This window comes from Eretmochelys imbricata, chromosome 5, assembly GCF_965152235.1.
Source record: "Eretmochelys imbricata isolate rEreImb1 chromosome 5, rEreImb1.hap1, whole genome shotgun sequence".
In the NCBI taxonomy this organism is placed as follows: domain Eukaryota; kingdom Metazoa; phylum Chordata; order Testudines; family Cheloniidae; genus Eretmochelys; species Eretmochelys imbricata.
In genome coordinates, this window is record NC_135576.1 from 77,667,265 (window position 1) to 77,726,360 (window position 59,096).

Genomic DNA, 59,096 nt, shown 5'->3' on the forward strand with positions numbered 1-59,096 from the left:
GAACAATTCCCTTTCACTAAACCAGGCACGCAGATATTTATAACTGTTGTTGTGTGAGTATATAGGCTGCATTATGCACACTGGAAATAGACAAAAAGATCAAAGACATCTAAAAGAGAAAATAGAATGACATTGATCTCATTCCATGGTATAAAAATGACAATTTCATGGACAGAATAAGTGTCTGTTTCTATCGTGTATCTTTATTTTTGTGTTGCCACATCATACCCTACCTCAAACCAAAGGAAGGAATAAGACTGTAGGCTTAAATTTCATACTCTAAAATAAACTTATTTTTAAAAACTCTTCTGGTAGGATTGATGGTTTAGATCCTAGAGGGAAAAGGATTAAATCACAATCTAAATTAATCCTTACAATGCTTGGATGTATTTTACTTGTAATTGTTGACACTGTTGAAATTAATTTCCAGCACTTTATTTTAAACAGTGGGAACATTTTCAATATCCAAATTATAGAATTACACTGATAAGAAAACTTTCTGCATCAGACATTGTTGAGCTCTCTCTGGTCCCTCCCAGGGACTCTGAACTCTAAGGGCTAGATACCCTTCCATGAGATCTGCGTTGACTTGCAATATAGAAATGTCTCTCTCCAAGGGTGAAATCCTGGCCTCTTTGAAGTCAATGAAAAAACTCCATTGACTGCAACAGGGCCAGGATTTCACCCCAGATGACTTCATATTGAAGACAGGATCTTACAAAGCTTTCATAACTCCACTCTGAGCCCAGTGGATCTCCAGAAGAAAGTGTAATCTGTCAGAAAAGGAACATTTTAGTAGAGCTGATCAACCCTCTTCAACAACATCCACAGATAAGGCATTAAGTAGTTGGCTGCATATGTTTTTTATTTACCATTGTTAAGACAACAAAGCAAACAACAATCAAGGACAGAAAGTTAATGGCAAGCACTCCCTGGAGGTTAAGTTTTACAAGAATTCGATGGCAATTTTCAAAAGATGTAATAACTCTCCTAGGCATCTTATTCACAACAATAGGGGAAAGAACCCATGTTCCTCAAGGCAGTCAATAGTATCCAAATGTTCAACTCTTAGCATGAAGACACTTAGAAACAGGTGACCAGGGACTGGAGCAGCAGCCACGAGGCCCCCAAATTAGGAAACCACAAAAGTCAATTAATGCCCCCTTTGCCTCCCGATCTTTTAGACCTATGCCAAATGCAGCTCAGACAGCATGGAGGGTCTGTGCTTTAATTTTTAAAATATACCAAATACACGTGCTTGTATTTACAAATATGTAATACAGATGCAAACAACTGTGCACATTTTGAAAGTTGACTAAAGACTTGAGATTTTACTTAGCATTACCTAGTACATATTCCCAGGTGTGGGGTGAAGCCTTGTAAACACACACTGTTTCAAACAAAGATCAATGACATTAAAACATTTTAAAAATGCTACATTAATTCAAACCAAACTTTGAAAGCCTTGAAATTCAAGGTTAAGGTTAAAGTTTCAAACCAAACATCTGAAAGTCAGGCATTTTCCTGAGCCTAAAGAAAACATTTGTTATCTACAAAAAGAAAAGGAGGACTTGTGGCACCTTAGAGACCAACAAATTTATTTGAGCATAAGCTTTTGTGAGCTACAGCTCACTTCATTGGATGCATTCAGTGGAAAATACAGTGGGGAGATTTATATACACAGAGAACATGAAACAATGGGTGTTACCATACACACTATAATGAGAGTGATCGGGTAAGGTGAGCTATTACCAGCAGGAGAGTGGGAGGGAGGGGGTGGGAAACCTTTTGTAGTGATCATCAAGGTGGGCCATTTCCAGCAGCTGACAAGAACGACTGAGGAACAGCGGGGGTGGGGGCAGCGGATTAAAGCTGGAGGCATGTAGGTAGGCATAGCAGTCAGTAGGTTTCCGGTATAGGGTGGTGGTTATGTGACCATCGCTTATTAGCACCGTAGTGTCCAGGAAGTAGATCTCTTGTGTGGACTGGTCCAGGCTGAGGTTAATTGTGCGACGGAAATTGTTGAAATCATGGTGGAATTCCTGAAGGGCTTCTTTTCCATGGTCCAGATGATGAAGATGTCATCAATGTAGCTCAAGTAGAGTAGGGGCATTAGGGGACGAGAGCTGAGGAAGCGTTGTTCTAAGTCAGCCATAAAAAAGTTGGCATAGTGTGGGGCCATGCAGGTACTCGTAACAGTGCCACTGATTTGAAGGTATACATTGTCCCCAAATGTGAAATAGTTGTGGGTGAGAACAAAGTCACAAAGTTCAACCACCAGGTTTGCCGTGACATTATCAGGGATACTGTTCCTGACGGCTTGTAGTCCATAAACACTACCCTATACCGGAAACCTACTGACCGCTATGCCTACCTACATGCCTCCAGCTTTCATCCAGACCACACCACACGATCCATTGTCTACAGCCAAGCTCTACGATACAACCGCATTTGCTCCAACCCCTCAGACAGAGACAAACACCTACAAGATCTCTATCAAGTGTTCGTACAAATACAATACCCACCTGCTGAAGTGAAGAAACAGATTGACAGAGCCAGAAGAGTACCCAGAAGTTACCTACTACAGGACAGGCCCAACAAAGAAAATAACAAAACACCACTAGCCATCACCTTCAGCCCCCAACTAAAACCTCTCGAACGCATCATCAAGGATCTACAACCTATCCTGAAGGACGACCCATTACTCTCACAGATCTTGGGAGACAGGCCAGTCCTTGCTTACAGACAGCCTCCCAACCTGAAGCAAATACTCACCAGCAACCACACACCACACAACAGAACCACTAACCCAGGAACCTATCCTTGCAACAAAGCCCGTTGCCAACTGTGTCCACACATCTATTCAGGGGACACCATCATAGGGCCTAATCACATCAGCCACACTATCAGAGGCTCGTTCACCTGCACATCTACCAATGTGATATATGCCATCATATGCCAGCAATCCCCTTCTGCCATGTACATTGGCTAAACTGGACAGTCTCTATGTAAAAGAATAAATGGACACGAATCAGACGTCAAGAATTATAACATTCAAAAACCAGTCAGAGAACACTTCAATCTCTTTGGTCACTCGATTACAGACCTAAAAGTGGCAATTCTTCAACAAAAAAACTTCAAAAACACACTCCAACAAGAGACTGCTGAATTGGAATTAATTTGCAAACTGGATACAATTAATTTAGGCTTGAATAAAGACTGGGAGTGGATGGGTCATTACACAAAGTAAAACAATTTCCCCATGTTTAAACCCCCCCCACCCCCGCTGTTCCTCATACGTTCTTGTCAACTGCTGGAAATGGCCCACCTTGATGATCACTACAAAAGGTTCCCCCCCCCCACTCTCCTGCTGGTAATAGCTCACCTTACCTGATCACTCTCGTTACAGTGTGTATGGTAACACCCATTCTTTCATGTTCTCTTTGTATATAAATCTCCTCACTGTATTTTCCACTGAATGCATCCAATGAAGTGAGCTGTAGCTCACGAAAGCTTATGCTCAAATAAATTTGTTAGTCTCTAAGGTGCCACAAGTCCTCCTTTTCTTTTTGTGAATACAGACTAACACGGCTGCTACTCTGAAACCATTTGTTATCTAGTTTCCATATATTCTTTTCAGCAGCTTATCTGACATTTTTAATAGCTTATAACATACAGATATCTTAATGTATCTTAATGTATCATACAGATATCTTAATGTAACTTCTTAACAAGCACATACAAGCCATGTTCCAACCTCCCCTCCAAACACACTAGATCCATATTCTAATAATCTGATTCCATGAAGACAGATCAAGATCTGATGTAATTGCAGTGAAGAGACATAAAATCAAAAATCAAGATTGAAATCAATGAGAATTCCAGACACTCAGTTCATCATAGGAGGCACTGAGTGTTCTGCAGGCTGATGGAGCTAGCCTGGTAAGTCTTATGGAGCTTATAAGAAAACTTTTTTTAAAAATCTGTACTCTGGCTGCCAGTAGTTCATTGTACCGATTATCAAAATCTTGCTTATGATCTAGCTCATTCTTATATTGCCGTTTGCTTCTTCCTAATGTCCTCTCATGAACATTAAGATCCTCTGATTAGGATAATTAAGATTAAACTCCTTTTGCTCTTGAGCTTTTGCAGGTATTGGAAAATCACTTATCCTATTAATGGAAAATTTGAAAAAAATGTCATTTCAATTTAATATCAGCAGTGCACTTGATAATTAAAACTGAATAACCAATTTATAAAGATTTCAATTCTTTGTTAGATTGTGTTTTTGTTTTAATGGTCAAAATGTATAAGCTTGTTACTTGGTTTGTATATGTGTCTAATTTGGGTGTGGGGATATTGGAGAGAATAAAAAGAACAAAAAATAACCAATAAGAGAAGATGGAATAGGGCAAAAGGGAAGATAATGTCTTAAAATCTCTGTCAGGGACACTTCATATAAAACCTAAAATTAGGAGCTGTTGTATCAACCAGGCAAGGTACTAACAAGCTTCAACAGGACTTTATTTTCAAAGTGGAAACCTCTTTACCAAGCTGCTGTAGCTTTCCTCTGTAGCTTTCTCCCAGCCTCTCAACTCCTCCCCCCACCTTACTGTTTCCTGTCTTTTCAGACTCCCAACAGCCAGTGCTCCCAATTCTAATAATTACAAGCAACGTCTAAACACCACATTCCCTCCTCTCTTAAGAAACTCTCCCAATTAAAATAAACATTATTGTTCTAACCACAGGAACAAATATGAAAAAGACACTACACTGTTAGCAGAAATATTACACTGAAAACACTGTAGATACTACATAACATAGTCTCTAGTCCAGATAGGTGGTCGTCTGGGTCTGACAGGCCGTCGCTCAAGCCCCAGTTCCAGTATAATGTCTTGTTGTGTTTTTACTATGGTGAAGTCATCCAATGCAGACTGGGTGTTGGCATAATCTCCTCTTGGTGCATAGGCAGGTGCAAGACAAGAAGCATTCCATACCTGCCCATCAGAAAGTCGATATGTGTAAGGTCCCTTCTTCTCTATGATTTTAAGAGGAGCTGTGATTTTATGGTCCCTTTTGCATAAAATTCCAGGTTTTCCTATTCTAACGACGGAGCCACACTCAAACTTTGATTCCTTAGCACCCCGCTGCTTGTCTGTGAAAGCCTTAGACTTTGCTTGGTTCTGTTCAACTGTTTTTCTCACGTCATCCTTGTTTGGGGCATCAGGTCATGCCTTTCACAATCCAGCAACGTTCAGTTTAGTATTCATCTGTTTCCCATGCAGTAACTCTGTGGGTGATCTTTGCATTGTGGCATGTCGTGTAGCCCGGTATGCTTGCAAGAAATCAGTAGTGAAGTTTATCCACAATCGCCCTTCTAGTTTAGCCATTTGCAAACTCTCTTTCAAACTTCTGTTAAACCATTTGATTTCCCCATTGGCTTGAGGGTAATATAGGGATGACCTTCTGTGTAAAATGTTCCTCTGTGCTAGAAAAGTTTCAAACTCCAGGGAAGTAAATTGACTACCTTTATCTGAAACCAGTTCTTTGGGGTTACCTTCCCTGCTAAAAACTGAAGAGAGGAACTTAATTACTGTAGCAGAAGAGATTTGCGATGTAAACGCTACCTCAGGCCATTTACTGAAATAGCCTATTAAAGTGATGGCATAACGGCAGTCAATTGGAGCAGTATCAAAGGGTCCTACAGTGTCAATCGCCACTTTTTCCCATGCAGATTCAGGAAGAGGAACAGGCTGTTATGGAGGGGTACATGTCCCTGCTGTCTTATCATGCATTTGGCAAGTGACACAGGATTTTATGAGTGCTTCAGTTTGAGAGTCCATCCCTGGCCACCAATACAGATCCTATAGTCATTGTTTGGTTCGGACAATTCCTTGATGAGTATCGTGTGCCACAAGGAGCCGGTGTGTCCCTCATAGCACTCAAGCCATCAAACAAAGAAAGTTCATCCCGAACTCTAAAATAAGGCAGCAAAACCGGGTCAAGGTTTTTAGGGTGACTGGGCCATCTCTTTGTCAGAAATTCCCATAGTTTATGTTGAATTGGACACGCTGAACAAGCAGCTTGAAATTGTTCTCCTGTAACTGCAGTGAGAGTTCTTGTAATAAGCGCAACCACTACATCCTCATCCTCCAGTGGACCATTTGGTGAAGGCAAAGGCAGGAGAGAGAGGCAATCAGCAACCACATTTTGGTTTCCAGGCTTATATTCCAATTCATAATTGAAAGAGAGTAGTCTTGCAGACCATTGAGCAATCCTTCTCTTTCCAGTCCTTTCATGGTGAGCAACGTCGTCACAGGGCTGTGGTCTGTGTGCAACTTGAACGTGTGGCCCCACAGGTAAGTTCTCCATTTTTCAGTAGCCCAGACACTATCAAGTGCTTCTTTTTCGATTGTAGAATATTTTCTCTCAGCATTACTTAATGTCCTTGAAGCAAATACAACAGTCCTCTCTGTGTTGTCCTCATGCAGTTGTGTTAGAACAGATCTAGTCCATAATCAGAAACATCAGTAGTTACAACTGTGGACAATGCAGGACTGAAAAGTGCAAGTGCTGGACTATGTACAATCAAGTCTTTCACCGTTTTGAAACTAGCTTCTGCATCCTAAGGTTGAACTTCTCCGTAGTAATTCCTGTAACGGTTCAATGACAGAAGCATAATTGGTAATGAATTTTGCATACCGGGAGGTAAGACCCAAGAAGGAACGTAAGGTTTGCAAATCTGTTGGAGGAGGAGCATTTGAAATTGCCAGGATATGATCTGGATCAGGTTTTAGTCCAGCCTGTGAAATTGTATGCCCCAGAAAGGAGAGTTCAGTTTGTCTAAATTTGCATTTGGACCTATTGAGCTTGAGGCCTGCATTGCTGATGCAGTTTAGTACAGACTGCAGGTTATTGTCATGCTCCTCAGAAGTATTTCCAAACATGATAATATCATCCAGATAGCACTGAACTTAACACAGATAGCACAACCATGATGATTCTTCAGAATCAATGACATCATTTTTTGAAAGGCACTTGGGGCAGATGCGAGATCATATGGAACACGTTTAAAACGAAATAGTCCCTCATGTGTAATAAATGCTGTGAGGTCTCTGCTATCTTCATGCAAAATAACCTGGTGGTATGTGCTCTGCAAATCAAGAGTAGAAAACATCTTTGCTCCATGGAGTTCTGCAAATACTTCTTCTATGTGAGGAAGAGGATGGCTGTCAATCAAAATAGCTTTATTTGGTTCCCTTAAGTCCACACAAAGGCGAATGACTCCACCCTTCTTCTGCATCACTACTATAGGTGAAACCCATTCTGAGGAGTCGATCTCTTCAATAATGTCCTTTTGAACAAGTTTTCTAAGTTCCTCTGAAACACCTTCCCTGACTGAAAATGGTAAGCGCCGTAACTTCTGTCGTACAGCCATCACATTATTCCACATTTTAACTTTATGCAGAAACCCATAAGCACAGCCGAGTTTCTCCTCAACTTGGTGTTGAGTCCCAGCTGAAACTGGTGTGTGTACCGCAAGAGTGCTTTGCTGAGAAAGATCAATTCGTCCATTAACTACCCTGAGACTGAAAGCAGCCAATAAATCTCTGCCAAGGACAGGAGTGCCTTTGTGGACAACGTAGAACTCTGCAGTTACACAGCAATCACCAAAAGTAACTATTACTGGCAGGCAGCCACGTACTGGAATATGGTTTTTCAAATAGCACAACAAGTGAAGCTTTGGTTCAGTAAGAGGCACATCTTTAAAGTAATGCAAATAGATGGAATCAGGTAGTATAGATACTGCTGAGCCAGTGTCCAACATTAGCTGAATAGAGTGTGGTTTACCTGAGGGTATGGCCGAAATGTTTACAGTGCACTTTATCTGTTCTGAAATATGCGCAGTAGTGAATTTGTCCACGCTCAGCACAGTAACATCTGGCATTGTAACTGCATGCACCTGTTGATTGAACTGGCTACTGCGACATACTTTAGCAAAACGTCCAATCTTTTTGCAGTGATCACACTGAGCTACTTTTGCTGGACATCCTGTGTAGCTTGCAAGGTGTTGTGGGGATCAACAGCAAAAACATGCTTTTACTGTATTTTTGAATTTGGTGGTTTTTCATTAGTTTTCCTCTTGCAATTGTATGTCTGCAGTGGTAGTGAACTTTTCTGCAAAGGAGTCACAGCCTGGACTGTGCCTCCTGTATCCATGCTCATTATTTTGGCTTCAGCTGTAGCTGACTCAATCTGAATAGCAATGGCTATTGCTTTTCCTAGTGTAAATTGTGGTTCTAGAAGTAAGAGTTCTCTTACATGAAGCATGGTTGTTTTCTCAATGACCTGGTCTCTAATCATCTCATCTGCCATATTCCCAAAGTCACAAATTACAATCAGACTTCTCAGGGAAGCAATATACTGCATTATAGTTTTTCCTGGTTTCTGCTCACGCTGGTGAAATCTGTAGCGATTAGCTATTACATTCACTTTTGGCACAAAAAAATTCTTTAATGCAGTGAGTGCAGTCTCATATTTATCATCTGCAAGGGGAAAAGTGTAAAATATATGCTGCCCTTCTGCTCCAAGGCAGTGGATTAGCAGAACATGCTTTCTTACTTCAGAAATCTCTGTAGCACTGATTGCAAGCAGATAAGTCTCAAACACATGGATCCAGGCAGTAAAAGCAATTGGAGGCTCACCTGGGCTTTTCAGAAAGGGTGCAGGCGGGTTCAGAGGCAGAAGATCCATCATCGTCGCCAGAATGTTGTATCAACCATGCAAGGTACTAACAAGCTTCAACAGGACTTTATTTTCAAAGTGGAAACATCTTTACCACGCTGCTGCTGCATGCTTTGTAGCTTTCTCCCAGCCTCTCAACTCCTCCCCCGTCCTTCCTGTTTCCTCTCCTTTCAGACTCCCAATGGCCAGTGCTCTCAATTCTAATAATTACAAGCAACATCTAAACACCACTGGAGCAAGCTCACTATGGGGCAAAAAATCACAAATGAGAGAGAAATAGCAATGTTTGAGGCCTGTACCTGGCCTGGGTCACAATCACTCCATAATTGGATTATAACCCCTCTAAATCAACAAGGCATTGAAAACACATCCCAGCAGCACAAGGAAAGTTAGAATAGTGCCCAGATAACAGTAGTCTGATCCTGCAAGCAAATTTAGATTTTAGTCAACAGGGTAGATTAGAGTAATTAAAGGGTCAGTCATATTCCATATAAACATCCACCCATCATCTATATGTTGCTCATCCCAGACAATGGAGGTAAGAGGAATGTGACGGGTGTGCATCACAGCTTGTCCCCATAGCTTGGAGTACCTTTACTGCTACTTCAATTAGCCTCCACTGCTCTGAACCATCATCTTTGATTTTGCTCATTGGCTTCCTGTCCTTAAATGCATCATGTTCAGGTTTCTTGTCTGCACATTTGGTGCCCTGCTTAATCTCTCAGCAGAGATACACGTAGCAATCAGTTCTTCCTATTCTCTCTTAACACCATACACTCCACCCAGCCCTCACTATTTACTTTTCCTTCCTTTTCTTTTCCACTCTAGCATTGTGCCCTCTTCCCACTTAGGTGCTGAGAACCTGCAACTCCCATGATTTCTTTTGATGGGATGGCTTCAAAAGGGGATGTAGGGGCCCAGTAACTATCAAACGCAGGCCTCAACTACCCTTTCTCTTCTCCATAAACTGACTTTTCCCACAAATCCTTTCTTTCCTAATCTCCGCACACCTCTCTCCCAGGCTTGAACTGTTGCCCATGTTTGACTTTTGTTACCATTATCCTTAATTTAAGGCAAATATTCTCAATTCATAAAAACTATTTGCAAACTTGGACCTTCAGATGTTCCACTGCTACTAGTTACCCAAATAGCAACAACTGCCAACAATGCCCAATTTCATCTATGACTAGCCAGGAGACTCTTCCCTTTTTGACAAAGGCAGACTTCATCATGTTGATCCATGTGTATGTGACCTCCAGGCTTGATTACTGCCATGTGCTGTATCTAGTAGTGCATGTGATAATCTAGAAGAATCTCTAGCTGGCATAGGATGTGTCAGCCCATCTCAGAAACAAAATAACACTGATGCAGCATTTGCTCTCCTTAGGCTTCTACGTCAAACTCAAAGGCCTGGATACAAATTCTCTGTGGCACCCCCTTTCCACTCGGCATACCGAAGAAGCAGAGACCATCAAGCAGATACTTAGCTCCCCCTGATTCTCAAACTGGTCTAATTCAAGCCCCAAAGCAATTTAAAGCAACCTAGTGGCTGTTCTAAATGACACAAGCTGGTAACAGCTCCCAAGGTGCCATTTGTCAGCTTATTATACCCAGAGCGCAGTAGTATTGTGACCATGCTTCTCCAATTCAGGGGCATGGAGAAGGAGTAGCATGTAAGGCCGTTATACCAGGTATACACCAGTTTAAGGTTCCCCATGCCAAGGAAATCCTGGCATGGCCGGATCTGACAAGTTTCTGATACTTTTGCATTGTTCCAGAAGTGTAAAGAGTCCAGAAAAGGAGGAGAAATTATGGTCCCTGGGTCTTGATCTTCAAAGTCCAACCTCTCTCAAAGACCAACTCTCTTCATCACTATAACCATCCCAAACTGCAATCAATGGAACAAATGGAACTGTCAATAAAAGTGAAACGCATGAGAGGGGGGATAGAGCTTTCATGGCGGCCCAGAGCTGTGGAACATCCTGCCTCAAGATGACAATGAATCTGTTTCCTTCTTAACACAATGATGAACCCATTCCTTTACCAGAGCTTTGCCATTCTAGCCACCTCCCAAGGGGAGAAGACACAAAAGGAAATGTGTGTAGCGAAGGAGGAAAAAATCCTTCTAATGCAATAGATGATTCTGAAGAAAAAATAAGTTGAAGAATGTATCTAGGCAAGATAAACTCTAAATATTGTTATGTGCTATTATTTAAGTTCCTTATCTATATAGTTTGAGGTGGGGTGGGGAGGAAAGAAAACAGAAGATCTCAGCCAGAACCTCAGCTGCTGTAAATCCAGCATAGTTCCATTGACTGCAATGGATCTATGCCAATCAATAACAGTTGAGTATATGGCCCAAATTGTTTTAAACTTTGCTGGCTTTAATTTTCGAACCACTCACATAGTACAGTGAGTGTGGGACAGAAGGTGGATGAGATAGATTGTAAATGCCTTGGGGCTGGGTCTTGTCTTATTTGTCTTGCACGGTGCTGTGTTCGTTTGTGGTGCTATGTGAATGATAAATAAAAAATGTTGTCTTTGGAAGAAAACATAGTTTGGAACAACACTTAAAATGATAACTATATGTTTTTTCTGATTCATAGTTTCACATTTGTGGATTCGGATAGGTGCTTCTTTGTTCTTTTATAAATTAATTGTATTTGTTTTGATAAGCCTTGTCTTTTTGATGGGCGGGGGATGCAGGGTGAAAGCACACATAGCATGTTTACTCTTTCCTCCTTGGTCCTGTGGAAGGGCCATATTTTTCTATCACTATCACCTGTTGGCCTTCTCTTGACCTGTGCCCGTTGCACGTCTCTTCTTACCTGAGATTGTAAAATCTGTCTAATAAAGAGACAAACATCAAGTCCAGCTCATGAAGCTAATCCAGTTCTGTTCTGTTCTATTTAGGATTTATGTTCTGCACCATACACCATAGCATAGTACTCCAGTGGGAGTAGGAGCAGACTTGAACAATGTTTTTGCTTAGAGAACACAGCTTGCTTTCCTTTTCTCTGCTGCATTATAGAGAACAATAACTTGTTCCTCAATCTTGCCCCCATGCTCTAAACCCTGCCTGCTGATTGTTTAAAAAAGCATTACAATTTAATGGAAATTCTATTACAAATAAACTATTTCAACCAGACAGGAGTGCACACTACTAAGTAGCAACAGTTAAATTGCAAAGATAACAAGTTTTCCTGTAGCCAGCAGTTCTTTAAATAGCCGGTGTTCCAGATATGAGAGATGTCAAGAAAGACAAAGAAAACAGCAGCCTAATACTACAGAACCAGAGAAAAACATACTCTGAAATTAACCTCCACCCCAGGTAAGACACTGACATATTGAATGAACAAAATTAATAAAGGCAACTATGGATTAGTTATGTTAAGTTAGTTTGAAGATCCACAAAATAACCTAGTTTATCAACATTGCTCGATATTACATTGCAAACTAAAGGTTATTTCGTCAATTATGGAGACTGGAGATGTGATTTTTCCTGAACTGTTCTCTGTTCACATTAATACTGAGAAACTTCTCACATGCAAGTTGGGAAGCTTTTTATGAACCTCTGCTGAATGCAGATTTGATAAACAAACTTTTGACTCCAAAGTCTTCCTATTTTTTCCTCACAAAGGATTTTAAAATGGGATCTTATTCACTTCAGAAAAATCTTGATAGACCTGATCAGTAAAGGAAGGTGAAATCCCTCAGCAATTGATCATCAAGATGAAACTCTCTTCTTTTTTTCAGCTACAGGCAAACTAGCTCCTTCTTTGGGAAAAATGGTCTGTACAGTGAACAAGTTTATAGTCTCCTGTTGACAATTTTTGGTGAGCTGTCTATTCTGTTTTAGCATTATGCAACTGTTAGTCCATCTGCTACTGCCCACTTTGGCATACTGAAAGTTTGTTTTTATTTTTACCAAAAGTAACATTATTGGTTTTGACATGAAGGGTTTGAGTGATTTTTTTTTTTTTTTTTTTTTAGAAAAGATCAAAATGAGGATGATTTGTTATTATTCTTTAGGAGAAATAGGTATCACTTGTACAAGCTGTCTAATTTTAAGAACTAAGGGAAAAGTTCCCTTACCCGTATGCACTGTGATCCATTTGCCTTATGTTCTTTCCTTCTGCCCAGACTGTTTGTGCTTTGGGATATGTCTGTGCTGATCCTGGGAGGTGTGACTGGAGCAAGTGAGGACATACCTAAGCTAGATCAAAGCTTGCTCAAGTAACAATAGCAGTGAAGCTGTGGTAGCATGGGTGGCTTCACAGGCTAGCTCTGCCCACCCAGGATTCTTGAGTACATACCGAGGCTCCACTGCAACTTACACTCGAGCTTGCTTGGGTAGCTCTACAGGTGCTCCATTCACTCCTCCCGACTGCAGTGTAGACACACCTTCAAATAAATGTTTGTTACTTCTGTCAGATATTGAAGAACTGTGTGGGGTTTCTAAGGCACAGCCTCGCCATGCTCAGCTTACATCTTGTAAGGACAATGGAAACAGACAATGGAAAAAGCATACATAATTGTTAAGACTTGACTTCCATGGGTATACAGTATTCTTGCTTAGTTAGCATTTCGAATGGTTTCTCCTGTAAATATACTATCTCAAAGCCAGCTGGAGCAGAAAAGAAAGGCCAGCCAACTACCACTCTTTTAGAACCATTTCCCCAGGACTCTCGGCCCCCAGCGCTGCCCCTACTGAAGTCAATAACAAACCTTCCCATGATTTTAGTGGTGTGGGATGGGGCCCTATGATTTTAATATCTAACAATTCTTACTGAATTCTAAGCTTCTCTGCTTTTACTACTTATTTATGTATATTTCCTCTTTTCTTAGTGGAGGGTCATTATGAGGTACTCCAGAAGTCTCACTTTGCCTTTCTCCTAAGTACAAGAGACACAGATAATTGGTTCTCAGAGATTCCTTTCAGCTATATTTGCATGGGTTTTTTTACAATTATTTAATGATTGTCTAAAATGGCTTGCTTGAACTAACCCAAGAACTGGATTCTTCTGCCTTCTGTATTCTAAGTGGTTCACAGTAAGTAATTTAAAATTTCTTAGAAACCTGTTATTCATTGGCATATCTTCTTAAAAACCACAGCAGAGGGCTTAATTAGTATATTGACTATAGTTGAAAAATTCCTTGTTATATCACAGGATTTCTTTGATTAGAATTAATTTGTAGCCTCTATTATAAATTTCAGATTATACTGCTTTTTGCCTAAGGCTCAATGAAACCAAACACTTACTGTTCATGGTCTTAATCCAATTAAACACATTGTGTGGTCAGGATTTCCTAAAGTGACCCATTCATAACCCTATTGAATTGAAAAGGATATGTGTAAATTGACATTTAACTTAACTCAGAGACTTCTGACTTTTTTATCTGGCATCTTGATTGGCACCACTGAGCATGTGTATACACTCTTTCCACATAAGACAACAGTTCCTCTCTTTTACTCCATCTCTCTTCCTACACAGGGCATATGAAAGAATGTAGGTCCCACTGACAGGATAGGAGACTGTATTTTGGAAAACAGTGACTCTGAGAAGGACACAGTGGTCATGCTGGACAACTGACTGAACATGAGCTCCCAGTGCAATGTGGATGGGGAATATGATCACCCTAGATATAGAAGGACTTAAGACAGAGAAATAGATCAATTTTGTTTTATACATTACAGGGAATAGCTGTACATCCATGCCTCTGGTATAGCTTGCAAGCCCCTTCTACTCCTGTAGTGCCTCTGCAGGGCCCATCCTGATGAATAACTTCACAGCATTATCTCACTGGTTTGTCCTTGGCCTTTTTGAGTAAGACCAATCTCTGCCTCCTAGTCACCTGCCTCAGTTTAACATCTTCCAGAGTGAGGACAGCCTAAAAGGGATGTAGAGGAGATTACTATCTAGCTTGCCTCCAATGCCCGCCATGCCCCTTTACACCTCCAACGCCTTAGAAGCACATCCAGCATGCAAACAAAACTTCAAAAACAAGTCTGGAACACCGGACAGATCCAAATTAACCTGATTTTAGTTTTCCAAACCCATTCTGAATTTCCCTACCTCCAACTTTTCATAAAGTAGACTACCTACATTACTCAATTTCAAACCACTTCACATATGTCTGTAGGGGAGATTTAATCCAAAACTTTTTGATACAAGGCAAGTAACTTGCAGAATGCAAGTCACTCCAGTAGCATGTGCATAGAACCCCTGTTTTGTTTCAAATTGCATTGTGTGAAAACATAGCAACAGTTGCACTGTGTGAACATAGCAACAGCTGTGAACTGAGGGCATTCTCTGAAGGTATCCCATGGTCCTTTGCTTCTCTGCTGAGCAGTGTGTATCCCAGGATTGTTTTCTCTGTGAATTGTACAAAGCCCGGTGGATCAAAAATTTTTTTTAAATCCCATGTTTTTGGTGTCACCACACCATACTTCCTTTCTGGGTTGGCTTGCGCCATTTTCAAATTGCTATTGACGAGGATCAACGCATAAATGCTCTGCACCACTGTGGTGGTTGTTGGGATGCAGACATTGCAAGCACTGGAGTATTATGTGGGGTGGTTGAAGTTTTAGGTACTCTATGTGCTTTTGTAAAACTCTATGAATTGTTTCAGCTTTATTTTTAAGGAGTTTTTTGCTAAATGCAATGAATACTCAGAATGGATGTACTGTAAATGGTTTTATTGTGAACAAACAATAAAAACTAATAATAAAGTTTGAATGAAACCAATGGAAAAATAATCTTTGTATATGGAAATACATTTAACTAACCAATCTTCGTAAGTAACCAAATATACACAAACCTTTCATTACTGCAACAGTGCAAACAAAACTTGAAGTGCAACAGTAAGAATATTTTAAACACAACTTTTTGTGGGGGTGCATAAACTTAAAGGTGAGTATACACCTTGCCATTGGCTCTTTTTGTACGCATGACCTCGGTCCTGGGGAGAGTGCATGTATTCTAGGGTCGTTCATTCATAAGCCAATAGCAATTTGAAAATGACGCAAGCCAGCTCAGAAAGGAAGGATGGTGTGGCAATACAAAAAACCATGGGATTTAAATTTTTTTTTTTATCCATCTGGCTTTGCACAATACACAGCGAAAACAATCCTGGGATACACACTGCTCAGCAGAGAAGCAAAGGACTATGGGATACCTTCAGAGAATGTCCCCAGTTCACACACAACTGTTGCCATGTGTTCACACAATGCAATTTGAAACAGAACAGGGGTTCTATGCACATGCTATTGGAGTGACTTGCATTCTGCGAGTTACTTGTCATGTATCAAAAAGTTTTGGATTAAATCTCCCATACAGACATGTGCAAAGTGGTTTTAAATTGAGTAATGTAGGTAGTCTACTTTATGAAAAATTGGAGGTAGGGATAATTCAGAATGGGTGTGGAAAACTAAAATCAGGTTAATCTGGATCTGTCCGGTGTATTTCAAACTCTCCAAGTTAGGAGGTGAAGGTGGGAACAATGGCTCTAGTTCTGGCTCACCTGTCTGAAGTAATTCAGGATTTGAGAGTGGAATATTTTTCACCAAGACTTAAAGTTGAATGGCAAAATTAAAAAAAAAAAAAACAACCACCAAACATTTAGTTCCTGATTGCCCCTAAATAATACAAAGGGAGTATTCATCATAGTACTAGTTAAAACTTACCCTTTGATGTGGATTTGGTTTCTCTGCAATCACCAGCTCTTACTTAATGTGACACCCCAGCAATACTCTCGTGGTATCACACTCACCATCAGTCATAGATCACCATCCTGGAGCTGGAGGCTGACTATAGATATAAAGTACTATATATTCTTTTCTTTACAGCTTGTAAAACTTTGGAATTTTTTAAATTTTATAAGCTGTGGGATAGAAGATACAAATATTACCAACTTGAAAAATATTGTAGTTCTAGACTATTTGAAGGTCATTTTTACTGGGAATTAAAAACATGATCCAATGTTCACTGTTCCTATGCTATAAAAATACAGATTGTGTCCTGATATTTTTAAACAAAGTAATAACAGTGCTGTGTAATAAAATATATAAATATGGTACATCCTGCAATCCTTATAAAAAGTGACCCTTGTTTCTCAACAGTTATTGCTTGTACAGACATACAGGGCATGATCAGAACTCCTTACACAAGCAAAACTCCCACTGAAGAGTGCAGGAACAGGTCCATAAGCAGGAATATAAACTCTATGCGAGATATTATCACACGTAACACATAAAAATATACTTGGCAGGCTAATAAGCTGCATTTAAATATAGAGTGTATTTATAGCCCCTAAATTACAAAATATGCTGCTTTTCTTTTCCATAGACACTGTGTTCTTCGACCAGGTATGAATTATATGTGACATTGTGTTCTGAAGCTGACCTGCATTACTTTTCAAACCATTTAATCATACAGGGCTGACCAGCATTCCTTTAAAAAAACCACCTAATCAAATGCATTTCAAATACCCAAAACTGTTATTTAATCGCCATACAAGTATGAGTGTGAAATGTACAGTGTCCAAATATGCCATTTCCTAAGAGCACTGAAATAGTCAAATGTTTCCAAAATAAAACCCTTCTCTTCCTCTCCCTGAATCACACACTCCTCAGATAGCGCACAGACCATTTTAGAGTGAATTTGAGCAAAGTACTGTTCCACATAACATGGCCTCAATACAAAAACTAGAATTCATTGTAGTCAATGTTCAAGCTTCTTTTCACACATCTTAAAAACATACATTTATTTTTTTAAAATTAACACTCTTCCACCTTTGGGCAAGTGTACTGAATGAGCTGTGAAATATATGAGAACACATTATGTTGCAAGGAAATTATCATGGAATACTATATTGCCTTTCATCTTCAAGTCACTGATGCAAATGTAGATCAGATCAGTATAGTAGTTACTATCTGATGGCTGTTCTATGGAATACATCAAATGGTGGTCTCAATTCCATTCCTAATGGGCCAGGAACTATAATTAGTGACTTCGCTGGAAATCTCAGTATGAAGGCCAAGGAGTGAATGAACATGCAGACTGAACTACCGCTCTCAATTCCTAGAGATGTTCAGTCCAGAACAGGGTTTAGTAACATTAGTGGCACAGTACAGGGAAGCTTGCGCCCCTACTGTCTGTGCTAAATTTGTTCTGCGGATAACAGTTACCAGTAATGTCAAACCAGGATTTTTTACAAGCATGAAATTCACTTTAATTTACTATGCACATCTTTGGGATTTTTGCAGTGTTGTCTCATCTGAGACAGAAAACCCAAGTCCTGATTTATGTTTGAAATGTAAAAGCATACAGAAAATCTCGGGGGGGGGGGGGGAATGAGAAAGATATAGAGCAGGATTAGTTTAAAAGACAGGCTGGAAAATGTGTGTGAATAGTGATTAAAAAAAAATCCCAGACACTTCTGAGAAAACATGGCAGAAGAGAATAAAATTAAATTATGAAAAAGAGGGGAAAATGCATTTAAAGGAACTTTCACTGCAGCCAAACTATCACTTAGTGTATGGGTAGTGTTTTCCTGTTACATCACACTGAAATCACAATAGTTTAGCCTAGTAAGTTACCACTTGGGAATCTTATAACAAACAATTAATGGAATGTTTAAGTAGAGTGACCACCTGGCCCATGTTTGACAAATGTACTATATATTCGGAAGCAAAGGCACAGCTTGTAACTCCGCTAACCCCCAACAACATGAAATAAAACAAGGTTTTCTAACAGGGAGTTAAAATGAGTTTAATGGAAACGTGTTCCATACATTGCAAGGGTGCCACCAGCTCCATCTGTATCTACTGGAAGGAAAGCATGATGTGTGCTTTCCAGGTTTTATACTAAGCCAAAAACCAAGGTTTTATTTTAAACAGATGTGAACGAATTAAACCCAATATTTTCAGGTATTTTTAGTGCACTATGATGCCATGTGATTAATACGTTATACCATGAGTGCGTGTTTCCACCTTAAAGATAGCTTTTTAGACATCTATTACAAATCGTGCCTGCTGTTGCCAGCACATTACAACTCTGCGCCCTGTATTGCTACTTTTAGCACATGTTGGTGTATTTAAAAGGACCCGCTTCTGGAGTGGCGCCGGGTGTGACAGCAGAACCCCCCGAGGGAATTCCGTGAGCGGCACAACCAGGGCACGCGCCCGGCCTTTCCCGTTCTTTCCGTGCGGGAGGGCTCTTGCCAGGCGGCATGGTCCGAAGAAGGCAGGCGTTTCTGCTCAGCCCTCACCCGAGCTGACCCCTCTCAAGGAGCGATCGTTGACCCACTTGAGGAGAGGGGCATCGAGCCCTAGACAAACAAACACCCCAGCAGTTCACCCCGGAAATCTCCCCCCAGCAGCCCGGGCGGGGGCGATTCCTGGGGTGTGTGTGTGTGTGTGTGAAGGATACAACGCCCGACACCCCCTCCTGGCGTTGTCCGGTTTCAGCCCCATGCCCGGGGCAGCGGAGCCGCACGGCCCCGGCGGCGGGGACGGAGTAGGAACGGGGCGCCCCGAGCTGCAGCCGGGGTCTCTGTCCCGGGTGGGGGGGGGGGGGGAGGAGAAAGTGCAAGAAGCACGAGCGTGCGCGTGGGGAAGCTCGCGGGAGGCGAGGGCGCAGGGGAGCGGCGGAAAGGCGAGGACGGGCCGAGCGCGGGCGGGATGGGCAGCTGGCGGGGCTGCGGGCGGCAGGGGAGTGGGCGGGGAGCTCGCGGCGGGCAGCCTCACGCGCCTCCGCCCTGCCTGACTCCCCCCCTTCCCCTTCTTCCCGCCCGGCGGCGCCTCGCCTGCTCATCACGTGGCGGCTCTCCCCAGCCCCCCGAATTCCCGGCGTGGGGAATGGCCGCGGCGTGACTGTGACGCAAGCAGCGGGCGGCAGCGTCCCCGAGCTCGCCCGGGCCGCGTTCTGCCGGAGTCCGAGCGGCGGCGGGAGCGGCGCGAGCCCGGCCCCGCGGAGCAGCAGCAGCACTGTGGCCGGCAGAGCCCCGCGGTGAGTGAGCGAAAGTTCCCTCGAGCCTGGGCCAGCCAGAGCCCCGGGGGAGGGGGCAGCGGAGGCTGCGGCTCCAAGTTTGCATTACGGGGGCCCCACCCCCCTTCCCTCGCCGCGGTGCACGGCGAGGCGGATTCCGGGCTTCGCATCCCTTCTGGCAGCCCAGGCAGGGCACGGCGCTGTTTGTCTCCGGGAGAGCAGCGCCTCGCCGGGCAGGGGTTAGGACAGACCCGGTGTCTCTATAGTAACGCTGCAGCCAAGGGGTTGTTTTAGCAGGGAGATGGTTGACACACAAGAGGCAGCAGTTTCTACCGCTACCTTACGGGGCATCGATGTTCCTCCCCCCACCCCCTTGGCTGGCATCCTGTCTAGTATTGCCGCTTATTGTGTCTTCCTTTCAACGATCCACTTCGTGCAAAACGGGCACGGAAAAAAGGCAGCATCACATACAGGGAGAGGTGGCGGGTGGGGTGAAACCAATACACAATAGAATAGTGTGGGAAGTGCCTGCTACTTCCCCGAAATCCAGCATTCAGGACTTGGACATCCTCAGCCGCCTCTCTTGCTGGGTTACAGTGTGCTTTGGTTTTGCTGCTTGCTGAAATGTGGCTCCTTTGCTTTCCTCTCCTGATGACTTTCATCTGCAGGTGGTAAGTGAGGTAAAGGGTTATTGTGGCTGTTGTCAAAATGCCAGGCTGTGTTTATTTTAAACACAAAACAAAACAATGAAAAGGGAGAAGAAAAATTAGGAGGACGTTACTGGCAGCCACACAGTTTCCACAGGAAATGCTAGCATTCTTTGCTGAACTCTGCTTGCGGAGAAGAAATCGGTTTCAGAAATAACTATTGTTGACAATTTTCAGTGTTCCTTGAACTAAATCCTGAAATATAATAGTCTGTTCCTGTGGTATTTTGGCTTGCCTGTGAATAGCTGGTGAAAAAGGAGGAATGCTCCTGTTGTTTCCCTCTTAAAACAAGAAACAGAGCCCTGTACTTCTTATCAGCATATGATTGACAGGTATCAGTCAAGGAAGAATAGCACCCAGCTCTGTAAAGAAAGACAATGACAGCAGAAATAAAGCGGCAGAGTTCTGTGGCAGCTTATAGACTAACAGACGTACTGGAGCGTAAGCTTTCGTGGGTGAATACCCACTTCTTCAGATGCATCTGAAGAAGTGGGTATTCACCCACGAAAGCTTACGCTCCAGTACGTCTGTTAGTCTATAAGCTGCCACAGGACTCTGCCGCTTTTACAGATCCAGATTAACACAGCTACCCCTCTGATAGCAGAAATGAAGAGCCTCCTCTCTCCCCTATAAAGTGGAGCCAGCCCAGGGTTGTGTTTTCCAGATGAAATTAGGGTTTTATCTGAGGGATTTAATTAGAGCTAAAGCATATACATGGTGTCAGTTCACCAAAGTGCCACTGTAAAAATCATTTGCTATGAAATTTGAAGCCAATGCAAATTTATTTGTGTTCTGTTCTCAGCCCAGACATCCCTTATGGGAAAATGGTTTTAAACACTGTACATATTTTACTGGTACATATTGATAGTTAAAAGAAAATTTAAGAAAAGCTTGCTGTTTTTATACCATAATGAAATATTAGTAGAAACTGCATTTATTTAGTTCTAAGAACAGTAACTACAGGTCTATCTGATAGAAGGACTGCATCTTAGATTACAGTTAAATTAATCCAAGGCTATTCTAATAATACAGGGTTGAAATTTACAAACTGTTTACTCAAGCTGATATCAATGGGAGTCCTTGTACCAGTAAAAACAACTTGGATGAGTAAGGGCTGCAGGGTCAGGCTCTTAGCATATCAATTAGCTCTGAAATATACCAACGCTTGATTTCAGAGTTGCCAGCTCATATTTGATGTTTGACTTGAAGCCTCAGCACATGGAGACAATTGATTGTGAGCTTTATTTATTTATTTTTTACATAGAGAGTTAGGGCTTGGCAACAGAGGCAGGTAATGTGCACTATAAGGGTGTACATAGATCAGTTAATGTACATCACATTAGTGCACTGTAGAAATCAGAAATCACACCTTGTAGTGCATATTACCCCACCATGTAAAACGCCCTAAGTTTCTAGCCTTATGGTTGCAGAGAAAAGCTTGGAAATATGATCCCAGTGCACCCTAAAGATTCCAAAAAAACAGAAGGCAAATAAAAGCAACCCACATTTTATTAGTCTTTAAAATCTCATGATTTTTAAGCCATGATTTTTGAAGGGCCTGACTCATGATTTTTAAACATTAGGGTTGGCAGGTACTGTCTCTTACTTCCTTTGAAGTCAATGGGAGCAGGATCAGATCCTCCAATTGGAAAATAAAAATAATTCCACTTGGTGCAGTTAGGTATGATCCTGCAAACGTCTATTTCTCTGGTCAGTCCAATGGCACGAGTTCCAATATAGGATCTAAGTTAAGTCAGTAGGACTACTTGAGTAAATAGGTTGAACACTGAGCAGTATTTAACCCAATGTATAGAGAAAATATTTTTTTCATTATTAGCCTTTTTAGTTAGCAAAATGCCATTTGTAATAGAGCTAAACAGGCTACTCCTCTTTGCCCAATCATTAACTCAGTCATAACCCAGCAACTAAAAACATATTTCAGATCTTTATGAATTGCCGTGTAAATCTTCCCTGCCCCTTTGAGCTAGGGAAAGCAGATGTGCTTTACAGCATGCCCTGAAGGTTTATAAAGTCTAACTGTTTAGAATGAGGGAATGGTGGAGGGCGAGATCCAAAGCTGAGCGACCCTCACAGAGAATATCCTGCTAGATGCCTTCTTAAATGAGTGGGTTTGTGGCAAGTAAGTTAGATGTTAGGTAATGCTCTCATTTGAAATAATTGTACAACAGAGTCTGCTGTTTGATAGTGATTCTCCTGAAATGGGGAAAATCATGAGAGTATGACCTAGCTTCTTTTGGGCTACATTTTGCCTTTAAGGTACAGAAAGCTTTGTCTAAGGCAGGGGTGGGCAAACTTTTTGCACAGAGGGCCACATCGGGGTTGCAAAACTGTATGGAGGGCCAGGTAGGGAAGGCTGTGCCTCCCCAAACAGCCCGGCCCCGCCCCCTATCTGCCCACTCCCAGTTCCCACCCACTGCCTGCCCTCTCAGAACCCCCATCCCACCCAACCCCCCCGCTCTTTGTCCCCTAACCGCCCCCTTCTGGGACCCCCACCCCTAACCACCTCCTGGGACCCCACCCCCTATCCAACCCCAACTGCTCCCCATCCTCTGATCGCCCCGCTACATCCAACCATCCCCTGTCCCCTGACTGCCCCCCCCGGAACCTCCTGCCCCTTATCCAACTCCACCCCCCCACACCACCCCCCCACTCCTTGCCTCTTACCGTGCCACTCAGAGCGGCAGGAACTTGCTGCTGTGCTACCCGGCAGGAGCAGCGGGCCAGAGCGCTGGCTGCGGGGGAGAGGGGACAGAACAGGAGGGGAACTCAAGGGCCGGGCAGGATGGTCCCATGGGCTGGACGTGGCCCGTAGTTTGCGCACCTCTGGTGTGAGGAGTGGTATGTAGGTGCACCTCATCAAGTGGACCAGTGGGAGGCTGTGTGCTTGAGAGAGGCGCCTTTTAGTGGGACAATGCTTGCTGTGGTTCCTTTTGTGTACTTTGAGGAGAACTAATTTGCAACACGCTTTTATGAGATGCAGCATACCCCCTCATGCTTCTAAACAGATCTTCTGGTCAGTATTAGGTGGGTGTAGTGGAGCAATGGCTTGGTTTTCTGCCTATCCCCCCACTTGCTCTGGAGGAAGGAACATTTTGGGTGATTCACTGAGCATCAGCAGCAGTGATCCAGGAGGCACTAACATGGTAGCATACAGGGAGGGAAGAACCTTGGTTCTCTCTGTGACTGCATTAGTGCTAAGCACAATCTAGCCCTTTGATTTTTACTCTGACCTGAAATAGAGGCTTGCTGGCATGTAGTTATTTTAATAAAGTCTTTATAATGAACCAGAGTTGTCAACTCTTTGCTGTATATAATCCAGAATACTTAAGTATTTAACACAGTATGAAATAATCATTTTCACTGTCAAGATGAAAAATATGTCAAAAAGTATTTGAGAAGTGTTGTAGCTTGAATGAAGTGTGAAAACAAGTAGGCTGTCATAGTAAAGGGAGCTTGGACCCAGACAGTGGTGGTGTTGGTGTTTTGCCAGATACAAGGTATTTCTTTGTCAAAGGGGGCAGGGATGGCTCACATGGAGCAGGTGCATCATTAAAAACACAAGGAAATAGTCCTGCAACAACAGGACTGTTATCACTATTAAAATAGGATACATGCATCAGATACATTATTGATCCAGGTGTCACAGAGGAGTTCTTTGCTGGTGGGGAGAAACAGGCACATAAATAGTCTGGTAGAAATTCCAACAGCTGTTTATCTGTCTTGTAATTTCATTTTCAAGTGTAAAGTTACCAGTGATATACAATATAAAGAAGCTACAGTTACCAAAAATAGCGATTTATGCATTTCAACTTTCATAGGTTGGTCAGTATGGAGATCATCCTTTGCTATGCACAGGTCTTATTCTTGTTTTTTAAAGAACAGTTTAAGAAGTACGTAAATGCACCAAATTTGTGTTCAAAATAGTTTTGTAAACAACACTATTGTGCTTTTAACAGCATTTTGTATTTTTCTATATTTAATTTTAAGATGTAAATAGGTTATTCTAAACTGTTCCTTTATCAATACTTCCCCTCCCTCGCATGTTTTCTTGTGCATGCTAGACTGTTGGCCTTTTCTCTTTATCTGTATAAAGGGGAAAAATTGTTATTCTAAACACTAACTTTAATCAAATGCTATTATTGCTGCTGTTGTACATTCAGATATTGTTCTTAAAGCATATTCTTTAATTAAGCTGAGTACTAACCTATCATTTTGGAAACTCGTGTTTTGAGCATTGGATACAATATAATATTTGTGCTTGTTGCTAGGACATGGGCAAAAACTGTTCTTTTGTTACAAAAAGGAATGATCAGGAAATGGATGTATGCTTAACACCATTATTTGGTTTATTTTTGACTTAAAACAGATTTTAAATGAGAAGTAAATGCATTTTACAATTGCTAGTAAAAAAACAAATTTGAGTTTATACTGTATCTTTGAACATGGTGCATGTTTTCACCTAGCTACAGTAGAATTGCGATAACCTGGACTTTTTGGCTAGTGCTCAATATGTTTGAATTAATAGGTGTTCTGATAATAGGAGTCAATCAACAGAGACAGTATAATAGGGAAACATGCTGGCAGTTCATTAGAAGAAGAAGAAGGAAGAGAGAATCAGCTATTGAGTATCCTATTGTATAAGGCTTGTGTTATATAGCATCATGATGAAATGTTTGACTAAAGTAATTAGCTTGACATAAGCTACATGATGGTTGTTAATTTTTTTTCCTCATGTATACTTTTTGTTATCTGTGCACAGCATATTAAGTGATCCTTAGGAAAAGGGGAACTGACTTTTAAATCTAAATATGATCAGGGTAATTGATGATTTAAGATTCTGGCTATTAGAAAGACACTGGCAAAGTGGCTAGCCCCACAAATTGGACTACCTTTGTAATTGCCCCGTACTAGAAGTCTTATCTTCAGTAATCTCTAAATCCATTTATTTTGCAAACCGGTTTTTGCTTGCTGCATCCATGTATGATATACTGTTAAAAATGTATATGGAGCAGTTCATACATTATAGGTAAGGGTACGTTTTAGTCGCACGTGTTTTTACTAAAAGTCATGGACAAGTAGTAGGCAGTAAATAAAAGTTCATGGCCTGTGACCTGTCCATGACTTCTACTAAAATACCCCTGACTAAAACTTGGGGGAAGGGGGTTTGGAAGGGTGGTCCTGGGGGGGGGGAATGGCCCATGGGGGCGCTGTGGGTGCTGGGAGGGAGGTGCGACCCAGGAGGGTGCTGGTGGAGCTGGGGCAGGCTCCCTACCCGGCTCCCGGGAAGCGGCGACCCTAGCTCCATGTGCTGCCTCGTCTCCACCACGAGCCCCAGTTCTGCAGCTCCCATTGGCTGGGAACGCGGCCAATGGGAGCTGCAGCGGCGGAGGCAGCACATGGAGCTAGGAGCTGAGGGAGGGGAGTTCCGGTCACCCTTCCAGGGAGCTCCCACCAGATAAGCACTGCTCAACATCCCAGCTCTGAGCCCCCCCCCCCCGCCACCCAAACTACTGCTGCTGGGGGGCGGGATTGGGGGGCCCAGGACTGCTCCAGCAGTGGCCGGTGCGCCTGGCCCACCAGCTGCCCGAGCTGCTCAGGTGGCCTCCGGGCCAGGCGCACTGGCCACGGTAGAAGTCACAGAGGTCACAGAATCTGTGACTTCTGTGATCTCTGTGACAAACACGGAGGATAAGAGGCTGTGCATTTGCTTCTGTTTGTTTAATGTTAGTCTATCAAGCTGTACTTTTGCTAATTTGTTGATGTTGTTTATTAATTTCTGGATGCAAGATGGCTCTGTTGACAAATAATTTTAATGATAAGATTCTTGAAAATAAGATCTTCAGGGGTCTGACCATCTCAAGGATTAGTATGAGACTACTAAGCCTTATATCTGTTGGTTATCAGTATAAATCTGGCTTTTGTCCATTGTGACCAAAAGTAGGAGTTGTCTCATAAACGTTCAGTAGCCATCGTGAAAAGCATTGGTGGTGTCAGTTTAATTCCAAGCAGATAGCTTTTCACATCAAAATTGGCACCTTGAAACTGGTATTCTCATTACAATAAATCAAAGATTACATAGGCATAAATAATGAACTACCAATACACCACCGAGAAGTAGTTCCTGAGGGTCTTAGCATATTAGTAAATAGTATATTGAAATTTATACTGTGATTTCCCATGTTGTACCCAATTTGTGGATAAATTGACCTGCAGTCTATCTACATCTCTGATCATTTCATTTAAAATCAGTGGCTCCTCTTACTCTAGGGGCCCCTTCAAACCATCCTCCAAGCTCCCATGGTGTTTCTCTTCTTCAAACCACTTCTGTGGACCTTAGTAGTGCTATGGGAGGTCTCCCCTAACCATTTACCAGGGAGTATGAACTGAGACAAGGGCTTCTGTGCACCTGCAGTTCACTTTTGAACATGCATCTAAGTTAGACAAGCATGCTTGAGCACTGCACCTTTGGTGTGCATTTTGGCTGTGATTCAGCAAAGCACTTAAACACACGTGTCTTTGTTCAGCAAAGCACTAGAGTAGTAGTGGTTTCTGGATTATGGGATTCTTTGGTGGGGGGAACTAAAAAAAGTCTGTGGCAAATTCAGGTAAATTAAAAAAATAGTTGGTATTAGTTATTAAATAAAGCTTTGGGTGTGGGGGAGGTATTGTAGACTGTGACAGCTGTTGAGATTTTTGGTTTTGAGGTTTTTCGAGGGGGGCATGAGAGATGGGTTTTGGTACCCATGATGCAGGAGAGGCTTTGGGTAGCTCTTTTTTCTTCCCAGTTTTAGGCCAATGCAAAAATAAGTTTGGAGTGTGAGGTCACGAATTCAGCAGCTGCTCCACAGTATACCGTTCCGGGCTCTGCCACGGCATCCAACAGGGATGGATAAGCATGTTACTGATAGTTTGAGGTTTCTACTGAAATTATCGGCATTGCAGTACTTGGTACTTGTGTGGTTGCTTACATTATCATTTAGGCTCATGAGTTAACACTCCATGAAGCTGAGAATGGGAACGTTTGACACCTCTCTTAGGGCATGTCTTCACTAGCAACATTAAAGCACTGCCGTGTAGTCGTGGCACCAGCTCTCCCAGCACTATAAAAAAACCCACCTCCATGAGGGGAGTAGCTACCACGCTGGGAAACTTGCAGCACTCAGGGGTGTATTTTTTCACACCCCTGAGCGAGAAAGTTGCAGCACTGTAAAGTGGCAGTGTAGACAAGGACCTAGTATTATTGCGTCATGCTCCCTGTAGCCTTTGAAAATTGCATCAGTGTACATTTGGTTCCTGTATGGAAATTTTTCTTCAAAACCATAAGGGCTAGAGACTTTTTTATATAAAAGTTTAGAACCTGGAGTACAATTATGTAGCAGTTTCAAAAAGGGCAATTATATCGCTATTTATGAGGGAACATAAACACATGGTCTTGACTGAAGCAGTGACTTCAACTATACTGAAAGAACCTGTATTTATCACATTTTATAGAAATGTTTATCTGTTTGTATATATCAGGAAAGAGACCCACATTATAAAGAGCTGATTTGTTTTTTTTTGTTGTCAGTCAAATTCTCTGTTATTAAAGTGTACCATATTCTAAGCGCTGGAATTTTTTTTCAAAAATATGGTATTTAGATATGCTGCTGTTTAAGACACTTCTTTATGGCAATAATATTTGACATTAATAGGTCATACACCAAAATTTGATATGGAAGTATTTGTAATGGAAATATGTTTGCCCTTCCTCCCATAAAAAGACCCCCAAATGTAATTTAAGAAAGTTAAGGCAGAAACCATAGTTTTTAAGGATGAGGATGAAACAGAAAAAAGGTGAGCTTGTGTAAATGTTCCATGAGCCACAAAAATATATTATGCAAAAACTATGGTGATAAATCAAAAATTAAGAAATAGGATGCAACAAAATGTGTTTCTAAATAACACGTGTTTTGGTGACAGAAGGTGAAGCTGAGCTGTTCAGGCTGGTGAAATGTCACAGCTTGCTTATATGCCAAGATAAAAATATTCTCTTTAGATAAATGACTAAATAGAAATAAATTCATTATTTTCCCCCATCCTTCCTCAAATTGCAGCGGTGGTTTAAAAAAAAAAAAAAGGCAATTGTAAAAATGTTACCTTATTGCTTCCATTACCTGCTGCTCAAGGAAAAATAGCAGCACTGTTTAGTGGATTAACTAGGAGCAAGGAATTCCTAATGCTGGCTCTGACTGATTTTAAGGAAGTATTTCTGCCTCAGTTTACCCATTAGTAAAATGGAGAAAACCTGACCAGTGTACTGAATTTACTCATTATAAAGGGTGCTAATAGCAACATCTGTTTCTAATGTGGGGAGCTGATAGAGACCTAACACTTAGTTGTCTAACACTTACCATTAGAAATGACTCTTGCAATACTGTCTTGAGAAGCTCTAACACTTCCATTGTTTGCAGTTTGGATCATTGAAATTCAGCATTAACAAGGCACTGAGATCTTTCTTTGGTCCATGAAATATGTCTCATGAACAAAGTCCTTCTTTGGCCCATGAAATTCCATTCAATTTTGGCTGATGTATAAACTTTTGAAAATTGCTGTTTTCTTTCTGTTGCATTGTCAGCAAAATTTTGGCAGCATGTAAAAATAATAACTGAATATGAACATTGTAATGAGAGGCCGGGACCTGGCAGCACATGCTGCAATGAGATCCCTGGAAGCAAGACAGTCTCCGCAGGAAGAAGTTGGAAAGAGTTGGCGGTGGTCCATAGTTAGAGCAACAGCCTGGTACTTTGTAGACGTACATTCAGTTTACTGCTCTACCACAGATTTCCTTTGTGATCTTGGTCAAATCTCTTATGTCTAGATTTACAAAGGCATTTAGGTGCCTAAATGTATAGATAGGCATCTAGTGGGATTTTCAATAGTGCCTACGTAGGTTAGGCCACTGAACATCTATCTGCATCTTTAGGTGCCTAAACTCTTTTTTAAATCTGGCCCTCGGCCTCTCTCTTTGTACCTCTGTTCCCCATTTGTAAAATAGAGATATAGCATTCCTCTTCCTCATAGGAGTGTTGTGAGGATAAATGCATTGAAGATTGTCAGATACTCAGATATACTACAGTAATGGGGATCATGTAAGTACCCTAGATAAATAAGATAGAGTGGAGGAGAAAGAACTGCACTGGGCTCCCCCACCCAGCAATCTTTCCCTCTGGAGGTGCTAGGTGGGTAAGAAGCTCCCGCACTTTCTGGAACAAGGGAAGAGAGAGGGCCAGGCCAGGCTCCCCTCCCAGATTCAGCAAGTCACCTCAGCAACCCATTCCACCCCGCCCCCGGGGGAATGGCCTTTTGCTGCCAGCTAACATAGTTAGTCCTATATTTCAAGTCATGCTCAGATTAAGGGAATAAATTTTATACATGGAACTGTTACAGTTGGATTTTTTTTTTTACCTTTTTCTGTAAAAAAAAAAAAAAAAAAAACAAACTAGGAAATCACATACAGAATTTTTAAAGTATTGTCATTTAGGTTACAAAGTCAAATACTGGAAAGATAGGAAATGCCAGAATTAAGCCTGTGGTCCCATAATTCATACCCATTGTGTGTATACATTGCGATACAGTCTTCAATGTGCCTCTTTCAGTGCACAGAATGCACAGTGCTCCTATAATGAATCAGGGTTGGGTGGTGGACAAAATTGTAAGCTGTCATGGGATAAAAAGGATGGTCCTCTCACGGATCAGTAACTGGTTAAAAGATAGAAACAAGGAGTAGAAATAAATGGTCAGTTTTCAGAATGGAGAAGGGTAAATAGTGGTATCCCCAAGGAGGTCTGTAGTGGGACCAGTACTGTTCAAAATATTCATAAATGATCTGAGAAAAGGGGTACACAGTGAGGTGGCAGAATTCTCAGATGATACAAAGCTACTCAAGATAGTTAAGTCCCAGGCAGACTGTGAAGAGCTACAAAAGGATCTCTCAAAACTGGGTGACTGGGCAACAAAGTGGCAGATTAAATTTCATGTTGATAAATGCAAAGTAATGCACATTGGAAAACATAGCCCAATAATAATTATAGAAGGATAAGGTCTAAATAAGCTGTTACCACTCAAGAAAGAGATCTTGGAGTCATTGTGGAGAGTTCTCTGAAAATAGTCACTCAATGTGCAACAGCGATCAAAAAACCTAACGGAATGTTGGGAATCGTTAGGAAGGGGATAGATAATAGGACAGAAAATATCATATTGCCTCCTATATAAATCCATAGTATGCCCACATATTGAATACTGTATGCAGATCTGGTCGTCCTATCTCAAAAAAGATATATTGGAATAGGAAAAGGTACAGAAAAGGGCCACAAAAACGATTAGGGATATGGAACAGCTTCCATACGAGGAAAGATGAATAAGACTGGGGCTTTTCAGCTTGGAAAAGAGATGACTAACGGGGGATATGATAGAGGTCTATAAAATCATGACTGGTGTGGAGAAAGTAAATAAGGAAGAGTTATTTACTCCTTCTCATAACACAAGAGCTAAGGGTCACAAAATGAAATTAATAGGCAGCAGGTTTAAAACAAACAAACGGAAGTATTTCCTCACACAATGCATAGTCAACCTGTGGAACTCTGCCAGAGGATGTTGTGAAGGCCAAGACTATAACAGAGTTAAAAAAGGAACTAGATAAGTTCATGGAAGATAGGTCCATTAATGGCTAGTAGCCAGGATGGGCAGGCATGCAAAACCATGCTCTGAAGAGTCCCTAGCCTCTGTCAGAAACTGGGATGGACGACAGGGGATGGATCACTTGATAATTACCTGTTCTGTTCATTCCCTCTGAAGCACCTGGCATTGGCCACTGTTGGAAGACAGGATACTGGGCCAGATGGACCATTGGTCTGACCCAGTATGGCTGTTCTTATGTAGGATCCTTGCCTCATTTGTCCTCTAAATTAGAAAGTGTTTGGATTGTAAGGCGGGGGGCTGTAGGAAGAGAAGGAGTGGTTAAGACAGGCAAATACCACATGGGACTGCTCAATTCTATCCGTGCTTCTCTTACAGTCTCCCTATGTGATGCTGAACAAGTAACTTAAGCCAGAATTTTGGCAGGTGGCTAATTGTGTGTCCTTCGTTTTCTGAGTGCCCAGGTTGAGCCATTTGGGGCCTAATATATAGAAGTGTTGCTGAGCATGCATCTGAAGTCAGTGCGTGCCCAGTACCTCTGGTAGTGGTTAAGTGCAGGTCTGAAGATATGGGCAGAAGATTGGGAGTCATGATGTCCTGAGTTCTGAGCTGTGTCTGACAGTGATTCCTTTGTCTCTTTGTCTCCGTTTCCCCATTTGTAAAATGAGGTATAATCCCCTTTTATTTTGTAGTGGAAATAAATTCATTAATGCTTGTAAGGTGTTCAGATATTATAGTGAGGACACTAATAAAGGCAATGAGGAAGTGAATCATTTTGCATTCATTGCTACAGAAATACTGGATTGGGTGCAGTAAATGAGGCAGGGGCTACTACTTGAAGGGTGAGGAGAAACATTTCTGAATAGTGGCCCTGTTCCCTGAGTACTCGCCTGCTTGTGCACTGAATGAGGCAGAGGTCCTGGGGAAAAATAGCATGTGATGTGTAATTAAGACTGTATCTTACTGCATATGCACAGGGGTTTAAATTAAGAAAGCACGGGCAACATGAATTCAGCCATTTCCTAACTCTCTAGTGTTTGGCTTCAAAACCTAGACAAAGTTCTTTTAATGAAATTTTTAAAAAATATAATTGTTTTGAGATTCTCTAAAGCAGTGTTTCCCAAACTTGGGACGCCGCTTGTTCAGGGAAAACCCCTGGCGGGCCAGGCCGGTTTGTTTACCTGCAGCGTCCACAGATTCGGCCCATCACGGCTCCCACTGACCGCCGTTCACCCCGTGCCGCTTCCTGCAGCCCCCATTGGCCTGCAGTGGCGAACCGCGGCCAATAGGAGCCGCGATGGGCCGAACCTGTGGACGCGACAGGTAAACAAACTGGCCCGGCCTGCCAGGGGCTTTCCCTGAACAAGCGGCATCCCAAGTTTGGGAAACACTGCTCTAATGGAAGGCAAAAAGTACAAATGATTATTATTTTATTTAAGTCATGTCTGCTGCCTGCTCAAAACAAATTTGCTTGTTTGTTTTTAACATTAGCAACACTATGAAGCCAGTATACTGTAGCTGCAGAAGTACAAGCTACATTCGCAAAAAGAAAAGGAGTACTTGTGGCACCTTAGAGACTAACATATTTATTTGAGCATAAGCTTTCATGAGCTACAGCTCACTTCATCGATGAAGTGAGCTGTAGCTCACGAAAGCTTATGCTCAAATAAATATGTTAGTCTCTAAGGTGCCACAAGTACTCCTTTTCTTTTTGCAAATACAGACTAACACGGCTGCTACTCTGAAGCTACATTCTCTTTCTCATTAATATAATTCAGGTAAGCTGTGATTCCAGAAGGCCACATTCCGATTTCAGTTATATAGGTGTAAATCTGGAGTAATTCCAGAGAGGTCAGTGGAATTATTCCAGATAGGGATGTAAAAGTTTAACTGGTTAACTGGTAAGCATCAGTCTTATCGGTTTCGGTTAACAATTAAACTCCGCTGCTGCCCGCATCCAGGACCCAACTGCCACCCCATACCCGGCATCCTGGTTGCCGGGCGCAGGACCCGAAGAACTCCTTAATGGTTAACTGTTTAACTGATAAAATTTTAAAAGGTTAAACGGTTACTATTTTAAACCCTATTGACATCCCTAGTTTCTGCACTCAGTAAGAGTCTGGAATTATCTTATTATTTATCTCATTTATTATTTTTGATGATGTCTTAAAATTAACTGAAAATAACAGTATTTAACTTTTAAACACTCCAGCAAACTCTCATACACATCCCTCTTATAGGAGGTGATGTATAAGGCTGGTCATTTGTTTATTATGCAGTGGTGTGTTTCTCTTTTTTTCCTTTGTTTATTAGGGTTTGCCAAATGATACTTACAGATGGTACCTGTAATTTTCATTTTGCAGATGGCAGAGCTGACAAACTATAATGGACTAGGTTGTTCAAGTCAGAAAAAAGGAGTATACAAAAGGAGAGGAATTGGTAATAACAGCATGGCAGGACAGGGAAAGAAGGATGATACAACAGACGGGACAATATGGAAAGAGACTTGGTTCCAGCAGTGTTGCTGACATTCAGTGCGTTTACATGCGAGCAAGGAGATACAGAGGATTTTACACAAATTATGGATAAATTTGGGAGATACTATAACACCTGGAGATAATATTACTTAGGAGAGACATTATTTTAAATTAATAATTAATGGTAATATGAAGCAAAAATCATCTCAGTATTAGATATAGGACATGCATTTTTGGCAAGCAAATTTAGATGAGTTAAGCTCTAAATAACTTTTAATACACTGTTTTAATGTTACAATTGTAAGTGAATGCCATTTGGCATTAATTCTGTTCCCAAGATATTTTAAAAAGTGATCACACAAACCATTGCGGGATTACAAGACATTGAAATTCTAATGGGTGATTATTTAATTTGGCTCAGGAAATTTAGAGAACACAATGAAGGATTTAGGGAAATGTTGCAGAGGTACCTCTCTGTGAACTTAAAAAAAATCTCAACCAATCCATGCCTCAACAGTAGCTATTTGTATTTGACATGAGTTGAGCAAAGATATTTTAATTATTGAATCAGTTAAAATAAAAGTTCTAGTTCAATTATCCATTCCACAATGTAAAATGTATCTGAGGAGACTTTTGGGGGTGATTAACTTTTTACAAAATTAATTCCAGATCTGATTATGGTCAGTAAGAGAATTGCTAGAAAAGGACCTTGCCTAGTATTGGGAAAACAGACAGAAACTGACATTTTATTAGTTAAATCACCATTTCAGAATATTTCAGATATAATTACAGTGTTTACCTGAACTTTTTACATTGTTAAGGCTACAGTTTTGGCATAGAATTTTTTAGTAAATTTCATGTGTGTGTGTGGTGTGTCACCCCCCCCCCCCCCCCCCCCGCACATGAAGTCACAGAAAGGTCAGCAAATAATGTAGTTTTCACTACATCAGTATACCCACAAGCATGATGGGGGGTGCTGAAAGGTAAAGCTGAGGGCAGGGAATTGGCGAGAAAGCCCACCCAGTATTAACCCTGTATTGGCAGCTCCTGTCGCAAAAGGCTGGGCCTGGGTTATGTAGTTCATCAACTATTCAGGAGGCATGGTGTAACTGACACTTTACAATATGTTTTTCATCTAGAACAAGTAATGTTTGATGTAAAGAGTAATGGCTTATGACAGAATCACACTAATTTTGGAAATTATAAATGTGAATCAAGAATTCTTTAGCATTCAGACAGTTAATTTGCTCTGCATTTTTTGACTGTACATTTAAATAGCCACACAAGCTTCTATTGTTTCATTGCTTACATTAACAGGGTACAGTTTGTGTCAGATAATTTAGGAGCACTGTAAATTGATCTCCTGATTATCATCTAGTAGCTTGCCTTCCGTGTTAAGGAAAAGGAATAAGCAATGGCTTTTATGTGAAGTTCATTGTATTTCAGTTGCTAGTAATCTTTGAAATAATGAAGTGAACTACAGATAATCTTGACGTGAAATAGTACATCATTTTATGTTTCTCTTTCAGTGTTCCAAGCAACCATGACTTGATCCATATAAGTCTTTGGTTCACTCTCAAATCTGAGTTTAATGGAGGATTTACAGAAATGTTGGACAGCACAAGTATTTGTGTATGATTGATGCAGTGTTCTGTATATATCCTATAGTTCTGCATTATAAATTATTTGGTGTTTTAGTATTAAAAACAGATGATAACATATAGCTTTAGCATTATTATATATGCACAGGAGATGGATACAGTAGATTCCACTTATTAGCGACCTCTCTGTTCCCAGGAAAAAGTTGCTATGATTCAAAGGTTTCCAGGGCTTCAGCCAGGGAAGGAAGTGCCCAGGACACACCAAGCCCAAGCCACTAGGGCCAGGCCAGGGCTCAGCATGGTGGGCATAGAGAGAACCCATGCAGCCCTATGGGCCCCCAGTGTCCCTGCTCACTGTGGGAAGCCTCAGCCCTTCCTGTGGCTGTCCTGACCTCAGCCTCCCCTCCCAGATATGGCAGGTTTGCGGGGTTGCAGCCAGGGCACACAGGCCAAAGAGCTGTTCATAAGCAGCAAGCCTGTTGCCAATATCAGAATCCCATTAACATTAAAGTCAATGGGATGGGATTGGTTCCCAGCAAAATGTTCCTGTTAATCAGAAGTTGTTAATATCAGGATTCAGAGTAACAGCCGTGTTAGTCTGTATTCGCAAAAAGAAAAGGAGTACTTGTGGCACCTTAGAGACTAACCAATTTATTTGAGCATGAGCTTTCGTGAGCTACAGCTCGAAAGCTCATGCTCAAATAAATTGGTTAGTCTCTAAGGTGCCACAAGTACTCCTTTTCTTTTTGCGAATATCAGGATTGTTATTAAGTGGCATCCATTGTATATGCATATATAGTGTCTGTGTCTGTGAATGCTGAGCATCCTCAAAATGTGCTAAAAATGTGTTGTTCATTCCTGCCAACAGCCATGAGTCAGTGGAAAATAACTGGTAAAATCATCTGAAAAATACACATTCACAATTTAATATTAATCTCTAAATGCAGATATTTACCCATTAATTTTATTTTTAGTGATGTTTTGAAGCTTTGAGAATTCCTTTGAGTTTGTGAATTTGCTGCATTGACACTGATATTTAAAGTAGCCTAGAAAATGTAGAGAGGTTAATAATAAATATTGTTTTATATTGTTAAGACTTTATATTGTTAAGACAGGTTATAAAGGTTTATGAAAGATGGAAATCAAGGTTGCAGGCTTTTGATTTGAAAATATCACTTTGTGAATGCAACTTTTGTGTTTTACTTGCAAAGTCATAAATTCAATCTGAAATTACAATTATCATTGTATATGTATGTTTTTTTAAGAGGTGCAGTTTTCACTCAGAGTGAATGTTGCACTAAAATTTCATAGCAAGTGGAGAAAGAAAGTCTATATCTTTTAAGCCTATTTTGTTAAGCAATATTTTCAAGTCCGTGTCCAGTTCTTGAGAATGACAAAAGTATAGATTTGTTCAGTTGTAGTGTTTTTGCACGCTCAAATTTCTAGAGAGAACTTTGTCAAACAAAGTTTGTATATGGATGTGCTATTTTAACTTGGGTTTAGAATTATAATTAAATTACCAGTATTCAAAACAAATGTATTCAGAGATATTTTTGGTAGGCTTGTTTAAGAAAATATTTTTGTAGACTGTGAAAATTACAATGAAACACTTACTAGCTGTCCAATTTAAACATGAAGCATTATACATTAATTGCTCAAAAATATATCAGTGTCATAGTTCCCACTGTATTATGCATGCTTTATTTTATTATTGATTGGTTTAGGTTTTGTTCTAACTTAACTTATTTCCTATTCATATCTTCATAGGTACTGTAATTCTTTCTTTACTTGGTTCAGTGTTTTGTCCTTAATTTTAGTCTGATCATTTCTGTCTCATGTCTTTGATGTTTTTCTAACATTTAAAAAGGAAAATGTATGCTTTCTTGAAGGAGCTGTAACTTGTAGATTGTTGAGTGCCTTTTGTGAGTTCAGAGTTCATATTTGGGCTAAATGTACTGCAATGTGAATAATCCCTTAGTCATCTCACTCATTTCAAGGAGATCACTTATGTAAGTAAAGTTGCAGTATCAACCCATTGGCTTAGATTTGGCTCCTACTGTCATGCTGCCTGGTATGGGACACAGCTAAGAGTGCCGGTCTCAGTTCAGACTGGCAAAAAACCAGGGCATGCACCCCAAGCTGGTGGTATATTCTATTAGGATTTCACCAAATCAGTAACAAATATGTGCTTCCAAAATGCTGTACTAGGTATTATGGAGCCACAGACAGTCACCGTCAGGCCCTCTAACCCCTCATACACCACCCAGAAAAAAAAGACTTCTATGATAAATTATTATTAAAACCACATGTATTGGGTTCTTCCAGTTCCAAAGAACCAGACACTCAGCCCATATCAATATGTACTTCTGGATCTCACCCAAAAACCACGCTGGCAGACAATTTTTTAGTAAACTAAACTGAAGGGGTGTGGGGGTGTGTGTGTTATTAAATGGTTAAAGTGAATCATATACATTACAGTTGATTTTAGAGTTTGTAGATGAGAATAATATCAGTAATGTTAAATCTGCTAGTTTGCAGTAAGTCTCTCTGGATCACCCAAAAGATTGGGGGTCCTCAGTCTATTATTCAAAGCTTCCCTTTGTTAGAAATCACAGTTAAGGCTGCGAGTCTGTCACAGATGTCATGGATTCCATGACTTTCGGGGACCTCCGTGACTTCTGCAGCAGCCGGTGTGGCTGATCCAGGAGCAGCTTGGACAGCCCCTGGGCCATGTGCACTGACTGCTGCAGGGGCAGTCTCAGGCCACTGCCCCCACCCAGCCAGGAGGAGTTTGGGTGTGGGAGAGGGCTCAGGGCTTGGGCAGGGGTTTGGGATGCGGGAGGGGATGAGGGCTCTGGGCGGCGCTTACGTCAAGGAGGGACTCCCCAGAAATGGCTACGTGTTCCTTGACACCCTGGTATCCCTGGCCCCCTGCCCCAGAGCACCCAAGTTTTAATTAGGGGTATATAGTACAAGTCATGGACAGGTCACGGGCCGTGAATTTTTGGTTACTGCCCATGACCTGTCCATGACTTTTACTAAAAATACCCGTGACTAAAATGTAACCTTAACCATATCCAGAGATGTGGAGCAGGAAAGAGGCATGAAGGTGATATCACATCTGATGAAGTGGGTTTTAGCCCACAAAAGCTTATGCACAAATAAATTTGTTCGTCTCTAAGGTGCCACAAGGACTCCTCGTTAGTCTCCAGTTTGGAACATAAGAACGGCCATACTGGGTCAGGCCAAAGGTCCATCTAGCTCAGTATCCTGTCTTCCAACAGTAGCCAATGCCAGGTGCCTCAGAGGGAATAAACAGAACAGGTAATCACCAAGTAATCCTTCCAGTGTCACCCATTCCCAGCTTCTGGTAAACAGAGGCTAGGGACACCATCCCTGTCCATCCTGGCTAATAGCCATTGATGGACTTATCCTCCATGAATTTATCTAGTTCTTTTTTTTAACTCTGTTATAGTCTTGGCCTTCACAACCTCCTCTGGCAAGGAGTTCCACAGGTTGACTGTGCGTTGTATAAAAAAAATACTTCCTTTTGTTTGTTCTAAACCTGCTGCCTATTAATTTCTTTTGGGGACCCCTAGTTCTTATGTTATGAGAAGGAGTAAATAACACTTCCTTATTTACTTTCTCCACACCAGTCATGATTTTATAGACCTTGATCATATCTCCCCTTAGCTGTCTCTTTTCCAAGCTCAAAAGTCCCAGTCTTATTAATCTCAATTCTCTCTTCATATGGCAGCCGTTCCATACCCCTAATCATTTTAGTTGCCCTTTTCTGTACCTTTTCCAATTCCAATATATCTTTCTTGAAATGGGGTGACCACATCTGCACGCAGTATTCAAGATGTAGACCAGACCCCTGGGGGACACCACTTTTTACCTTTCTCCATTCTGAAAACTGACCATTTATTCCTACCCTTTGTTTCATACCTTTTAACCAGTTACCAATCCATGAGACCTTCCCTCTTATCCCATGACAGCTTACTTTGCTTAAGAGCCTTTGGTGAGGGACCTTGTCAAAGGCTTTCCCAAAATCTAAATACACTATATCTCCTTGTCCACTTGCTTGTTGACCACTTCAGCCTCAGCCCATGTGCATGGAAAGTTACTGTCACAAACATGGAATCAGGGATCACATGTCCTACATGCCCAGCTGAATCCCTGGGCGTCCATTGTCAATATGCTCTCTAAGGCATCATGAGGAGAGCCCCATCGGAATAGTTGATTATCCTTAATGGCCCATCTACCATGGCTGACTGATCTTAGTGTAAATCTGTCTTATCCAGGAACACAACATGTTTGAGATACAAGCACATAACAAAGATTCATAACTTCATATACAGTGAGAATGCATGCATATAAATAGGATAACATTGTTCAACAGATCACAACTTTTCTAGTAGTATCTTACAAAGCATAGTTTGCATAGGATTTATCACAATTGTGCAACAGGGGTTCTGCATTAGTGGTTATACCTTAGTGTAAGAATGGTCATCTTTCTTTTTATACAGCGTCACACCTACAACTGAAGGTTGGGATCCAAGTACAAAAGTTAAAAATCCAAAGAAGTTTTATCCTTCCTTTTTCAGTTTTTAGAATGTATTTGAGTTGATTGGTTTAGTGGGGAGGAGAGCGAGAACCATATTATGTGGTGATACTATAAAACTAGATTTATTAAATTTAATTTAGATTTTCAATGGTAATGTGAAAAATGTAAGTTTTAGAAGCAATAATAATAAGAAAACCCTTTTCCCCCTTAACGAGAGATGTTTGAAGACAGTCAGGATGCTGAAAAACTAAAACACTTATAAAAAATCCAATTAAAAATATTTGCAAATCCCAATTTTGCTACAGACATTGAACCCCTGGAAAGCAATATGATACATAACGTCTCCTTGAGGGAAAATACCCCCATAAAACTGAGAAGACAACAAAATAGCATGTATTGTATGTACCTTTGCCATAACCCTTCAGAGGGGAAAACAGAAAGTAGTTCCCCTGTTAGTCTTTCAAACGGAATTTAGGGGATATTTAATAAAATGTAGCTGGCCTTTCTACTGCATCCCCCCCTCACAAAGTATAATCTGCTCTTCAGTGCCCAACTCAGTCTGAGAGAGCTGGTGATTTGGAGTTCGTGCAGCAAGTCCCAGAACTACTGCTTCATTCTTTGGCTAATGTGCAAGAACAAGTCCACACCGTGTCTCCTGTAACCTCGGGTGGATTTTCAAAGTGTTGAACTGGGATGTGCACAGATGTCTTGACTTGTACAGTCTGAATGCTCTGGCTCCCAGCTTAGTTTATTGTACTTGACTCTTTGAGCGGGCAGCACAGTGCACTGCAGTCTGTTAGGTGCATCTCGGCTACATTAGCAGCCAGTCATTTTTAGCTGTGTAGTGTAAATCTGAAGTTCAAGCTCTGTAGCACATAAATTCATGTATGGTACTTCTTAATAGACCTGCTCATTCTGTGCACTTCTAGATTTCCAAATATGAGCAATCTATTTTCCTACCTGCTAGGCCTGATTGTAATAGATCCGAAGGACTCTGTATACAGCTTCAGGGTCTTCCTATTGGAAATAACCATGTAAATGATCCTGATGCATTCTTATAGATTTTTTTACAGACCATGAGTAATGTTCAGACAAATGAGAGATTGGAAAACATCACTTTACAAAATGGAATATGGTTTATCAAGTACTTCAGTATTGCGCTCTATCAATTTGAAACAATTGGTTAGAGGGACAAGTCCTTACACATTTGTGTCTGTAACTTTTAAAATACTGTGGGTATGCCTGGTCTCCTATTGAAGCTCAGCCATAACTCCCATTATTAGTAATGGGAGTTCTGTGTGTGAATCTATAGCGGAATAGTGTTTACAACCAACTCTGGAAAGCTGACTTCACAAGGTAGCCTCCAGTCCTCCCTTCAGGGAAGGATTCTTGAGCATGTACAGGTGGAGAAGATGTGGCTTGAAGTTCTAGGCTCCCTGGTGATATTAGGTTCTGCCCTTCCCATTCCTAGGGCAGTTATGTAAGGAGCTAGTCCTTCCATATAGCTCTCTGGGTCCCTCCATCACCAGGAGGGCTCCTCGGAGAGAGAGAGAGAGCTACATACTTTCCTACATGGAGATTTCTGCATTCCCCTTGACAGAGTTAAAAAACACAGAGTAGGGAATTCTGAGGGCAGTGGAAATATGCTGGTTCTTCCATTATGTGTCAGAGTATGTGTAGGTGTTCATGCCCCTTATGCACGTGAGATGAGTTGTTTAAATAGCTGTGTTTATCACAGGTGCACATGTGCCCTGTGCCTTCTTGTGCCTCTGTATGAGGGCATAGAGGGTGGAGTGGCCCCAATGCTTTCTGTTCCCTCTTCTTACCTGTGAAAGTGAGACGGGACCTTGTGGGTGTCCCATCTGCTACTCTGTAGCTCCAATTAAAACTCTTCAGAACTTTTCTACTTCACACATGATGGACTGCTGTGAATGAACTTGACCCATTTGGCCTGATTTTGGATGGTCAGGCCCCCTTTTACACTTGACTCTATATAGGGCATTTCAACATAGCAGACTCTAAGCCTTCAGGCTTCAGTCCCTGCCCTTCCTTGGTGGGCTGATGTCTTTAAAAGATGGGCACAGGAGGTGCCTCTTCTGCTTGGGCAAGAGTAATTTATGGTAGATGCTCCGTATACCAGTCATTCTCTTTGAGAGCTTGCAAGCTGTGGGATACTTAACTGAAGCTTTGTTTCCTGGATCAATCGATGACTGTCTCTTCAGATCCCAAAATAGGTACAAGAGCCTAGCATGTACTGGGAGGAAAAAAAACATCCAGGACCACCCCATCTAGCAAATTTATGATGCCTAAAATTAGCATGGAGAAGATCCCAGCAGCGAACAAAAACCCAGTGCTTAAGTTGACACCATCAGCATGGAAGCTAGTGCTGTCACCTCTGGTACCAAAGTCTGGCACTGAGAGAGGCTGCCAACTTGCGGAGAGAGATACATGCTAGTTCTGATCAAGCTAGCATGCTAAAAATAGAAGTGTTAGGAGAGCCTCTCTGTCCAAGTACAAATCTTTCCAAGATGCTGAGTATGTATTGCTCCAGAGAGGACACCTGTGCATCATTTTCTTGCCATAAGTCTTCCTGCTACAGTGATCTTCAGGCCATTTATATGCCTTTTCACTAATTTTTCCTGGTCTCAAGGTCAGGTGGGACAAGGCCATGCTCATCCTGGTAGTTCCATACTGTCTGAGATAATTTTGGCCATCAAACCTATTGCAAATGTCCTGTCAGCCTCCCATCCATTTCCCAGACCACCTGAACAAAATGGCTTACAATTATGGTCATGTATTGCACTCAGACCCAAAGTCTTTGCATCCAATTGCTTGGCTATTGGTGGGTTGAGCAATGCTGACGAAAACTGCTCCTGTGAGATTCAAAAAATTCTCATACAGAGCAGAAAGTTGTCCACTACAAAGACGTAGTCCTTGAAATGAAAAAGATTCTTCATATGGGCAGTCTAACACCATCTAGACCCAGTAGAGGCTCAGACATAGGTGCTGGAACTAGGGGTGCCGGGGGTGCTGCTGCACCCCTTGGCTTGAAGTGGTTTCCATCATATACAGCAGAAACCAAAATGTGGCAGCAGAAAATTCCTCCAGACTGAGGCTTCAGTGACACAAACTGCCCAAGGCCTCTGCTCTGAAAGAGATGGAGCAGGCCAACACTGCCAACATATTGAAAGGAGATGGGACAAACATATCCATGAGATTGAACCTACGCACCTCCCAGGCAGCTTCCACCAGGAAATTTCCTGCCAGTTGTGGCTGGAAATATAAACTGCTTCTCCAAATGGAACCTGGGGGGGTGGATTCCACCTTGAGGACATCTGCTTGTGTGAGTGTAAAAAATATCCCTCTGCCCCCATAGGGGTAAACTGACTGACTTTAGTATGTTGGAAAATTTGAGTACTCTCTGACAGCATTACCCAATGCTGCATATATTTCCAGTAAAGTTGTGATTACACTTGTATTTTGGTCATGTGCCAAGAATGATGGTATGTTTTATAGATACAGAAAATTATATTAATAAAAATAGAAATTATGGCGTGACTACACATGAAAGCAAACTTTCCTATGACACTGCTTGCTTAAAAACTAAACATTGTACAGTTAAAACCAAATTATGTGCTCAGCCTTTAAACTAAATCTAACCAATCACTGTTTTTGCTTACTTGTCCATTGTGAAAAACTAAATATTTCCTTTTGAAGCTAAGCTTCTGCCTGCTGAACATCTTCTGCTAGCATTTCTCTCAGTAAATAGAAGTATTCCCAACCTCTGTTCACTAGCTAGGCTCTTCTGTGGTTACAAAATAGACATACTGCTTGATATTATTTTTTGTGGGAGAAGTGGAGAATGTGGAGCTGGGACACATTTTACTTCCAATAATTGCCTTCAGCAGATTGGACCTAGGCCTGGCGCAGTAGTGCTCCCTGCTGGGCACAATAGCAGACCCTATCCTTGGGAGTGCAAGGACTGCCCCCTCTTAACACTGTTTGGCATATAAACCACCCCAATGGAGGCAGGGGACTAAGTGGAGCTAGAGCTGGTCAGATGGCAGCAGGCTGTCCCACCCAAAGGGTTGGTTCAGTGTGTGCTCTCCCTCTTTATGCCAAGCAGCTCAGATAGGAATTGTCTACTAAGTACAGTCCCTCCTGGAATGCCTCTTAGGCAGTATGGCTCTGTGCTTTTTCCAGTGCAGACCAATGACTAAATGCCACACTCTGACCTCAACTGAACAGCAGTATGATCAGAATCACCTTTTTCCACATGGATACTTTGTTGTGCAGAAAGCAGAAGTACAATGGGTATAGAAAAAGAATAAAACTACTGGTGTGTGAAAGGATGTTTGGTGACAAAGCAGAGAAGGATGGTTCTGAAACAATTACAAAGGGACAGGTTTGTTACACTTTGATCTATCTTGTGGTTCCTCTTTGCCATTAAAAAATTATAGCTGTCATTTGCTCATTTTTACTATTTAGTTTTATGGTCTTACTTGGTGAATTATTATTTGTCAGTGATATTTTAGTGAAATAACTATCTCAATTCCCATTAAAAATTATTAGATGGCATCTCTCTAGATTTTGAAATACTCAGCTGTGCAAACAGTTTCTTACCTCTTTATCAATCACCTTTAAAACTGTGAGGTCACCTCTCAGAAATCTTGTCTCCATTGAAAATAATCCTTTAAGTCATGCAGTTGCTCCTTATGTTCAAACAGGAGACATTTGATGCAACTCTTCTCAGCTTGAAAAGTTCCTCCTGTTTCTCCATTGTTTCTCCTACTGTTCTCACCAGTGTTCCTGTATCTTGGTGACCATCCCAACCAAGGAAGGCGACATTTGGCTTCTTCACTTCCTCACTGCTTCTCCATGTGTTGGCAATAGTGATCACTTGAGAACAGTCAGCCTGATCCTGTGAATCCTCAATACATGCAACTCCCATTGAAGTTATCGGCGTTCTGTAGGCACTTAAAGGATTGGGCTCTAACAAAAAGCATGTGTAATGCAAAGCAGAGGAATCTGAGTAGTTGTGTGGAGAATAGAATAGTAGTGGATGAAAAGTTACAGAATGGCAAATTAAAAGATCCTCTTACTGTTAGTTTTAGTATTTCATAGTATGGAATCTAACCCATGACTTAGATTAGAATTTGTCAGCAGGACATTTGTGGCGTAGTTTTTAACTGCAGTAGGAAGACCTGGTGTCTGAAAAACATTCCGAAGAATATTGCACAAGATGAAGGAAGAAGCACCAAATGGCTTAAAGGGTAAATCTGACTATCTGTTGTCTTTTGAAATGGAGGGCAGCAGGTGCACACTTCTGCACACCACACTTCTGCTGAACCTTGTGTAGTCTTTTAAACCTGTACAAAGTGGGTATAAAAATGGTAAATCAAAATGGAAGTGTTCTTGTACCCGCTTTGCCCGTTTGTAGACATCTACACACTTGCAAGGAAGTGAAGAATGAGGCTCATTATCTCTATTGTGTACCATTTAAATTTGAAAGAGTAAAGTAAGTTGACCCCATCAATACTGTATCCCTCTGGTGATGGAAAGAGTATGTGCTGTGCCTATTCCTGCATTGGAAGTATAGTGAATAAGAGGGAAAATGGAGCATTCTTTCTAGGCTCTGCACACAAAAACCTTAATAGAATGCTAGCTGATTATCACAGAATCTGGTTATGATTCTAGTTCTGACACAGGTATCTAACTGTAGTAGATGATAACTGGCGTATTGATACGTAGTTCTTCCATAAAATGAGGTGGCAAGGTTGTGACTTGGTATGTTCAAGGCGAACATATTTAGAATAAAATGGTCATTATAGTTCATGTGCACACATCTTTTCTCTGAGTTCATGCAAAATGCTGGCTTTGTCTCAAGTGGTCCCTTCTCATAGTTACTACATTAAGTCCTGTTCTAAAGGATGAAAACTAGGCAGTGAAGTATTTACTGAGGACAAAAATCTCCTAGAGATTAACAGTATCTTCTTATCCATCTTTTTTGCAACAGGTAAATTACATTGCAAGCACAGCTAGCGTTGCTTATCTAACAACTTGGAATTTACTCATATTCCTAATTGCTTTCAGAAGTTTAGCTGAATGGCGGTTAATAAAGGACTTGTGTTGATCTGTTCTGTACCTTTTGACATGTCAGTCAATAATGATACAAAACTGTAAGATCAATTTCAAAACCTCTCAGCTTCCTCATGAAAAGGAACTTCATTGACTTCTCAAACAATTTTACTAGAAGGTTGATTGGAGAGACCTTCATGATACAAGTATAATGTAATGCATTTATCAATGTCTTGCATTATGTTTTTAATCACATTTTGGAGCCTACCTAAGTTTCATCGGTGTGGGGTCCTTAGGAAGGTTTTCAAGAAATCATTTATAGATTTGTGAAATGATGAACTTGTGCAGATAGGCCAGAAACCAACAATGCTATGTACCTGTAACAGAAGATAGATGATTGATGAGGATGGTAAAAGCCTGATTATTTTCATTTAACTAGTAAGTTGCTTGAAAGGACATATATTACACAATCACTGTCATATGTATAGACTCGGGATTATAAAACCAGAAATTGATCACTGTGATCATCTTCTACTCTGACGTCCTGTATAACACAGTCCATAGAACTTCTCCAAAACAGTTCCTGTTTGGACTAGAGCATATCTTGTAGAAAAACATCCAGTCGTGATTTACAAATTGCCAGTGATAGTGAATCTACCATGACCATTGATAAGTTTTTCCAATGATTAATTACCCTCACTGTTAAAAATGTGTGCCATATTTCTAATCTGCATTTGTCTAGCTTCAGCTTCCAGCAATTACATCTACTTACACCTTATGTTATAGCTTTTTTTTTTTTAAAGAACGGTGTGAGAAACATGTTTGAGAGCCTGCTGGGATATACTGAAGATTATGGCATCTCTACCATAAATAACATTTGTTCACCAGTACCAACTTCCTTTGGAAAAACTGTAATAGTTGCTTTAATGAATGGTAATTTATTTATTTGATTGATTGATTTTGACAGACTAGTCTAAAAGGATATAGGTAGTAATGCAGAGTATACTGAAATAAGCATATCCTAATTGCAGCTTGTTTAAACAGTGGTTACACAAACTGCTGTTAATATATGTTTCTATGTCCACTTAGTCCAGAAGTTCTTTCCCTACTGTAATTTTAAATGTGTCAAGCTATGGCATTTCCACTGTTTCCTTAGGGAGACAACTCTACAGTTTAATAAATGCCATCCCTGGGAAGTTTTTCCTAATAGTAAGAGGTTTTTTTGGTTTGGTTTGGTTTAATTTCAGCCCATTGTTCTTGGGGAGAAAAAACAACCTCCTCTTGAGCCATCCTAATTAATGTGTCTCGCTCCTTGACTTTTAATACCTTTCAGATATTTTTAACTATGTCTGAGACAAAACTGCGTTCCACCACAATTTAGAAGGGGAGTTGCATGTTATCTGGTGTCAAACACAGGTACATCCCTCTGTAGATATAGTTTGGTAGTTTGTTGAAAACAATGGTATTATAAATTCAACTTATAATAACAAGAATACGCTCTGCCCTTGTTATGTGTTCTGATGAAATTTCTGTTTGGCCTCTCCCTTCATTTATATACACATATTTGTATCATTTAGAGAGAGTTGTGGGTCATTTAATCTAGCTCTCATCTGCATGTCAATGAGGCTCAAAGTCTATGAAAAGAATTAGCTGGTTGAAAATGTTTATACAAGTTTCCTGCAAATGCAGTTGACGTGAAAATCATCCTGTCTGAAACAATTGTCTTTTGAGCTATGGTGCAGCAAAGTAAGTGTGTTAACATTACATCACTGCGGAATATTTCATATTATCAACTAACAGTCGTGTAGTTCAAAGTGAATACAAACATAAATTAATCAAATATAGCAAATCAAATATCTGTGTTCAAACAGATCAGTTGATCCTTTATTTATGTTGATACTTTCATTAAGATTTAGCATATGATGCATTAGCTTTTGCAGAGTACATGAACCATGTATGCTGTTTCCGTTTTAAAATAACAAATATTTATTTCCATTCTCTTTGGTTTCTCCTCAGGACTAATTAAAACAAGTTTATTTTTCTAGGCATCATTGCAAAATGTGCAAGTGCATGCATTCTGGTTTAATGCTTTGAGTACGATTTTTCTTTTGCTTAAATCTCTAAGGAAATACAAATGTGTTTCTGGAAATGGATTGTATTTATTACTATCAAATGCAGATTGGTACTTGACAAACTTTGTGGTCTGTCTTCAAAAGAACGTTACAATTCAGCTCACTCAGTTGCCTAAACATTGACTGCTTTTTAAAAAAATATATTAGTAGTTCAAAAGTTTTCTGAGAGGGGGTATGTTACATGTCATTTCATATTCTTTATGAAAATATGCTTATGATATGAATACAACATAACAGATATACTTTATGCAAGATGGCTCATGTGAGATCATTGGCAAGGTTATGATTTACTGAATGTGATTATCCTATTTGTATGCCTGTATCATTTCTGTATCTGAAATTAGGAATATTGACTATATATCTGTATTTCAACTATGCTACTTTGGGTGACCCCCACTGCTAACACTTCAGGTACAACAGTGGAAAAGCCAGATAGGGCGGATGACCAATCAACAAGGAAATGGACTGTAAAAGAGCTTAGTCTTCCTGTGAATGTGTGGGTCAGCCTGGGAAGAATTGGCTACAAGGGCCCTACAGAGTCAGGTGGTCTTGTCACCTGATATTAATACATTACCTGGAACTTCTTGTAACTTTCTGCTGTACGATAAGGGCTGGGTCAGACTAGGAAACAAAGGACTCCTGCCTTATGCAGATCCTGTTTAAGGGTGGGCAGTGAGGTAATCCTGGTCGTCAGTTCTCCCCTGCTACTCCACCCAAGATAACTGCTGGAAACGACTAAGACTGAACAGGAGGAAAGAACTGGGCCCAGGCTGGAAGTGCATCTGGCCTGTGAAGATTATTAGAACCATATTTAGGATGAGAACTCACATATAAGTAGTTTCTTTCATGTATTAAGCTTAGTTTGCGTACTCTGTTTTATTTTCTTAGTAATCTGCCTTGTTCTGTCTGCTACCTCCTTAACGCCTTAAAATACACCTGTTGTTAATAAATTTATTTCTGGTTTATAATACAACCCAGTTTATCTGATTTCTACTGGGGGGAGGGGTGAGAAATTGTGCATACCCTCTTCCACATTGAGAGAAGAGGCAAATATATTATATCTTTGGGTCTGTACTCCAAGAGAGGTGGACAGCTGAGTGCTGGAGCAAGTCCCTTAAGCTGAGTTTCCCATAGCTGATCTGCAGCTGGGTGTGGCTCTGCCTGTGTGTGTGTTAGAGGAGGTTTTAAGAGCCTGGCTCAGCAAGACAGGTTAAAGGGGGCCCATGCTGGCAGAACAGGTAGACTCAGTGGTATCTCAGGTGACTTCCCAAGGGGTCCAACCTATTACGGTATAAAGGTGAATTTTTCTCTTTTTAAATATTTAAAATATGCAGTAAAAGCTTGTTCACGAGAGAGCGTACAGGAATAGTAATGAAAAGCAGGCAGAGAATGCCTATGAAACACCAGCCAAAGGTCAGATAGTGTCTCCCTATTCATGCTGGGTAAAATCTCACCCCATTGAAGTCAACGGCAGAGCTCCTATGGATTTCTGCGGAGCCAGGATTTCACCCATTGAGTAATACTTTACTTCTGGAGTCAGGGTATATCTACACTTTAAAATGGTACAGTGGCGCAGCTGCAACACTTCAATGTGGACACTACATACATTGGTTTTCCCATTGGTGTAGGTTGTACAAAAGGCTGTAGCTAGTGCTGTCTACACTGGGGGTTAGGTTGGTATAACTACATCTCTCAGGTGTGAATTTTTCAGAGCCCTTGGAGACGTAGCTGTACCAATGTAAATTCCTAGTGTAGAACAGCCCTAAGTAAGTATGTAGAGTAACATACTACTCAGCATAAGTAACAGCATCAGGATCTTGCCCTTATGAGCATACTTTACACCCATTCCTTGCTTCTAGATATGCAAGTTTTATCCAGACTGAAAATTGTCTCTCACAGTAACCATTAAGACTAAGTCTACACTGCACACTACTGGCAGCAGCCTGTAGAGTGTGTGTAGCTACACACCTAAGTGAAAACTAGTCTGCCCACACTGTGATGTGCAGTTACATGCAGCAGCGAAAGGCTCAGGCGGGAGGAGGCAGCAAGGAAAGACTCCAACAGTGGAGACCTGCCGGAGCCCTTCTCCATTGCTTCCCCTGCCAGAGTCTTTCCCTGCTGCTGAATCCTTTCCCTGTGGTGGAGGAAGACTCTGGCAGGGAGACACTACACTGTAGAGTGGGGAGGCTCTGCTTGGAGATGTAGAGAGCCCTGAACAGAATGTACATACCATAAGGGTTCAGGCATGGCTTTACTCAGCTAAGCAGTGCCTCGCAGTCTACCCTGCTATTTATGCCTGTGCTAGGGTTGTTGAGGATTTACCATGCAATGGGTGGGGTGGAAGCTTTGTATACCTGAGAAAGTCTTGAGGATTATGTGCACGTACACTTTTCTTGACCTTCTTTGAGACCCCTTAGCGCAGCTTCTGTCTTTCTCCCCAGCAGCTGGATGGAACTCTTTGTAAACTTTTGCTGAAGGGGCCCACTGCTAGACAGCATAACACAATAAAGGCCTGCCTGTCTTTTTTCCCCTCTGAAGTCATTGCTAAACTCCCATTAATTTCAATAGAAGCAGAATCAGGCCCAGAATTTTCCATTCTCTCTTTCCAGGTATGGTGTTTCTGCAGGCTCTTGTGGCTATAATTCAGTTTTTTTAAGTTATATTTTTTAAATAGCATCTCTTAATTGTTTGAACATCAGTATGCTCTGTCCCATTCCTAGTCTCAGCCCTATCAGTAAGATTTTTATAATGATTGTACTTGTGTGCTGATTAAAAGCAGCGTTTTCACTCTGACTTGCTTCAGAAGTAATATACTATTATAAATGGCTGCTGTGAACTTTTGAACTCGGGGAAACTTCTGAATAAATGTGATAAGGGATAAGGTAATCCTGGTCTCAGAATTCACTCCTCCAGTGAAGCCAATTACGTCATTTTCAACCCAGTTGTTCATTTTTCTTACAATACATTGTTCCTTCAAATTCACCTAAGGTCTTTAAAATACCCTTTTTTATTCTTTTGTATTTTGAAGTTGACTGTGTAGATAATTCCCCTTGTACTATGTATTTTTCTTGGCTTGCTTAAAAGGGAGAAAAAAAAGTAAATAAAACAAGCTAGTACTAGAGAGACGCTTAGTCAGTGAGAGAGAATCCAGACGTTGCACTTGACAAGTAATAGAAACAATGTTATTTAACATAAATTTTTAAAAGAAAAAACCTTGTGAGATTCCCAAAACCGAGAAAGATGGGTTGAACAGTACACTAGAGATTGCATTGTAGTACTACGATCCCTCATTAGACTTATTACTTTCAAAATAGTGTCACAGTATGTCAGGTTGTCATTTTATCTGAATGTGTGAAGCTGAAATGAAGTACTTTAGCTGCAAATCAACTGTCAATTTGAGTAACAACTTCTGAGTTTTCATTCCCAGGCTGGTCTATTTAAATCTTTAATGATGAAACAGTCATTTTCCCTTAGAGTTATTGAGGACAATGTAAATATAAATAAGTGAGCTGTATTTTTTTCTGTGTAGTTTAATTCATCCCCACTGGGAAAATTAAACTGTAATACATATACATGGCATGCAAATAGAGCTGCAAGCTATAAACTATTAATATTTTGTATTGTGATAGAACCCAGAGTCTTTAATCGGTACTGGGACCTCACTGTATTAAGCATTGTACCAATACTCTTTTGTGATTATATACTTTTTATGTGTTGCACCCAAAACTCCAAGAGGACTTCAGTATATGGCACTTAAAACCATACTTGGACCTCCCACGAGTAAAGTTTTATACAGAGCCTCATCCAAAGCTTATTGGGAGTCTTACTATTGACTTCCCTGGGGTTTGGATTAGGACTCTGCAGCCCATGTTCCCCCTGTACTGTACTTTGCCCCTCCCCCCCGCCCACACACACACACACACACACACACACACACACACACACACACACACACACACACACCCTCCCCCCCGCCCCCCCCCCCCACACACACACAGTAGCAGTGCTCCTGGATATGTGCTTTCCTTCAGGCTTAAGCAGCCGGATGACTGAGATTGCCATTAAAGGGCCAAATTCATGCTTAGTGGTACTCTGCTGAAGCCAGTAGAGTTCCAGCAGGGATTAATTTGATCCAGAGTCCCAGATAATTTCTGACTGCTGCCAGAATTTACTGAAAATCTGCCTTCCGGAACAGTTTTAATTGGGTGCTGGGGTTTAAAGTCCATTCAGAATAGACTGCACAGAGTAATTTTTACTGATACATTGGTTTGAAACTGAAGAAGCTTGGTTATATTTTCTTAGCTCTTTGTAAGGGCAAGTCGACATTACAAAATAAAGTTGACCTAAGTTAGGTAGTTATTGCAGTGGGTCATGTCCACTCTATGTCCCCTCTGTCGGTGGTATGCATCCTCACCAGGAGCACTTCCACCTACTTAACTGTGTGGATTGTGGGGCACTTGCAGCTGGAGCACCCCCTGCCCTGGGGCTGACATCTGAAGCTCTCCTCCCACCCCCACCCAGGGGTCAATGGCCCCAGCTCTCAGCCCCATGCAGGGCTCACAGGTGGAGGCACCCGGCCACCCAGAGGCCGACAACCAACCGATGATGTAACTCAGTGTCATAAATATAAAGGGAAGGCTAACCACCTTTAAATCCCTCCTGGCCAGAGGAAAAACCCTTTCACCTGTAAAGGGGTAAGAAGCTAAGATAACCTCACTGGCACCTGACCAGAATGACCAGTGAGGAGACAAGATACTTTCAAAGCTGGAGCCGGGGGAGACAAAGGGTCTCTCCGTCTGTGTGATGCTTTTGCCGGGACCAGAGCAGGAATGCAGGTCAGAACTCCTGTAAAGAGTTAGTAAGCAATCTAGTTAGATATGTGTTAGATTCTGTTTTGTTTAATGGCTGATAAAATAAGTTTTGCTGAGTGGAATGTATATTCCTGTTTTTGTGTCTTTTTGTAACTTAAGGTTTTGCCTAGAGGGATTCTCTGTTTTGAATCTGACTACTCTGTAAGGTATTTCCCTTCCTGATTTTGCAGAGGTTTTTCTTTTACTTTTTCTTTAATTAAAATTCTTCTTTTAAGAACCTGATTGCTTTTTTCATTGTTCTTAAGATCCAAGGGCTTGGGTCTGTGTTAATCTATGCAAATTGGTGAGGATTTTTATCAAGCCTTCCCCAGGAAAGGGGGTGTAGTGCTTGGGGGGATATTTTGGGGGGGGAGACGTTTCCAAGTGGGCACTTCCCCTGTTGTTTGTGTAACACTTTGGTGGTGGCAGCTTTTAACCTAAGCTGGTAAGAATAAGCTTAGGGGGTCTTTCATGCAGGTCCCCACATCTGTACCCTAGAGTTCAGACTGGGGAAGGAACCTCGACACTCAGTGTCTACAGAGACACTGCGTTGCCATAGCTACATCAACCTAAGTGTTACACCTTTTGCGGAGGTGGTGTTATTGGGTCGTAGTAGTGGGTGACTTACATCAGCGGGAGCAACGTTGTAATGTTAACGTTTACAGAGTTAGGTCAACGTACGCTGCCTTACATCAGCTTAACTCTGTAGTGTAGACCAGGCCTCAATGTTAGTCATGGGATAAGGTTGTATGACACTCATCAGGTTTCAAGCATTGCTTTCTATCACGCATTCATTTGTACTGTATACCCAATATAAAGATCGTAAAATCTTCCACTATGTCTGTGAAGCTTATTTATCTTAGAACTGCTGTACATATCTAATGCTCAAGAGAGGGCAATAAGTTTATTTTTGATCTCAGACCTATAATTATGTAAAGTAACAGTCTCTAATTAAAAACCAGCTGGCATGGCATTCTAGATTTAGAGCCTAAATCTTTAATATTAGCTTTTGCACATGTGCACTTCAGAAAACCTAGCCTTTTGTCAACCAAAAGTATTGAGAAAGTTTGAGTTTTTATTTGACTGAAAGTTTAAGTAAATCCCCAGATACTCTAGCACTGTAGTTTTGAGATGTGGAAAATAATTTACTGTTTATCCTTCAGCTGCATTTCTTAAAATCATAATCCGAACGTATGTTAAAGTGATGGCAAACCTCTTTTTAATTGTTGTTCTTGTATCCATGAATAAATCTGTTAGCCATGATTATCAGTGATTTGTTGGTTTGTTTTGTCTTCAACAAAGGACATTTCCCTCCCCCTTTTTCATCCCCTCCACTGCTCTTGGTTTTAGTCCTTCACTCAGAGCAGGGTTAGAGACCATTCTAGGCTGAGGAAGGCTGGATGAGAATCTTTTCTGAAGCAGCTAATTTCATCTATATGTTTGGCTCAAGGGAGCATTGCAGAGCACCTTTGCTCCAAGGTTTTTGCAGTTTGCCCAGAGTAGGGAGCAAGAAACTGAACGATGTATCTGCTCCTCTTTTCTTTCTGCCTTCCCTCCCACTATTCTTTTTTTTTTTCACTCTGTCAACGACACTCTGTCACCCACACCAACACACAGAATGCGTAAAGAAAAGTAAGATGCATGAAGTGATAGGTCACACTAGACCAGGTCCTCTCAGAGGTCCAGAGAGTTCCCAGCCACTTCAGGCTTTTGAGGCCCTTAGCCATAATAAAAATAAAAAATGATGACACATGAAAACAAAATAAGGCACCAAAAAAAGAGTGAGACATAATTTGAATATTTTTTTATTTAACAAATGCTTTTCTAGCCTTTATCTGTGCAAATGCAGTAATTATTGAGGGAAAAATCTAGCTTTTGTGCAATGTCACAGTTGATATTAAGCATGGCGAGCCCGTTCAAACGCTCTTGTCCCATAGTTGAACGATGATATTTCTTTACCTGCTTCAACACGTTGAAGGTTCATTCATCTGAAGTCACTGATGCAGGCAAACTGACAAAAATACGCAATGCAATTGTAATATTAGGAAACACCCCAGAAAGACCAAGTTCGAGTATTTCTTGAAGCAATTCCTTAAATTTGCAGCTCTAAGCTAAGAGGGTGTGTCACATTTTGGTCCGATAGGGATGCGCATAAAAACAAGTTGCAAAACTTATCAAATGCCAAAAAATTAACAAGTGTCTAAATTTGAGGCCCACTTTGAGCTTGAGGCCCAGGCCAAATGGCTCTCCTTGCCCCCCCTCTGATTGGCCCTGCACTAGACATATCTGTGATTGGGACTTTCTGCCCCTTTGGAGTTTTGCTGTTGAAAGAGAACTATTTTTGCCATCCTTTTGCCATTTCTGATATATCAAAAAGGTAAACTGAAAGAATTATTTTATGCTTTTTTTGCTTGGCATTATTATAATAATGTGTTTCTTCAGGACAATATTACCTAGCACCACTTCTGTTTTACTTTTTAAAAAAATCTTTTCCCTCTTAATTTCTTGTCCCCCCTTGCCTCTCCACCCCTCCCCAAAGCATTTTTAAAAATGACTTGTTCAAGGATAACTTAGATGTCAAATTTGTTTTTCCAGCAAGAAAATATAGGTGTCTCAAGGGTTTTTGTAGCCACGTTACTATAACTGCACTTTTCCCAAAGAACAGAAAATGACAGATACCAGGTTAAGGAGAGCCAGAAGAGAAATATAACAAACTAGAGGCCACATCATCCATTTCTTCTGCTTTTTGGTGGTGTTTAAAAGGAAATTGAAGCAGGATTCCAGTTTTCAGCTTCTGCCTCAGGAAACATGCAGTAGTTAGTCAGTGCACCCAAGATTTTTAAGTAATAGTTGTTTCTCCAGCAAGTAATAAATAATTAAATTTCACTTGTATTTTTGGTTGGCAAAAGCTACCAGATAATAAGATTTCCCCCATTGCCTTTTTTCATTTTACCATTTTATTATTAATTTCTCTCTGTCTCTGTCCTTAGCCTGTTTTGTTTTTTTTTATTTTGTGTGTGTAGGCAACAAGGTTTAAGTTCTGATAAATCAATTTTATTTGGGGGAAGGGTAGCAAAGAACAACCTAATATTTTGGGGAGACACCAAAGAATGTTTCTCAGACCTGAACAGGAAGGGGAAGGTGATTTTTAGCAAAACTGCATAACCCCTAAATTATTTGATATTTAGCATTCATTACAATACAGTGTATGTGAGAGATTATTTTATTATGTATTTTACAAGTATCCTATTTCCATCTTCTTTAGTTAAATAATATCCTTGTGCTTTCTCACAGTAGTAGTGCCCATAAAATGATAAAAACACCCATTGGGTACATACATACGGAGTGCTATGGTTTGTGAGGTTTTTTTTTTTCAGTATTGCATTCTATCAACAGTCTGGATTATTTTATGTGTTCTTCTCAACTGTTGGAGTAATATGTATGTGAACCAACTCACCAGACAGATTAAATTTTTACAGGAATTCTTGAAGTCCAAAACCTTTCTAAGGAGCAAAATACATTTCAGAAGACTGACCAGTTAAAAAAACATGGAACTTTCTGCTGTAATATTGGAGATGATCACTTGCTTGCTCATTTGATTGCTGTGAGCTTGGTTGGAAACATTGTTAATCTGTTGTATCAGGAGGTGCATCACTGGACGTTAGTGAATGTCACTGTACTTATTTTCAGCATTGCATTTGTTCATCTTGCTAAGAAATTGGTGGTAAATGTTATGAAGATTGTTTACACCTCCTGTGGTATGTTGGATTCACCTGGCTGCAAAGTTCTCCTGTTCGCAGAAGCACTGACTGTGACTCTTGCCATATGATTCACAGTATATATAGCATTGCTCTGTTGTGTTAAACTGTATCAGGTAATCTACCCCTGAGTGACACTCCAAGCATGGACCAGTACAAATGTGGTTGGTCATTGTTTTTGCTATTTGGGTTGCTGGTATTGCAGTTTGATGCCCAGTTTTAGCACATAAGAAAAGAATGCATAGCTGACTGCAGGATACAAAACTTATTAGTGTTCCAGTGATTTTCTTTATGCAGAATGTAAGGTTGAGTACAGAAATAAAAACTAGAGTTTTTTTTTTCCTATGGGAAAATATTTGTGATGCTTTTTGACTTTCTTCCCTTGATAGTTTTTAGTTGTTTTCTGTTTTCAAATAGCCCTTCTGCTCTGAAACCATGAGAAGGCAACATATGGTGGTATTTGGATTGGGAATGATGCTGCAGAGACTAATTCCTCAGAGCACTTAAAGTTGTATCATTGATGTTTCTTGTTTCTGCACTCTGGATTTCTCACTTGTTTATTACCAAAAGGATCTAGACTCCTGTTGTTTTATGCCAATGATCCTCACAGTTCTGTCTTCAGGTTATTCATAACTCTATTGGTTCTTATCTTCTTAAATTGAATAATTACAATTGAGGGTAAAGCTGCTGTCTTTCTGTTGTCCAAATAAAAACAAATCAGTCTGCTATACCAAAAACTGTTGTGGCTTTTCCATACACTTAATAACAGAAATCAATTTATTTCTGAAGGCCAACAAAATTATCAAATAGTTTTCATCACTGTAAAATGCTTCTTTCCAATAAACTTTTTGGATACACTGCAATCCAAAGTGGGATGGATTTTAAAAGTCAAATAAAGAAAAACTGGAATAATGTTAATAATTGAAGCAAAACTCTGGTAAAACACACTTTTGGTAGTACATCTTGCTGCAGTATAAGGATATTGTAACCGTAGGCACTTGTTTATACCTGTTTGTGTGTACCCAATCTGTTATGTGACTCTTACATTTTATATCTTGTAATTTATTTATTACATATTTAGTCATATGTTACCTCACCGGGGCAGGTCTGTGTCTGGTTCAGATGGGGCACAGTCTTCTAGGTAGTTGCAGATGGATTTGGGAATTTTTTGTCACCACTTCATTGCCAGATGGGTAGAGCTATTCCTTGGTAAACACATTTCAGAATTCATTGGTCTTCCATCCTAATATGTCCATACTAAGAAGGCCATTGAAATCTTAACAGTGCTCATGGAGGTAGTTGCTGAATTCGGCTTCAAATAGCCTAATTTCTGATCTTGTCCTGACTCTTAATATGGACCAACAGAAGAAGACAACAAGAATTAAAACATCCCTCTTCCAGTTTAAGAGGGGCAGGAACTTCTGGAAGAGCCACCTTCCTTCAACCAAGAAGAGATCCAGTTCACAGTCCATAAGCTGAAATCTCAGTTTGTGACATTTCACCTAAGTTGTTGAAGACCAGTGAGAATATTATTGTACCATGGCTGCATAGGCTCTTCCAGATCATCTGGCACACTTATATTATCCCCAATGACTGGTGTTACTTTGCATCTGTTCAAAAAGGATGATATGGCTGAGTGTAACAACTATAGAGGCATTATGCTGTTAGTGATCCCAGGGACAGTCTTCATTTCTGGTCTAGAGTCTCAAATCAGCGATCCACTTTGTGACAAAGACTGGGATACTTAATGTAGCTTTAGACCTGGTTTGTTCCGTTGTTGACCAGATCTTTACCTTGAGACAGATTTTTGAGGAGATAGTGGTTCTCAAACTTTTGTACTGGTGACTCCTTTCACATAGCAAGCCTCTGACTGTGACCCCTCCTTATAAATTAAAAACACTTTTTTATATATTTAACACCATTATAAATGCTGGAGGCAAAGTGGGGTTTGAGGTGGAGGCTGACAGCTCGCCGATCCCCAGTTTGAGAACCCCTGAGATAGTTGAATTTAATAAGACATTCACAACACTTTGTATAAGTTTCTGTCAGGCCTTTTATTTAGTGCATTGAGTGAGTTTGTGGGATCTGATGAGGCAACCCAGCATCCCTAGGAAGATAATGTCATTGATAGAAAAGACCTATAATTGATTTAAACTCAGTTTTCCATTCTATGTCAAATACACCACATTCTTTCCTATCTACATGGAATTTGGCAATGCTGTGTTCTGTCATCATTGTTCAATACTGGCATTGATTGGTTGATGGATATTCATGAGGAGGCATTGTTCGGTGGCACTGAGCTCAACACCATTCTTCTTTGAGATTTTGGATATGCTGATGACATTGTCTTATTGGCTCAGTTTGGCTCTCAGCTGCTGTGATTCACCAATCTGTTCAGGCAAAAAGCAGTGCACTTTGGTCTCATTATCATATGGCTGAAACTAATCCCTGGCCATTACCATCAAGCAGCCACCAGCTCCAGATGATAACCAGCT

General features: G+C 40.9%; 1 pseudogene; it reads left to right on the top strand.

Annotated features, from left to right (window-relative positions):
• The first annotated feature begins 32,435 nt into the window (after positions 1-32,435).
• On the top strand, positions 32,436-57,178 carry LOC144265374 (uncharacterized; annotated as a pseudogene).
• The last annotated feature ends 1,918 nt before the right edge of the window (positions 57,179-59,096 follow it).